The 72,089-nt window shown below is 39.8% G+C and overlaps 4 protein-coding genes and 3 pseudogenes across 5 annotated transcripts; 4 read left to right on the top strand and 3 right to left on the bottom strand.

Moving 5' to 3' along the window:
• Nucleotides 1-682: 682 nt before the first annotated feature.
• On the bottom strand, nt 683-3,121 carry LOC147368515 (olfactory receptor 7E24-like; annotated as a pseudogene). The gene has a single exon (XR_015168466.1). The product of XR_015168466.1 is annotated as an olfactory receptor 7E24-like (transcript).
• Nucleotides 3,122-11,552: 8,431 nt separating this feature from the next.
• Nucleotides 11,553-13,072, top strand: LOC147368514 (serine incorporator 1 pseudogene; annotated as a pseudogene).
• Nucleotides 13,073-15,104: 2,032 nt separating this feature from the next.
• LOC147368513 (olfactory receptor 7E178-like) lies at nt 15,105-16,250 on the top strand. Its single transcript, XM_086413458.1, has one exon. It carries the CDS (start codon nt 15,105-15,107, stop codon nt 16,248-16,250), a length of 1,146 nt encoding a protein of 381 aa, XP_086269584.1.
• Nucleotides 16,251-27,754: 11,504 nt separating this feature from the next.
• LOC147368512 (olfactory receptor 7E24-like) lies at nt 27,755-28,741 on the top strand. Its single transcript, XM_086413456.1, has one exon. The coding sequence runs from the start codon at nt 27,812-27,814 to the stop codon at nt 28,739-28,741; it is 930 nt and encodes a 309-aa protein (XP_086269582.1). The 5' UTR covers nt 27,755-27,811.
• A 6,043-nt stretch (nt 28,742-34,784) lies between these two features.
• On the bottom strand, nt 34,785-35,898 carry LOC147368511 (olfactory receptor 7G2-like; annotated as a pseudogene).
• A 9,515-nt stretch (nt 35,899-45,413) lies between these two features.
• On the bottom strand, nt 45,414-46,406 carry LOC147368510 (olfactory receptor 7G2-like). The gene has a single exon (XM_086413569.1). The coding sequence runs from the start codon at nt 46,365-46,367 to the stop codon at nt 45,414-45,416; it is 954 nt and encodes a 317-aa protein (XP_086269695.1). The 5' UTR covers nt 46,368-46,406.
• A 22,512-nt stretch (nt 46,407-68,918) lies between these two features.
• LOC147368509 (olfactory receptor 7E178-like) lies at nt 68,919-69,883 on the top strand. The gene has a single exon (XM_086413455.1). It carries the CDS (start codon nt 68,954-68,956, stop codon nt 69,881-69,883), a length of 930 nt encoding a protein of 309 aa, XP_086269581.1. The 5' UTR covers nt 68,919-68,953.
• Nucleotides 69,884-72,089: the final 2,206 nt, after the last annotated feature.

Raw genomic sequence — 72,089 nt, 5'->3', positions numbered from 1 at the left:
AGAATTTATTGTTTGTAGAAACAATAAATGATGATGGCCATTCTGATTGGTATGAGGTGATATCTCATTGTGGTTGTAATTTGCATTTCTCTAATGAGCAATGTTGAACATCTTTTCATGTATTTGTTAGCCATCTGTATGTCTTCTTTGGAGAAATGTCTGTTTAGGTCTTTTCCCCACTTTTTGATTGGGTTGTTTGTTTTCCTTGTATTGAGTTATATGAGCTGCTTGTATATTTTGGAAATTAATCCTTTGTCAGTTGTTGTATTTGCTATTATTTTCTTACCCTCTTAGACATCTGAAATGTCCAATTCAGGAACATTTGTAGCTCAGTGGTAAAGAATCTGCTTGTAAGACAGGAGATGCAGGAGACATGGGTTTGATCCCTGGATCAGGAACATCCCCTGAAGGAGGAAAAGGCAACCCACTCCCATAATCTTGCCCGGGAAATCCCAGGGAGAGAAGTGCCAGGTGGACTACAGTCCATGGGGTTGCAAAGAGTCAGACATGACTGAACAACTGAGCACGCACACACACACCACTATCCATCTCCAAAACTTTTTATCTTCCCCAAGTGAAACTCTATTTCCGCTAAACTAATTCCCCATTCTTCTTTCCAAAGCCTCTGGTAACTATCATCCTACCCACTGTCTCTATGATTTTGATTACTTTAGGTGTCAAATCATTCAATTTTTGTCTCTTTGTGTCTTGCTATTTAATATGATTGGGAAGAAGTTAGATGGAATGGGAAGGAGAATTATCAGCAAGACTGGGAACTGACTTTGCTTTGGTAGGTACCCTTTCATCTACTCCTTGGGAAGCATACACCTCACTTTTCCCAGGAAAAACCCAGTTGATAAGTGTTTATTCAAACTTAATATTCATAGTGTCCTATTTCAGTTTAAAAATACTCCAGTTTAGAAATCAAATATCCACTCTATTTACTCAAAAATCACTAAGGAGCAAAAATATACTAGGTGTCTTGGTCATTAAGGTAGGGTTTAGATCCACCTAACACATAGGGAATAATCATAGGAAAGTTATAGAAACAATGCAAAAAAAGAAAAAGAGAGAGGTGTATTTATTTTGTGATGATAGAAACAAGATTGCTTGTGACCAAGAGTCTTGAGTAATACACAAGGAAAGAGAGACGGCTATACTGATGTGATATGCAAAGTCCCATAAGGGATATAATTCACACGGGGCATCCAGCTAATCTCCCAATTCCATTAGAGCTATGCTGCAAAGAGGAAAAACTGTGTAAACATAAAGTAGAGAGCCAGATAGGTACATTTTCAGTAAGTGACTTCAGATTCAGAATCACTTATTGCAATCACTTATTGTTTGATTTTGTTGTATTTTGTACTCCCATGAACCGAAAAACAGGGGTTGGGATTAGGCTATTCTGCTGATAATCCTCCAGGGGACACTCTTGATGTCCTTGTTCCTTAGACTGTAGGTGAAAGTGTTCAGCATAGGGGTGACCACAGTGTACATCACTGAGGCCACTGCACTCTTCCTGGGAGATTGTGAGATGGCTGAGCTGAGTTACACCCCAAGGCCTGTTCCATAAAACAAACAAACAACTGACAGGTGAGAACCACAGGTAGATAAGGCTTTGTACTTCCCACCTGATGAGGAGACTCTCAGAATGGAGGAAACAATTTGAGAATAAGAGTAAAGGATTCCTGAAAGTGGAATCCCACCGACAATGGTACTGTTGAAATAAATTAATATGATATTGATGGAGTTTTCAGAACAGGCAAGATTGAGGAGTTTAGAAGGGTCACAGAAGAAATGAGGCATTTCCACCTCTGCACAGAGGTAAGCTGTGACATCATCAAGTAGTGAAGCTGGGAGTTCAAAAGTCTGATGGAAAATGATACCAGGACCAAGAAGCCACAGAGGCGGGGATTCATGATGAACAGGTAGTATAGGGGGTGACAGATGGCCACCAACTGGTCATAGGCCATCACTGTCAGGAGGAGACTCTCCAAACATGCAAAAAGAGAAAAGACGGTCACCCCAGCTAGGCAGCCTGCATAGGTGATGGATTTGCTGTGTGTCTGGAGGTTCACTAGCATCTTGGGGACAGTGGTGGTGTTGAAACTGATGTCAGCCAAGGACAGGTTGGAGAGGAAGAAGTAAATGGGTGTGTGGAGGTGGGGGTCAAAGGTGACAGCCAGAATGATGAGTACCTTCCCAAGCACAGTGACCAAGTACATGGATAGGAAGAGCCCAAAGAGAAGGGGCTGCAGGTCTGGATAATCTGAGAGGCCCAGGAGGAGGAATTCTGAGACACCTGTTAGATTCTGTGGTTCCATGTAGAGGGGACACCTTTGAAAAATAAGAGAGTATTGAATAAACAGAACAATTGAAGGGGCATACAGATAAGTGTCCATACTTTGGATTTAATAATTCACAAATATTTAAAAACTTTTTATTATGATACAGTTCTGAAAATTCTTGCAATCCTCTGTATATTACACTAGTGAGAATTTCCAAAAGATATATGCATTCAACAGTATTGCTTCCATTTAAAAAATTGAAACATTAAATTTTTCTATAACTATCTCTACAAGTTATGCTAATGGAAAAATCAGACAAAATCAACCACATGGTCTGATTTTCAAGGTGTAAAACTAGAAAGATCCTTAAAGGCTGACTAGGAATAGTCTTTTCATGATAGAGTCACATGAAATTTAGCACCTTATATAGGGAATGATGGGAGAAGGCAATGGCACCCCACTCCAGTACTGTTGCCTGGAAAATCCCATGGATGGAGAAGCCTGGTAGGCTGCGTCCATGGGGTCACACAGAGTAGGACACGCTGAAGTGACTTAGCAGCAGCAGCATAGGGAATGATGGGGCTTCTTGGTGGCTCAGGTGGTAAAGAATCTGCCTGCCAATGCAGGAGATGCAGGAGAATTGGATTTGATTACTGGGTCGGGAAGATCCTCTGGAGGAGGAAATGGCAACCCACTCTAGTATTCTTGCCTGAAAAATTCCATGGACAGAGGAGCCTTGTGGGCTATGGTCCATGGGGTCGTTAAGAGTCCGACATGACTGAGCAACTGAGCACAAGGAATGATATTATTATAACTATTATCACTCAGATTTACAAAATGGGCTGGAAAATTCATTACTATCCATAGACAAGCCCATCATCCGTAATACTTATACAGTAAAGATCCCTTGCAAGCAGTTTGGTCCATTCTGCTAATTTACCTATAAACTCACCACATCTCAAAAGAAAGAATTCATGGTTTTACTTCTATTTGATCATCTGGGACTAACATAGGTTTTAAAAGGAAATAATCCGGTGAGACAGAGCCTTGGGGTGGGAATTAGGAGGCCTTTGTCTGAGTTCCACATGTTTCACCCACTTAATGTGCAGTGTGTGTAAATCTCCCCACTTTTCTGCACTTGTATCCCTCACACTGAAGTAGGGCCAATAACACCCATTTGTAGGATATGTGTGGTGTGGAGGAAGGGGAAATTTCCTCTTCTATCCCTCTAGAGTTCTTGTGGCTGGAATAATAACAAAATTGATGCAAGACAACAGGAGAAAAAGAAACAAATTTGAATTCTTACATACGGAGGTCTTATTAAAATAAGACCTAAGAAGTGGCCAAAGCAGGCAGCTATTATCTCTTTTAGGCAAAGAAACAGTAAGTTAATGAGGAATTGACAGGCGAAAGACATGTAGGCTTTTGGTATTTCATGAATGAAGAATATCAACAGATTTAGGCTTGGGGTGGTAAATAAAAGGAAAAATAAGATTTGTTTACATTGGCTTCGCAAAGAGGCGGACATGACTGAGTGACTGAACTGAACAGAATTGAACTCAGATTTCATTATATCTACTACTGCGGGCAGGAATCCCTCAGAAGAAATGGAGTGGCCATCGTGATCAACAAAAGAGTCCGAAATGCAATACTTGGATGCAATCTCAAAAACAACAGAATGATCTCTGTTCTTTTCCAAGGCAAACCATTCAATATCACAGTAATCCAAGTCTATGCCCCAACCAGTAATGCTGAAGAAGCTGAAGTTGAACGGTTCTATGAAGACCTACAAGACCTTTTAGAACTAACACCCAAAAACGATGTCCTTTTCATTATAGGGGACTGGAATGCAGAAGTAGGAAGTCAAGAAACACCTGGAGTAACAGGCAAATTTGGCCTTGGAATATGGAATGAAGCAGGGGAAAGACTAACAGAGTTTTGCCAAGAAAATGCACTGGTCATAACAAACATCCTCTTCCAACAACACAAGAGAAGACTCTACACATGGACATCACCAGATGGTCAACACCGAAATCAGATTGATTATATTCTTTGCAGCCAAAGATGCAGAAGCTCTATACAGTCAGCAAAAACAAGACCAGGAGCTGACTGTGGCTCAGACCATGAACTCCTTATTGCCAAATTCAGACTTAAATTGAAGAAAGTAGGGAAAACCACTAGACCATTCAGGTATGACCTAAATCAAATCCCTTATGATTATACAGTGGAAGTGAGAAATAGATTTAAGGGCCTAGAGCTGATAGATAGAGTGCCTGATGAACTATGGAATGAGGTTCGTGACATTGTACAGGAGACAGGGATCAAGACCATCCCCATGGAAAAGAAATGCAAAAAAGCAAGATGGCTGTCTGGGGAGGCCTTACAAATAGCTGTGAAAAGAAGAGAAGCAAAAAGCAAAGGAGAAAAGGAAAGCTATAAACATCTGAATGCAGAGTTCCAAAGAATAGCAAGAAGAGATAAGAAAGCCTGCCTCAGTGATCAGTGCAAAGAAATAGAGGAAAACAGCAGAATGGGAAAGACTAGAGATATGTTCAAGAAAATTAGAGATACTAAAGGAATATTTCATGCAAAGATGGGCTCAATAAAGGACAGAAATGGTATGGACCTAATAGAAGCAGAAGATATTAAGAAGAGATGGCAAGAATACACAGAAGAACTGTACAAAAAAGATCTTCACCACCCAGATAATCACGATGGTGTGGTCACTCACCTAGGGCCAGACATCCTGGAATGTGAAGTCAAGTGGGCCTTAGAAAGCATCACTATGAACAAAGCTAGTGGAGGTGATGGAATTCCAGTTGAGCTATTCCAAATCCTGAAAGATGATGCTGTGAAAGTGCTGCACTCAATATGTCAGCAAATTTGGAAAACTCAGCAGTGGCCAGAGGACTGAAAAAGGTCAGTTTTCATTCCAATCCCAAAGAAAGGCAATGCCAAAGAATGCTCAAACTACCGCACAATTGCACTCATCTCACAGGCTAGTAAAGTAATGCTCAAAATTCTCCAAGCCAGGCTTCAGCAATATGTGAACCGTGAACTTCCTGATGTTCGAGCTGGTTTTAGAAAAGGCAGAGGAACCAGAGATCAAATTGCCAACATCCGCTGGATCATGGAAAAAGCAAGAGAGTTCCAGAAAAACATCTATTTCTGCTTTGTTGACTATGCCAAAGCCTTTGACCGTGTGGATCACAATAAACTGTGGAAAATTCTTCAAGAGATGGGAATACCAGACCACCTGATCTGCCTCTTGAGAAACTTGTATGCAGGTCAGGAAGCAACAGTTAGAACTGGACATGGAATAACAGACTGGTTCCAAATAGGAAAAGTACGTCGAGGCTGTATATTGTCACCCTGCTTATTTAACTTATATGCAGAGTACATCATGAGAAATGCTGGACTGGAAGAAACCCAAGCTGGAATCAAGATTGCCAGGAGAAATATCAATAACCTCAGATATGCAGATGACACCACCCTTATGGCAGAAAGTGAAGAGGAACTAAAAAGCCTCTTGATGAAAGTGAAAGAGGAGAGTGAAAAAGTTGGCTTAAAGCTCAACATTCAGAGAACAAACATCATGGCATCCGGTCCCACAATTTCATGGAAAATAGATGGAGAAACAGTGGAAACAGTGTCAGACTTTATTTTTCTGGGCTCCAAAATCACTGCAAATGGTGACTGCAGCTATGAAATTAAAGACGCTTACTCACTGGAAGGAAAGTTATCACCAACCTAGATAGCATATTCAAAAGCAGAGACATTACTTTGCCAACAAAGGTTCGTCTAGTCAAGGCTATGGTTTTTCCTGTGGTCATGTATGGATGTGAGAGTTGGACTGTGAAGAAGGCTGAGCGCCGAAGAATTGATGCTTTTGAACTGTGGTGTTGGAGAAGACTCTCGAGAGTTCCTTGGACTGCAAGGAGATCCAACCAGTCCATTCTGAAGGAGATCAGTCCTGGGATTTCTTTGGAAGGAATGATGCTAAAGCTGAAACTCCAGTATTTTGGCCACCTCATGCAAAGAGTCGACTCATTGCAAAATACTCTGATGCTGGGAGGGATTGGGGGCAGGAGGAAAAGGGGACGACAGAGGATGCTATGGCTGGGTGGCATCACTGACTCGATGGACGTGAGTCTGAGTGAACTCCGGGAGTTGGTGATGGACAGGGAGGCCTGGCGTGCTGCAATTCATGGGGTCGCAAAGAGTTGGACATGACTGAGCGACTGATCTGATCTGATCTGATTGATACCCACTTCTTTTCCCCTAAATATTCTGTACACCAGTTACTTGGTTGTCCCCCTAACTTTTCTCTGACATGTTTGCACAAATATAATTAACATTTTTCTTCCATGTCCAACTTAATTGAGTATATACTCTACTCATCAACTAACAAGTTAATGAGGAATCAGTCTCTTGAGTTTCTCATACATAGACTCTGAACCAGGAAGATAGAAACATAAGGTGTAGCAGGTTACAACAGACCATCATCTCACATAAGTGTGTGTGAAAGTGTTAGTCACTCAGTCATGTCTGATTATTTGCAACCCCATGGACTGTAGTACACTGTAGCCCACCAGGCTCCTCTGTCCATAGAATGTAAGCCAAAAGCACATTAATGACATCCAGAATTCAAATACAAAAGTTATTTTAAAAATTACATTTAGAGAGGGAACTGTGTCCTCTCTAGTTGAGCAGAAATCAAAAGTTTGTTGAACTCAGACACTGAATGGCTCTACATCAATGGAAGGACTCTATGAATGTAGAAACTAGAGGTATTTCTGACTCTATGACCGGAAACAGCATGATGGGATCTGCAGAAAGAGCCACAACAGGGCAAATTCTTCATGTACTAGGTCTTCTACAGGGAAATCTTCTTGAAAAATAACTGACAAAGGATTAATTTCCAAAATATACAAGCAGCTTGTACAACTCAATACCAGAAAAACAAACAACCCAATCAAAATGTGGGGAAAAGACTTAAACAGTCGTTTCTCCAAAGAAGACATACAGATGGCTAACAAACACATGAAAAGATGCTCAACAACGCTCATTATTAGAGAAATGCAAATCAAAACTGCAATGAGATATCACCTCACACCAGTCAGAATGTCCTGCATGAAAAAGTCTACAAACAATAAATACTGGAGAGGATGTGGAGAAAAGGAAACACTCTTGCACTGTTGGTGGGAATGTAAATTGATACAGCCACTATGGAAGATGGTATGGAGATTCCTTATAAAACTAGGAATAAAACTACCATATGACCCAGCAATCCTACTCTTAGGCCTATACCCTGAGGAAACCAAAATTGAAAGATACACATGCATCCCATTGTTCATTGCAGCACTATTTACAATAGCCAGAACTTGGAAGCAACCTAGATGTCCATCGACAGATGAATGGATAAAGTTGTGGTATATATACACAATGGAATATTACTCAGCCATAAAAAGGGATGCATTTGAGTCAGTTCTAATGAGGTGGATGAACCTAGAACCTTTATACAGAGTGAAGTGAATCAGAAAGAGAAAGATAAATATCATATTCTAACACATATATACAGAATCTAAAAAAAAATGGTACTGAAGAATTTTCTTACAGGGCAACAATGGAGAAACAGACATAGAGAATAGATTTATGGACATGCAGAGAGGAGAGGAGAGGGTGGGATGTATGGAAAGAGTAACATGGAAACTTACATTACCATATGTAAAATAGATAGCCAATGGAAATTTGCTGTATGGCTCAGGAAACTCAAACAGGGGCTCTGTATCAACCTAGAGGGGTGAGATGGGGAGAGAAATGGGAGGGAGTTTCAAAGGGGAGGGGAAATATGCATACCTATGGCTGATTCATGTTGAGTTTTGGCAGAAAACAGCAAAATTCTGTAAAGCAATTATCCTTTAATAAAAAATAAATAAAATTTTAAAAAAGAAGTGTTGTTATATAAATGGAATACTCCTCAGCTATGACCAACATAGATAGCATATTGAAAAGCAGAGACATTACTTTGCCAACAAAGGTCCATCTAGTCAAGGCTATGGTTTTTCCAGTGGTCATGTATGGATGCAAGAGTTGGACTGTGAAGAAAGCTGAGCGCCGAAGAATTGATGCTTTTGAACTGTGGTGTTGGAGAAGACTCTTGAGAGTCCCTTGGACTGCAAGGAGATCCAACCAGTCCATTCTGAAGGAGATCAGCCCTGGAATTTCTTTGGAAGGAATGATGCTAAAGCTGAAATTCCAGTACTTTGGCCACCTCATGTGAAGAGTTGACTCATTGGAAAAGACTCTGATGCTGGGAGGGATTGGGGACAGGAGGAGAAGGGGACAACAGAGGATGAGATGGCTGGATGGCATCACCGACTCGATGGACGTGAGTTTGAGTGAACTCTGGGAGATGGTGATGGACAGGGAGGCCTGGCGTGCTGCGATTCATGGGGTCGCAAAGAGTCAGACACGACTGAGCGACTGATCTGATCTCATGAAAAAGAGTGGAATAATGCCATTTGGGGCTACAAGGATGGACCTAGAGAGCATAATAAGTGAAATAAGTCAGAAAGAGAAAGACAAATTATCATGTGATATGTCTTACATATGGAAACTAAAAGAATAACACAAAAGAACTTTTTAAAAAACAGAAATAGAGTCACAGATATAAAAAACAAACTGATAGTTACTAAAAGGGAAGGCACATGGAAGGATACATTGGAAGTTTGAGATTAACTTCCATATATACACTACTATATATAAAATAAACAACAAAAATTTACTGAATAGCATAGGGAACTATATTCTATATATACAGACCTATAATACTCTATAATGGAAAATAATATATATTAAAAAAAAAATATATATATATATATATATCTGTAAAAGAAGTGCCTGAAGTTTACAATAATGTAAACAACTTGAACTTCAGTGGTGAGGAGTAGAGGTCAGCCTCCTCTTGAGAAGAGGAAAGGTCTAGGTCCTTCCTAATGCAATCACTTTTCTTCTTTTCCTCCTCCATGAAATTAGCACATCCTCAGAGACTGAGAGACCATGGACCAATTCATCTAATTATCTTTAAGGTGCACTGAGGTCTCAAGGTTGTATCATTGTAAATAATTAGTCTATGCTTCCCCACCCTTAAGTTAGTCAGCTCCAGTCCACTGGGTGTCATATCTGTACAGGTCTTTCATCTCCCAGAGCTGTTGTCTGATCCTGGAAGCCATACTTGAGTCTGTTTTCTAATGAGTCCTGCGGACACAGCCTCAACCCTCATCCAACAGCGGGTATGGGAGGGGCAGGCAATCTGCATCTTTCAGTCCTGCTTCAGCAGAGACACAGCCCAACCCAGTGAGTGTCAAATGCAGAGGCACACACTGAATGCAGGAAGGATGGGGAAGCCTTGTTTACTCACCTTTAAGGCAGTGGGACAGTTGGGATAGCTAGTGGGAGGGCACCAAAATACACAGATTCAGCTAAGAGGCCTATGAAGTTTATGTTTTTAGTGGTGGGGATCCAAGAACTCTTATTTAAATTTCTATTTTTCTCTAACATTGTTTCTGTCTTGGAGGGGGTGCATTTTTTTTCTACCTGAGCAATAAAGAGGTCCCTCTAAATTGTCCCCCAAGTGCTCCAAAATATCATGAAGGTAAAGATGATGAAAATGATGACAGTAACCTCAGTGTCACAAAACTTTACCTAAGGATTCCAAGTCCAGGAGCTGAGCTAAGTTTTTTGTGTAATTGTTATTTTTATATGCTTTACTATCAACTCCAAAGACAGAAATACCATTATTATTATTTTGTAGTTCTGGATAGGGACACAATACTTTAAGGTAATGTTTATAAACCCTGGAGAGATAGAGGATAAAGTCAGATTTGAATGTAGACAGTGATAGTCCATTCATAAGGCACCTAAACAATATTCTCTCCTGCTAACCCAGCCTGCATTCAGGCAAGTGAATTTAGGAGAAATGCAGACTCTGTATAAGGAAATGGTGACTTGAAAAGCTCTCAGGCTGGTGTAAGAAGGCCAACTTAGGGTTTGAGATCTGGCTTTGGTTTGAAATTTCTCAACTGTTCATAAGAAAGGAGACCCTGAATGCAGGAAGGATTCGGGGACATTTGTTTTCTCATCATCAAAGCAGTGAGACAGTTGGGATAGCCAGTGAAAGGGCACCAAAGATGCATAGGTTCAAAGCAGAGACCTATGAAGTTCATGTTATTGTTAATGGTGGGGATTTGAGAACTCTTATTTCAATTTCTATTTTCCTCCCACACTGGTTCTATCTTCCTTGGGCATCTTTTCCAGCAGAGCAGAAAATAGGTCTCCCTAAACTGTCCCTTAAGTTCTCCAGATGGTCATGAAGGTTATGGTGATGAAAATGATGACAGTAAACACATTATCACAAACTTTTACCTGGGATTCCATTTGCCAGGAGCTGAGCTAAGATTTTTCTGAAGCTTATTTTCTTTTATCTGCATTCCCACTCCCAGAACATGTGTTATCATCTCTTACAGTTGAGGATAGGAACACAATATTTTTATGTAACTTTTGTCAGGCCCTCTGTGGAATAGAAGAGAAGGCAATGGCACCCCACTCCAGTACTCTTGCCTGGAGAATCCCATGGATGGAGGAGCCTGGTAGGCTGCAGTCCATGGGGTCGCTAAGAGTCAGACACGACTGAGCGACTTCACTTTGACTTTTCCCTTTCATGCATTGGAGAAGGAAATGGCAACCCATTCCAGTGTTCTTGCCTGGAGAATCCCAGGGACGGGGGAGCCTGGTGGGCTGCTGTCTATGGGGTCACACAGAGTCGGACACGACTGAAGTGATGCAGCAGCAGCAGCATGTGTAATAAAAAAGGGGTAAAGTCAGAGTTGAATGCAGGTAGGGAAAATTCATTCATAGGGTACCTATACAGTATAGGTGGTGGTGGTGGTTTAGTTACTAAGTTGTGTCTGAATCTTGCAACCACATGGATTGTAGCCTGCCAGGCTCCTCTGTCCATGGGATTTCCTAGGCAAGAATATTGGAGTGGGTTGCCATACCCATTTCCAGGGGATCTTCCTGATCCAGGGATTGAATTGTCATCTCCTGCACTGCAAGTGGATTGTTTACACTTAGCCACCAGGAAGCCCCTCTAGACAGTGTTCTATCCTGCTAACTCAGCCTGAGCATTCAGGGAACTGACCTTAGGAGAAATGCAAAATCTCTATAACGAAATATGGTCTTAAAAATATGGACTTAGAGTAAATAAGCTGGGAAAGGCGAGAGAAGGTGCTGTCTCCATCTTGTTGGCATACGCTACTCCTGCGACATTGTGGAGATGGGGAGCGTCTTGGGGCTGTGCTCCATGGCGAGCTGGATACCATGTTTGTGTGGCAGTGCCCCGTGTTTGCTGTGCTGATGATGTCCTAGTGGAAATAACTCCACTGTAACTAGGTTGATCTATGTACTTTTTTTGCTTGTTGGAGTGTGTGTAGCTTGTGTAATGTTGATACCTGGAATGGAAGAACAGCTGAATAAGATTCCTGGATTTTGTGAGAATGAGAAAGGAATGGTCCCTTGTAATATTCTGGTTGGCTGTAAAGCTGTATACTGATTGTGCTTTGTCTTGGCTATGTTCTATCTTCTTCTCACTCTCTTAATGATCAAAGTGAAGAGCAGCAGTGACCCTAGAGCTGCAATACACAATGGATTCTTGTTCTTTAAATTTGCTGCAGCAATTGCAATTATTATTGGGGCCTTCTTCATTCCAGAAGGAACTTTTACAACTGTGTGGTTTTATGTAGGCATGGCAGGTGCCTTTTTCTTCTTTCTCATACAGCTAGTCTTACTCATTGATTTTGCCCATTCATGGAATGAATCATGGGTTGAAAAAATGGAAGAGGGGAACTCGAGATGTTGGTATGCAGCTTTGTTATCAGCTACAGCCCTGAATTATCTGCTGTCTTTAGTTGCTATCATCCTGTTTTTTGTTTACTATACTCATCCAGCCAGTTGTGCAGAAAATAAAGCATTCATCAGTGTCAACATGCTCCTCTGCCTTGGTGCTTCTATAATGTCCAAGCTGCCAAAAATCCAAGAATCACAACCAAGATCTGGTTTGTTACAGCCTTCAGTGATTACAGTCTACACAATGTATTTGACATGGTCTGCTATGACCAATGAACCAGAAACAGAATGTAACCCAAGTCTACTGAACATAATTGGATATAATACAACAAGCACTATCTCAAAGGAGGGGCAGTCTGTACAGTAGTGGCATACTCAAGGAATTATTGGACTAATCCTCTTTTTACTGTGTGTATTTCATTCAAGCATCCATACTTCAAACAATAGTCAGGTTAATAAACTGATTCTAACAGTCAGTTTAGTTGATGAATCAACACTAATAGAAGATGGTGGAGCCAGAAATGATGGGTCACTTGAGGATGGTGATGATGTTCACCAAGCCGTAGATAATGAAAGAGATGGTGTCACTTACAGTTACTCCTTCTTTCACTTCATGCTTTTCCTGGCTTCGCTTTATATCATGATGACCCTTACCAACTGGTACAGGTATGAGCCTTCTCGTGAGATGAAAAGTCAGTGGACAGCTGTCTGGGTGAAAATCTCTTCTAGTTGGATATGCATTCTGCTGTATGTTTGGACACTGGTGGCACCACTTGTTCTTACAAATCGTGGTTTTGACTGAATGGGACTTGAGGCATGAAAGTCTCACTTTGATCATCATTTATTTGAAATCAGCAGTATTCCCAACTTTTGTGAAGTTGTGTGTGTGTGTGTGCTTCCCGTGTAACTTCTCCAGTCTTCTGGCATGAATTAGATTTACCGTTTGCCATTTTATTCATTATGGTCTTGCCAAGCGCATCAATATGCGTTTTAGAATGAATCAAGAGTTGTATGAGTATATTGGTGGTAAGTTAAGAGAAGTAGACATTGTTAGGTTTATTCTCTGCTCTGTACCTGTGAAAAGAGTGAAAACAAAACTGCTTGGCAGTTTGATTTTTAAATTGTGTTAGAACATAAGCTGTTTCAGAAAAATATGAAAAATGTATGGCTGCCTTTTGAAATATTTGATGCCTTGTCCTACAGGATACTGCAAAGAACATGGCTGTCCTAATATTGTAAAAATTGTATAAACAAGTCACAAATGTCAGTTTTCTAAAAACTTTTCAGATTTTTCCCTTGATATGAAGGTAAGGAACATATACAGGTATGGAGTATTTGATTGAAAACAGTGTAGGTTACAGTTGAGACAGAGACACAGAATTTTCAGAGATTTGCTAGTGGTGGGTACTGAATTGAATACCCAGGTAGGCTGTAATGTCCCCTGAGTACAGGTCGTCTTTCATACTAACATAGTGAACTTTGCTTTGGTCATTATAAACACATGCAGATGTGTTAAAATGTGTTCAGTGGAGAAGTGAGGAACTCTGAATGATTTGGACAAAGATTTTGAAAAGGATAATCATAGGTTAGAAGGAGGTTGAAAATCACTTTGAAAGTTTGTTTTGAAAATCAGAGCTGATAAACTGAAGGCTACTAAAGCCTATTTTGCAGTTTCTTCCTGTTCTGTCAAAGTTTAACAGTGAAGAAAGTGAAGCTCAGATAGCTAATCAGTGGCAAAACTGGGAAATCCCACATCTGTCAAACACAAATGGCATTTTTCTGGAATTTAAAAATAATTTCTATTCAGATACATGCATAATAGATTTTGCACCATTGTGAGTGGTAGATCATTTATGTGATGTGAATTGCTGATGTCTAGTATGCCTTCTACATACAAACAGGCCAGGAGAATGATGGACTGCTGTAAAATAAACTCTTGCTTAACAGTATACTATTCAGCTCCAAAGATGCTTTTCTATTTGCCGCCATCTAATTGAAATATATAGGTTATTAAAAATCTTTCAACTTGAAAATCAAGCAGTATCACTGTTAACTTAGATAGAAACTCTCAGTTGTGTCATTAGTGTCTTAAATCTTAAAATCTACATTTGCTTCTTTTAAGATATTTATTAATGTAAGCAAAATATAACAATTCCTCACCTTTTGTTGTGTTGATATTGTATTCCATGATTTCAAATGGCTGTTTTATCTTTAAATAAATGAATTCAGAGGAAAAAAAATATGGACTTAAGCTGGCATAAGAAGGCCGACTTAGTGTTTGCAAGCTGGTTTTGGTCTTAAATTTCTCAAATATTCATAAAAGTGTTGGATTTGATGAGAAATCAACCCCTTGTAAATGTTTAGGCTTGGAGACATATAAGAAGTATTACCTAGCAACTAAAATTAAAAACAGAAAAAAAAAAACAGACATTTTATTGTGTTCCTGGATTTGTGATCTCAAAATGTCCTTCCTTCTCTAATATTCTTTAGTCCCATGTGTAAAATGTCATGGTCCGGGTGTGGGTTGGAAAAGAATTTCCAGACATGAGACAGAATGAGAGGGAAATAAAGTTTATTAGAGTGGGAGATGCTGTTAGAACAGCAGGCCAGCTCAAGGGAGAACAGATGTTAAACAGGGGTCCTTAGTCCACTTTTATAGCCAGCGTACAAGGAGTGGGATAGAGGTCATTCAGGTCATTTGCTGATTGTATGAGGCATGTATACTGGGTAGGAGGAAGAGTAGGGCAAACACCTTCTCCCTGTGGGGTAGGAGGGGAGACAGGTTATACTGTTCCATTAATAGTTACAGCATGGAGGAGGGAAGGATGATAAGGGCTTGGTTTTTCTGTTCCTGCATTCCAAGACTCTCCTTGGTTTTGTCTGCTCTTTCATCCTTGGGTCACCACATAAATGGGTGCAAAGAAAGAGGTGACTATTTTGGTCATCAATAAAGACATGCTCACAACTGAGAACTTAGAAATATTCCAGAAGTACTGGGGTGTATATTCAAGTATGAAGACTTTATTTATGGGTTGCTTAAATCCAATGTATGAACACTTATCTGGATGCCTCTACATTTGTTTTGCTTATTTAACACTCTTCTTTTTCAAAAGATGCCCCATCAACATGGAACCACAGAATCTTACACGTGTCTCAGAATTCCTCCTGCTGGGACTCTCAGATGATCCAGAACTTCAGCTCCTCCTCTTTGGACTCTTCCTGTCCATGTACCTGGTGACCATGCTTGGGAACCTGCTCAACATCCTGGCTTTCATCTCTGATTCCCACCTCCACACTCCCATGTACTTCTTTCTCTCCAATCTGTCATTGACTGACATCAGTATCAGCACCACCACTGTCCCCAAGATGCTAGTGAACCTCCAGATGCACAGCAAATCCATCACCTATGCAGGATGCCTAGCTCAGGTGTCCTTCTTTTCTCTTTTTGCATGTTTGGAGAGTCTTCTTCTGACAGTGATGGCCTATGACCGGTTGGTGGCCATTTGTCACCCCCTATACTATCTGGTCATCATGAACCCCCGCACCTGTGGCTTATTGGTCCTGGCATCATTTTTCACCAGCTTTTTGACCTCCCAACTGCACTACTTGATGATGTCACAGCTTACCTTCTGTGCAGATACGGAAATCCCTCATTTCTTTTGTGACCTTTCTCAACTCCTCAAGCTTGCCTGTTCAGACACCTCCATCAATAATATATTAATCCTTTTTATTGGTACCATTTTTGGTGGAGTTCCACTCTCAGGAGTTCTTTACTCTTATTATCGAATTATTTCCTCCATTCTCAGAGTCTCATCATCAGGTGGGAATTACAAAGCCTTTTCCACATGTGGCTCTCACCTGGCAATTGTTTGTTTGTTTTATGGAACAGGTCTTGGTGTATACCTTAGCTCAGCTGTTTCATCTTCCCCCAGGAAGGGTGCCGTGGCCTCAGTGATGTACGTTGTGGTCACCCCTATGCTGAACCCCATCATCTACAGTCTAAGGAACAAGGACATCAAGAGTGCCCTGTGGAGGATTACCCATAGGATTGCCTAATCTTAACACCTGTTCCATTCTTTTCTTTTGGGTCATAAGATTGGAAAAGGTGGTAAAATTAAATATGTGCAACGAGAAGTTCTGAATCTCCAGTTACATAGTGTATATGCATCTCTGCTTTCTGTTTGTTACCAAGTCCAAACTTGCTTTGCTTACTGCATTGGAAGCTAATAAATCAGGAGACAAGGTGTTGAGGCAAGAAATAATAATTTATTTAGAAAACCAGCAGATGGAAAAGATGGGAGGCTAGTGTCTCAAAATAGCCATCTTATCAGGGCCTGGCTGCCAGATTCTTTTATAGAAAAGGGAAAGGGAGGTGAGGAAGTAAAGCCAAATATCTCCTGAAATGACCAACCTCAGGGGAAGGGAGGTGTTAATTTCATTTTCCTTGCAGCCATTCACAGATGGACAGGGTCAGAGTGCTTCCCTGAACAAAGGCACTTTGGTTTAACATTCAGGCAGAGGATCAGGTTCTGCAGGCAGGCCATTATGTATAGATAGTATCCTTTTCATGAACAAAAGCAACAGGAAGAAAAGGTTAAAGTAAAAGAAATAGATCCAAGGTGTCGTCAGATTTTTTTTCTTTCTTATATTTTTCCTCTTAGAATAACTCTAATGGTTTGATAAGTTATTTTAGACTCCCCCACTTAAATCATATTCCCACCTGGATTTTGCACAGCACATCAATATATCATTCTCACTTTTTTATGCATGATCCAGGACTCCTGGCCATGGGCAGTCTTGTTTCTATCATTGCAAAATAATCATAGCCCTCTCATTTTTGCTATATTGTTTCTATACTTATGGCAGAAAGTGAAGAGGAACTAAAAAGTCTCTTGATGAAAGTGAAAGAGGAGAGTGAAAAAGTTGGTTTAAAGCTCAACATTCAGAAAACTAAGATCATGGCATCCAGTCCCATCACTTCATGGAAAATAGATGGGGAAACAGTGGAAACAGTGTCAGACTTGTTTTTCTGGGCACCAAAATCACTGCAGATGGTGATTGCAGCCATGAAATTAAAAGATGCTTACTCCTTGGAAGGAAAGTTATGACCAACCTAGATAGCATATTCAAAAGCAGAGACATTGCCAACAAAGGTTCGTCTAGTCAAGGCTATGGTTTTTCCAGTAGTCATGTATGGATGCGAGAGTTGGACTGTGAAGAAGGCTGAGCACCAAAGAATTGATGCTTTTGAACTGTGGTGTTGGAGAAGACTCTTGAGAGTCCCTTGGACTGCAAGGAGATCCAACCAGTCCGTTCTGAAGGAGATCAGCCCTGGGATTTCTTTGGAAGGAATAATGCTAAAGCTGAAACTCCAGTACTTTGGCCACCTCATGCAAAGAGTTGACTCATTGGAAAAGAGTCTGATGCTGGGAGGGATTGGGGGCAGGATGAGAAGGGGACAACAGAGGATGAGATGGCTGGATGGCATCACCGACTCGATGGACTTGAGTTTGAGTGAACTCCGGGAGCTGGTGATGGACAGGGAGGCCTGGCATGCTGAAATTCATGGCGTCGCAGAGTCAGAAACGACTGAGCAGCTGAACTGAACTGAACTAAACTGATTGATACTGTTTTCAATGGCTTTTCCCCCACACTTTGATATGAGGGTCAAGACATTTAGTATATTTTTTGTTCATAATGATCTTGGTCTAATTTTTAAGAAAGTCACCAACTCAATGGACATAAGTTTGAGTAAACTCTGAGAGTTGGTGATGGACAGGGAGGCCTGGTGTGCTGCAGCCCATGGAGTTGCAAAGAGTCGGACATGACTGAGTGACTGAACTGAATTGAGGATGATGAATTTCCTATCTTAATCGGGGTGTTTTGAAAATGAAGTGAGAAACTATTAACTGAGTTTTCAACTGGAACTTTCCTTTGAAAACTGAGCGTATGCTTCCCAAAGAGTAGGTAAGAGAGTACCTACCAGAGCAAAGTCAATTCCCAATTTTTATGATAATTCTCTTTGCCATTCCATTTAACTTCTCCCCAATAATATTATATAGCCAGATGGAAAGGGGTAAAAATTGAATGACTCCACTAAAACGAGGACCTAAAGTAGTTGAACTGCCCCTAAGAGAGTGTAGAATGGCGGCTGCCAGAGGCTTTGGGAGGAAGAAAGGGGAGTTAGTGTTTAATGGCGACAGATTTTCACTTGGGGAAGATAAAATGGTCCTGAAGGTGAATGGTGGTGATGGCTGGAAAACAATGTGAAGGTACTTAAGGCAACTGAACTGTACAGTTAAAAATACTTTAGATGGTAGGTTTTATGTTATGTTGTGAGACGGAGTATTTCCTGCCATATCAGAAAACAAGGATGTCATGGTCACTAGTGATTCTAGCCCTCCAGTGTGAGATGGTGAGCCCTAAGGGCACTCAGGAAGGAGAAGAATACTTGTGATCTAACAGCCATCAGACTGCAGCTACTCTATGGTGAGCCATAGGGAGCTCAGGATGTGAAAAACACAGGATACTGGCCTCAGATAGCTGAGATACATATGAAAGGAATGGTTTCAGTAATGAGCCCAGACTCTTGAATCTTCCCGTACACAGAAAAGCACTAAATTCCTTAACTTGGGGTATCTGGTTTCCTTTAATTCACAAAAGTAGTTTCAACATTCAGACTACTTGCCTTTGTGTAGAGAAACTTCTATATAACCCACCTCCTCCCTCAGCCTCCTCAAACCATTTCTTTCAGGGTTACTTGAGATGTCTCCCTGCTTAAGTCCTAAAATTTCCTGCTGAATAAAGCATAACTCTCAACTCTTAGGTCATGAATATATTTTTAAAATTTAATTTCTATTGAAGGATAGTTGCTTAACATTATTGTACTGTTTTCTGCCATATGTCAACATGAATCAGCCATAGGTACACATATGTAAATATATGTCCTCTCCCTCTTGAACCTCCCTCTCACCCCATCCTACCCCTCTAGGTTGTCACAGAGCACCAATTGAGCTCCCTGAATCATACAGCAAGTTCCCACTGGCTATCTATTTTACATATGATAGTGCATATGTTTCCTTGATATTCTATTTGTCCCACCTTCTCCTTCCCCTGCCTTGTCCACAAGTTTGTTCTCTATGTCTGCATCTCTATTGCTGCCCTGCAAATAGGTTCATCATCACCATCTCTCTAGATTCCATAAATATGCATTAAGATATGATATTTGTTTCTGATTTACTTCATCTGTATAATAGACTCTAGGTTTGTCCACCTCATTAGCAATTGACTCAAATTGATGTCAAAAGTGATATCTCACTGTAGTTTTGATTTTCATTTATCTTATAATGAATGATGTTGAGCATCTTTTCATGTGTTTATTAGCCATCGGTATGTCTTCTTTGGAGAAATGTCTGTTTAGATGTTTTGCCCACTTTTTGATTGGGTTGTTTGTTTTTCTGGTGTTGAGTGCATGAACTGCTTGTGTATTTTGAAAATTAATCCTTTGTCAGTTGTTTCATTTGCTATAATTTTCTCCCATTCTGAGTGTTATCTTTTGACCTTGTTTATAGTTTCCTTTGCTTTGCAAAAGATTTTAAATTTAATTAGGCCCCATTTGTTTCTTTTTGTTTTGTTTTGTTTTTCCATTACTTTAGGAGATGGATCAGAGAGGATCTTACTGTGATTTATGTCATAGACTGTTCTATGTTTTCTTAGGTATGAATATTTTTTAAGTTGACAGTTGTTTTACCACAATAAAAAAATCTCCTGCAGGAATGAAAGATATAGTGCTTAAACACTGGATGTTACTAAGCCATCAGCAATCAACTCCTAGAGGGATCTGCCTCAGCTAGAGGAGCCCCCAAGCAGTCCACTTTTGATGACTGTGTGATGTGGGGGTGTAAGCATTTGGCTCCTTTGCCCCAACTCTAGCCAACTCTAAGGATCACTGTAGCTCCAGAGCTTCCTTGTGGTTTTCAGAGACCTTTGATGGGCTTCAACTTGGCTTGATGTTTTCTACTCCCTTCCTTACTACAAAGAGTTTGTGAATCAGCAGAGTCTAAGGGAACACTCACAAGACTGCCCTCTATCAGACACCAGCACAAGTTCAAGCATCTCCAGGGCCACCCTTGTTATAGGCCAGTTTGCTACAAATTTGGGAACTTCCTCACATTCAATAATTCTCAAACATGATTCAAACTGAGAGGACTCCCTCAAGTTCTGTCATTCACTAGGATGACTCAGATCTCAGAAAAGCACTCTACTCATTATAATAGTTCTATTATAGCAAAAGGATACAAATTAGAACCAGCTAAAGGGAGGTACACATAGAACATAACTCACCTGAAGAGAAAAAAATTGAGCTAGAATGTTAAATTACTTTAAACTTAATATTCCAGTAAAATTAGAACTAGAATTGGGGCTGTCATTCAAAATACCAAAAAACATAAATCTCTAAGGCATAAAATCCTAAACCCAAAACAAGGACTATGGATAAAAAAATAGAAAGTTCTCAGAGACATAAATCTAAACTGAGAAATTGGAAATACAATCAGAATCTTGGTATGGAAGACCTAAATCTCTCTCACTTACATGACCGATTCAATAGATTTGCAGATATAAAAGTCATATATTGTTTTCTCTAATTTAAAAAATGTGTTTGAACTTTATGAGGTAAATAACTTGGAAATCAGAGGTGAGGCATAGAGGTCAGCCCCCTCCTGAGAAGAGGACAGGTTTATATCCTTCCTAACATATTCACTTTACTTGTTTTCCTCCACCATGAAATTAGCAAATCCTCAGAGACACAGAGACCATGGACCAAGTTGGCTAATTATCTGCTATGTGCATGAAGTTCTCAAGGCTGTATCACTATAAATAATCAGCCTGGGCTTCCCAGTTCTTTATATAGCCAGCTCCAGCCAATGGGTTCCATATCTGTGTGTCTCATGCTCCTGAAGTTATTGTCTGTACCAGAAGGCACATACATGAATCTGTCTTACTGGAATTCCTGAGGACAAAGCCTCTGTCCTCAAGTAACACCAGGTATGGGAGGGGCATTCCTGCTCCAGCAGAGACATGGCACAGCCCAGTGAGTGCCAAGTGCAATGGGAGATACTGAATGCAGAAGGAATTGGGGAGACTTATTTACTTATCATCAGAGTAGTGGGACAGTTGGGACAGCCAGTGGGAGGGCACCAAAATGCATAGTTCGGCTCAGAGGCCTATGAAGTGAATGTTGTTGTTAGTGGTGGGGATCGTATAACTCACTTACATTTCCGTTTTCCTCCCACACTGGTTCTATCTTCTTTGGTCATTTTTTCTACCTGATCAGGAAATAGATCCTTCTAAAACATCTAATAAGTGCTCAAAATGATCGTGAAGGTGATGATGAAAATGATGACAGTACGGGCTTCCTTGGTGGCTCAGGGTTAAGGAATTCACTTGGCCAATGCAGGAGACATGCGTTCAATCCTTGGTCTGGGAAGATCCCACACTCTGAGCAGCAACTAATCCTGTGCTCCACAACTATTAAGGGCATGTGCTCTAGAGTCCTGGAGCTGCTAACTATTGAGCCCATGGATGGCAAATACTGGAGTCCATCTCTGCAACGAGAAGCCTCTGGAATGAGAAACCTGTGCACTGCAATGAAGCATGGCCACCACCCGCCCCCATCCGGCTGCAACTAGGGAAAAGCCTACATAGTAATGAAGATCCACCATAACCAAAAATAAATTTAAAAAATTATTTTTAAAAATCCTTTCATTTAAAAATATTTTAAAAAATGATAACAGTAACCACAACATCACAAAACCTTACTCAATGATTCTAAAAGCCAAGTTCTGATCTAAGTTTATTATGCAGCCTGTTTCCTATTATATGCATTTTCACCTCTCAAAGAAAGTTAGATGCATTATCGTTATTTTACAGTTAGGATAGAAACAGTTTTCTTTAATGTAATTTTGATCAATCCCTGGGGTATAAAGTGTAAAGTCAGATTTGAAAGCAGAAAATGAAATTCCACCCATAGGGTGCCTAGACAGTATTCCTGTCCTGCTAACTCAACCTGCATTCAGGGAGCTGAATTTAGGACAAACGCAAACTCTCTGTTGGGCTTTCCTGGTGACTCAGGGGTAAAGAATCCATCTGCCAATGCAGGAGACAGTGGTTCCATCCTTGGGTCGGGAAGATCCCCTGGAGAGGGAATGGCAACCCACTCCAGTATTCTTGCCTAGAGAATCCCATGGACAGAGGAGCCTGGCAGTCTACAATCCATGAGATTGCACAGAGTTGGACATAACTGAAACGACTTAGCACACATGCATACGAACTTGCTATAAGGGAGAAATGACTTGAAAGGCTCTAAACCTGACATTAGAAGGGTAACTTAGGGTGTTTGTGTGTACATGTGTGTGTGTGCTCTCAGTCATGCCCAACTCTTTACGACCCCATGGACTGTAGCTAGCAAGGCTCCTCTGTCCATGAAATTTTCCAGACAAGAATACTGGAGCGGGTTGCCATTTTGTACTCCAAGGGATCTTTCCCACCCAGGTATCAAACCAACACTGGCAGGCAGATTCTTTATTGGAGCTGGTTGTTGCTGTTGTTCAGTTGCCAAGTTGTGCCTGACTCTTTGTGACCCTATGAACTATAGCACTCCAGGCTTCCCTGTCCTTCACCATCTCCTGGAGTTTGTTCAAACTCATGTCCATTGAGTCAATGAAGCCATCCAACCATCTCATACTCTGTCATCTGCTTCTCCTTCTGCCTTCAATCATTCCCAGCATAAGGGTCTTTTGGCTATTTGCATCAGGTGGCCAAAGTATTGCAGCTTCAGCTTCAGCATCAATCCTTTCAATGAATATTTAGGGTTCATTTCCTTTAGGATTGACTGGTTTGATCTCCTTGCAGTCCAAGGGACTCTCAAGAATCTTCTCCAGCACCACATTTCTTTTTAATATTTATTTACTTAGTTGTACCTGGTCTTAGTTGTAGCACACAGGATCTTCTTTCTTCCATTATAGCATGTGGGATCTTCAGGTCCAGCACCACAATTTGAAGGCATCAATTCTTCAGCGCTCATTGGAAGTTGAGGGGTAGTTTCATTTTCAGCACCAAACCTGGGGGAACAGCTCCCTGCCTGGCACTCCTGTTAATTCTAGTACACCGTTACTTCTTTACCAGTGAGTTACCTGGGAAGCCTCCACATGTCCTACAAATGGATATTACTGATCCTACTTCAGTGTAAAGGATACCAGCATAGAAGTGGAGAGATTTACACACACTCCACCTTTAGAAGGCTGAAAGATGTGGGTCTCACACAAAGGCTTCTTAATTCCAGTCCCAAGTCTCTGTAGCTCCTGAGTGAATTATTTTCTTTTGAAACCTTCTTTAGTCCCAGATGAGCAAATGCAATTAGAACCATGGATTGCTTCTTCTGGGATCTGGTGAGTCTATCCGTGAATTAGTAGAATGGAACAAGTGGTTTGCAGGGGGCTTTTTTGTGAATATTAAAGAGATAGGGTTTTCTATGAATAATAATGCATTTTTCAGACAATTTTGTAAATCTGAGCCATGGAAATATCATTCTTTTTGAAAAATGGAAATGTTCATATGACTCTATCATGAAAAGCCTTGCTAGTCAAATTTCAAGAATCTTTCTGATTTTATACCTTGACAATCAGAGTGTACATTTGCTTTTGTCTGATATTTCCATCAGGAAAATAAGTAATTAATAGTAAAGTTGCACAAATTTCCATCTTTAAAACTAAAACAGTACTCTTGTATGCATATATATTTTGGAAATCCTCACTTGTGTAGGATGGTGGATGGCATGATAATTCACTTATCTGTGTCATAATAAGAAATTGAAAAATAAATGAAATTTAACCTTCAGGTAATACTGTGCATCATTTTATGTGTTGATATATATATATATATATGTACTTAAGAGATATAGGTACATAGATACATGTCCTTAAGTATATAGATATATGTACTTAAAATGCAATACTGTGGTAAATGACAACTTTATGTCAGCTGGAATCTAGGCCAATTTGCAAGAAAACTACTTATAAACACAGAAGTCAATAGAAATATTATGGACACACTGAAAGGAAAATACATCTATTGAATTCATGACAATGTTTATCCTGAACAACACTGAAATGCAGGGGAATAGGACCATATAGGGATAGCAAACCCTCTGTGTTTTTTATTTTTTAAGTAATAAATATAAGTTCTAATGCAAGTATTGGCTTCCCTGGTAGCTTGGACGGTAAAGCATCTGCCTACAATGCCAGAGACCCAAGTTCGATCCCTGGGTCAGGAAGATCCCCTGGAGAAGGAAATGGCAACCCACTCCAGTATTCATGCCTGTAAAATCCCATGGACCGAGGAGCACCAGGCTACAGTCCATAGGGTCGCAAAGAATCGGACACGACTGAGTGACATTATTAAATATTTATATTTTAATATGTGAAGTGTATAATAATGATGTTAATAATAGGTAACATGAATGCAATATCAATTGACTGCCTGACAATGGTTCTCTACCCTGGTAATATGTTAATATGCCAAAAGGACCTATGGGTAGAGATTCTGGTTTAATTGCTTCTAGGCTGTACCCAGTCCATAGTTAAATTATAAAAGATCAAAAGGTAATTATAGTATGTGTATGGATGAGTCCCTTTGCTGTTTACCTGAAACTACCAGAACATTTTTTGTTAATCACCATATACACCCATGGCAGATTCATGTCAATGTATCACAAAACCACTACAATAGTATAAAGCAATTAGCCTCCAAATTAAAATAAATAAATTTATATTTTAAAAAATTTTAATAAAAATTTTTTTAAAAAATGAAAAAAAATCACCTATACACCAATACAAAATAAAAAGTTTTTTAAAAAGGTAATTATAAAGATGAACTAACACTGACAACCACTGTGTAACCTGGTTAGGTCTGTGAAACTAATATACCCATTTTATAGATGAATAAACTACCCCAGTGTTTGTGATATTAGTCTCTGGTTTTCTCCCTTTTGATTTTTCCCATATTATATCTTGTTTTGACCTGGCATGAGAAATGAAGACCTGCATTGCCTTCAGGAAGCTCAATGTAGGAGAAACACAATTACTTGGTAAGAAAGAATGACTTGAAAAGGCTTTTAAAAGCTGGCATAAGAAGACCAGCTTAGAGTTTGAGACCTGGCTTTAGTCTGGAATTTCTTGATTGTTTATATGAGAGTTAGACTTGATGAGAAATCAACTCTTCACATATGTTTAGGATTAGAGACTTATTTAAGAAGTATTACCTAGCCACTGCAAACAAAAACAAGAAAAAGCAAACTCAGCCTCAGATCTTTCTCCAAGAGCATGTAACACTGATAGAAAAAAACCTGCAAAAAATAGGTACACAGTGTTTATTAATTATTACTGAATCACTGGTGTACCATATATTAATGTTATCTTTAAGATCAGTGATGCCATATGATTTTGCACTTCTAACAATTAGTTATTATCAAAATGTGAAGCCCATCAAGGCTAAATATTTGTGTTGGATGTGTAAGTTAAGAGACATTGATCAGACAATCTGCACATTGGAATGAGCATTTTACTCCAAGAAAGACAGATGTCAAAATTAAATAAAAAGATTTCCCTCATGGTCCAGGGGCTAAGACTCCATGTTCCCAATGCAGGGGGACCGGGTTCAATCCCTGGTCAGGGAACTTGATCCCATATGCTGCAACAGAGATACCATGTGCTACAATTAAGACCTCCCACAGACAAATAAATAATAAATATTTTTTAAACCCAAATGAAGAAACATTCTAAAAGATAATTGGTATGTAAAAATGGTATCTGACTATGAATATTTGAGTTTAATTTATAGTCCAGTGATTATGGGTTTTAAGTATTTAGGATTACCCTATAAATAAGGGAATTTTTGTACTGTATTTGAATAGGATAAAGTACATTTGAATGCTTTATAAGTGTACTTTAAATCTTTTTTATTAGGATATAGTTGATTCACGGTGTTGTGTTAGTTTCAGGTATACAGCAAAGTGAGTCTTTTATAAATGTCTGTACTTTTACTCTTTTTAAGATTATTTTTCCCATATAGGCCATTACAGAGTATGGAGTAGAGTTCCCTGTACAGTAGGTCCTTATCAGTCATCTGTTTTATATATAGGAGTGTATACCTGTCAATCCCAACCTTCCAATTTATCCTGTCCCCCCCAGTAACCATGAGTCTGTTTTCTACATCTGTAACTTTATTGTTTTGTAAATCAATACATTTGTACCCTTTTTTTAAGATTCCACAAATATAATATCATATGATATTTGTCTTTCTCTGTCTGACTTACTTCACTCAGTATGACAATCTCTAGGTACATGTTGCAAATGAAATTATTTTGTTATTTTTGTGGCTCAGTAATAGTCCACTGTCAGTCAGTTCAGTTCAGTTGCTCACTTGTGTCCAACTCTTTGTGACCCCAAAGACTGCAGCATGCCAGGCTTCCTTGTCCATCACCAGCTCCTGGAGCTTATTAAAACTCATGTCCATCAAGTTGGTGATACCATTCAACCATCTCATCCTCTGTCATCCCCCTTTCCTCCAGCCTTCAATTTTTCCCAGCATCAGGGTCTTTTCCAATGAGTCAGTTCTTCACATCAGGTGGCCAAAGTATTGGAGTTTCAGCTTCAGCATCAGTCCTTCCAAAGAATATTCAGGACTGATTTCCTTTAGGATGGACTGGTTGGATCTCCTTGCAGTCCAAGGGACTTTCAAAAGTCTTCACCAACACCACAGTTCAAAAGCATCAATTTTTCAGCGCTCAGCTTTCTTAATAGTCCAACTCTCATATCCATACATGACTACTGGAAAAGCCATAGCTTTGACTAGATAGACCTTTGTTGGCAAAGTATGTCTCTGCTTTTTAATATGCTGTCTAGTTTGGTCATAGTTTTTCTTCCAATTAGCAAGCATCTTTTAATTTCATGGCTGCAGTCACCATCTGCAGTGATTTGGGGGCCCAGAAAAATAGTCTCTCACTGTTTTTATTGTTTCCCCATCTATTTCCACTGTTCAGTTCAGTTCAGTTTAGTCGCTCAGTTGTGTCCGACTCTTTGCGACCCCATGAACTGCAACACATCAGGCCTCCTTGTCCATCATCAACTCCCAGAATCCACCCAAACCCATGTCCATTGAGTCAGTGATGCCATCAGTCATTTCCACTGTAATGTACTTTAATTAGAACTATATTTTTAAGAAGGAGAATACATTTTATTCTATATTTTCCCTTCAAAAGTAGGGGGCACATAATTTGCTGTGTGTATGGACTTGTTATTTCACAGTCTCCTTACTTCACTCATATTCTTTGGCCCCATGACTCTAAAATGGGTGTATAGACAAGTGAATATTCTTGGCATCAATAAAGAAGAGCTCTTAATTGAGAAATACTGCTGCATGTACTTCCGTGTTTGATACTCAAGTCTGAATACATTATGTGTGAATTGTTTGAATCCAAAGTATGGACATTTATTCAGGTTCCTGTATATTTATTTCCTGTATTAAGCACTCTCTTCTTTTTCAAAAGGTGGTCCATCTACATGGAATCACAGAATCTAACAGGTGTCTCAGAATTCCTCCTCCTGGGCCTCTCAGATGATCCAAACCTGCAGCTCCTTCTTTTTGGGCTCTTCCTGTCCCTGTACCTGATGACCTTGTTTGGGAACCTGCTCATCATCCTAGTCATCAGCTCTGATCCCCACCTCCACACCCCAATGTATTTCTTCCTTTCCAGTTTGTCCTTGGCTGACATCAGTATCAGCACCACCACCATCCCCAAGATGCTGGTGAACCTCCAGACATACAACAAATCCATCACCTATAGAGGGTGTCTGACTCAGTTAACCTTTTTTTCTCTTTTTGCATTTTTGGAGAGTCTCCTCCTGACAGTGATGGCCTATGATCGGTTGGTGGCCATTTGTAACCCTCTACACTACCTGGTCATCATGAATCCCCGTACCTGTGGCGTGTTGGTCCTGGCATCATTTTTCATCAGCTTTTTGACCTCCCTGCTGCACTACTTGATGATGTTACAGCTTACCTTCTGCGCAAATGTAAAAATCCCTCATTTCTTTTGTGATCCTCCCCAACTTGTCAACCTTGCCTGTTCCAACACCTCCATCAGTAACCTATTAATCTATTTCATTGGTACTATCTTCGGTGGAGTTCCACTCTTAGGAATCCTTTACTCTTATGCTCGAATTATATCCTCCATTCTAAGAGTCTCCTCATCAGATGGGAAGTACAAAGCCTTCTCCACCTGTGGCTCTCACCTGTCAGTTGTTTGCTTATTTTTTGGAACAGGCCTTGGGATGTACGTTAGTTCAACTGTCTTATCTTCCCCCAGGAAGAGTGCAGTGGCCTCGGTGATGTACACTGTAGTCACCCCTATGCTGAACCCCTTCATCTACAGTCTAAGGAACAAGGACATCAAGAGTGCCCTGTGGAGAATTATCATCAGAAAAGCCTAATTTCAATCCTCCTGTGGAGGATTTTCTGCAGAATAATCTAATCTCAACACATGTTCCATATTGTTTTGGGTTCATAAGACTGGAAAAGGCAGTAAAATCACATGTATGCAACAAATGATTTGAATCTGCAGTTCCATAGTGTATATATACCTATCTGGCTTTCATCTTTCAGTCCACAAAATTTTTCCTCTTAGAATAGCTGGAAATAGTAGAATTACTTAGAATAGTAATGGAATTGTAACATCATTTGGACACTCCATGTGAGTCATAGCCCATTCAGGATTTTGCATAGCACATCAGTATACCCTTCTCAATTTTCTTATGTATTATGTCAGACCCTTGGTCATGAGCAGTATTGTTTCTATGATTACAAAATAATAATAGCTTTTTTTGTTGTTATTTTCTGTTTTTATAGGTTTCATATTATTTGCCCCCCCCCCACCATTTGTTAGGTGGATTTAAACCCTACCTTAAGTATATTTTTGTTTCTTAATAATGTTGTTCAGATTTTTGAGCAAGTAGGTTGACTAATTTCCTGTTTAACCAGGATATTTTGGGACTGAATTTGGACACTATAACACTGAGTTTTCAACTAGTACTTTTGGGAAATAGGATTATGATTTCCCAAGAATGATGAGAGACTACCTTCTAGAGCAAAGACAATTCTCAATTTTTCTAATAATTCTCCTTGCCATTCCATCTAACTTCTTCCTGGTCATATTACATAGTCAGACATAATACGGAAAAATAGAATGGTTCCATTTCTAGAAGGTACCAAAAGTAGTCAAACTCATACAGACAGAGATTAGAATGGTCGTTGCCAGAATCTTTGGGAGGAAGAATGGGGAGTTAGGGTTTAATGGAGACAAATTTCAGTTGGGGAAGATGGAATAGTGTTGGAGACGAATAGTGGTTTATGGCTGCAAAACCAAAAGAGGAGAGAGGGTCTGAGAGAGGGCTCTTGTCTAATACTTGGAAATGCATTGTCCAAGGAGACACACATGCTGACAAAGCAAGAGTGGAAAAGCTTTATTGGAAAAGGGTGCTTGGGTAGAATGAAGCAGAGTAAGGGAATTCAGAACTACTCTGCCACATAGTTCACAGTTTCAGGTTTTATGGTAATGGGGTTAGTTTCTGGGTTGTCTCTGGCCAATCATTCTGACTCATGGTCCTTCCTGGTGGCATGCATTACTCAACCAAGATAGATTCTAGCGAGAAGGATCCCAGGAGGTCAGTAGGACATATAGACTGCATCCCTACCTACTTTTGACCTTTCCCATATTCTTTCAGTTGGTCGTAGCTTTTTAGTTCTGCATCCCTTAACAGGAACTCCCATTGAAAGATAACCCAAACAAGTGGTTATTCTCATGCTTGGCCAGAGTTGGTGGTTTCAGTCAGTGGTTCCCCTAAAAATCTGCCCCCCAACCCCCTCCTCCTCCAGGACTTCATACTGAAGATAACTTCTTGAGAATTGGAGCAGAGATTTTTCTTCTGTAACTACTTTCTGTTGAGAATGAACATTGTCCTGCCTAATAGAGTAGAAGTTTCTCTCCACCTGTTCTAAATCGAGGTATCTTATGTCTGAAACTGACATCCACCCTTGTAGTAACAAAAATTTAGCCTGAAACTGTCAGAGATATAAGTACTTGTAACAGACAGGGGCCAAACAAGAGGCCTAACAGGATGTCATCACTGTGTCCAGAAAAGGAAGGAAAAATTGGGAGTGAGGGCTACAGAGTGTATGACTTTCTTCTGATCATTTGGTGTTGAGGTAACAGGGCAGTGCTCCAGGAATCTTGCACTCAAGCCTGAAGCTACCATCCTCCTCCTGGATCAGGGATACAGTTCTTCAGAACTCAAAGATAGTGTTATATATACTCTTTGAGGAGGAACCAGCACCTTGCCCCAAGTCTGTACCACCATTTGACTGCTCCTTCCATGTTTCTGTTGGCTTTCCTTGTGGCCTAGATAGTAAAGAATCTTCCTGCAATGCAGAAGACCTGGATTCGATCCCTGGGTTGGGACGATCCCCTGGAGAAGGGAATGGCTACCCACTCCAATATTCCTGCCTGGAGAATTCCAAGGACAGAGGAACCTGGAGGATTACAGTCCAAGGGGTTGCAATGAGTCTGACATGGGACTGAGTGACTCACACTTTCACTTTCCCATGTTTCTGCATCCCCTCCCTTTCCTGATTAGCAACTGTCTGAATCTGCCCTTTGAAACTCAGGGAAGATCAAGGAGGCTGAATGAGCCTACAAATAAGAAACAGGGGATGCAGAAAGGATTTGTACTCTGGAGTCCCACAGAGTCCTCTTCAGTTTCAATTCAGGAAACTGTGCAACAATGGTTCTGGTCACTTCCTGCTAAAATGGGGCAGTTATTGTTGTTGTTGTTTACGTGCTAAGTCGTGTCTGACTCTTTGTGACCCCGTGAACTGCAGCCTGGCAATCTCCTCTGTCCATGGGATTTCCCAATCAAGAGTGGGTAAAATGGGGGCATAGTTCTCCCTCAATTTGGAGAATATACACTTAATTGGAAATATTTCTGAGTTCCAAATCCTGGATCTAAGTCTTGTATGATCTCAATCCCACTTCCTTGGTTCACTATTTTGGTGTAAGATATTCAGTTAGAAGTAGTTGGAGGAGTGAAAACTGGAATTTTAACTGACAAAATAAAGTTCATTCCCTGAGATAAGCCTGAAACCCAATCTGGACCTCTCACCTTGGGGAGAATTGCAGCCAGGTAGCCAGTTGTTTACTTTTATCTAAGGAGGTTTTAACTTCCAGTGTGGTATTAACATACACATATCAGAAACTATTAGCCATTACCTGTCTCCTTTTTCTACTAATATCTGATCTAAAGCAATTTCATTTTCCAAAAAATTCTAGTTGCAAGAGGACACCTTGAACCCATAAGGTTGCAGCTACCAGCTGCCAGCAGACATTGTTTTGAGAATGGCTGGTGACATCCCAAGTCTGCCACAGCTCAGAAAACTGAAGCTCTTAGCTATACAAGGACTTTTCAGAAATCATGTTCATAATGCCAACTAGTATTATTACTTTGGATGTCTGAACTACAGCTATTCCATTTTTACTTTCAATTGCATTTATCTCCTTAATGGCCAAAACAGATGTCACCACTAATGACTTCAGTACTTTTTTCGTTATGAGAAGATACAAGAATTTGAGCTCATAAAATCTTTCCTGAAAGAAACTATCTGAAGGCCTGTTCTGCAGTTCTTCCAGAACATAAAGCACCTCATTCAAGTTCCCCACCTTGGACTCATTTCAAAAGCTGTGGTACATATACACAATGGAGTATTACTCAGCCATTAAAAAGAATACATTTGAATCAGTTCTAATGAGGTGGATGAAACTGGAGCCTATTATACAGAGTGAAGTAAGCCAGAAGGAAAAACACCAATACAGTATACTAACGCATATATATGGAATTTAGAAAGATGATAACAATAACCCTGTGTACGAGATAGCAAAAGTGACGCTGATGTATGGAACAGTCTTATGGACTCTGTGGGAGAGGGAGAGGGTGGGAAGATTTGGGAGAATGGCATTGAAACATGTAAAATATCACGTATGAAACAAGATGCCAGTCCAGGTTCAATGCACGATACTGGATGCTTGGGGCTGGTGCACTGGGACGACCTGGAGGGATGGTATGGGGAGGGAGGAGGGAGGAGGGTTCAGGAGGGGGAGCACATGTATACCTGTGACGGATTCATTTTGATGTTTGGCAAAACTAATACAATTACGTAAAGTTTAAAAATAAAATTAAATTTAAAAAAAAAATGTGTTGAAAGTCAGTGGCTGTAGTAGCCACTGACCTAATCCTAAGAGAGACAGATGGGAAGTGCCCAGTTTTCAGTTATCAGGGCCCCTTCAGGGTAATGAATTCAACCGTGGTTTGGGGGGCATTTCATGACTCTTGTCCCACAACTCTAGGAATGTTCATTCTCAGATCTGGCAGAGATTTCTCTGATAGGCCACTCAATGTGCTATTACTGGACTAGGCCTTATTAACAGTAGCTGGAAGTCTGTGGACCACCTTCTTCCTAGTCTCTTTTGGTCTAGGAAAATATTCCCTCTTGTTACTTCTTCCCCTATCTAGAATTACACTATGACAATCATCAATCTCATATGAAGTTTTATATCATCATTTTATCAGAGGCTCAGTCACACATTTGGTAATGAAAGAAACAATTTTGTAAAAATGGGCAATATAAAAATAAGATAGCTAGCAATATTAATGAGGTCATAAGTAAGAATTTTGGTCAAGAATTGTCTTTAGAAGCAGCCCAGTATATTCGAGATCATCTGAATTTACCTGTTCTATACCAATCCTTACCTTTAAGGGAAGCTATATATTGGCATTGCCCATAAGGCATCTAGCCCAATTTCCTACTGTTATTAGACTGATTACCCCCAGCATGGTTTAACTGTCCCCAGCCTAAGGGAGTATTTAAATTTAAATGACCACAGCCTGGGTGTTAATCTCTTGGTTGTAGACCATGGGGCATCTGATCTTCATCCAAGGATACATTATTGGCTTAAGCTTCAGAAATAAACTTAGAGTATTCTCTTAATAATTTACTTAAAGTTTGCACAATGTAACATAACAGACAGGAATTATCTGAGAATTGAGTCTTAGTGACTACTGACTTCAATAAAGAATTAGAATTTGATATCCATTGAAACATCTCTGCTTCTCTAAAATTACCTTCATTTTTATCAAATATAATTAAATCAAGATTAACTCATCCACAAGTTAAGTCTGATTCATTGATATTGAGATATTTTCCCCTTCCTTTTTTCCTGTGTCTTTTCTACTTCTGTCTCTCTAATAAGGATATCTGTGACTACATTTAAAGGCTATCCAGATAATCTTGGATAAACTCTTTCACTGAAAAGACTCTTTTTCCAAATAAGTAACATTCACCCTGTTGTCATATAAAGTAAGATTCACAAGATAGGAAGAATAGGAAGTGGACATATTGTTTTGGGAGCTACTATTCAAACTCACTACAGAGATGTTCTGGCAGACTCATAGAAAGATCTATTAAAAACTGGCTCAGGGAAGGAAAGTCAGTTTTCTATCTTTGGGCTTCATGTCCAAGTCTAACATTTTAATTTACTGTCACCATCTTTGTGGAGAACAATCTGAGGATAAGGGCATCTCATGCAGGAGTGGATGAGTACTTAGCTCTTGTTCCTGATGATCTCTGAAGTCTTTGTCATGAAAGATAACTTTCTTTATTGTTTAATATATTAGACAAAAGTTTCCTTTTTCTTATTACAACTGAAGTCTCCTCACTGATAAATTTCAGATATCTCACAATCACCTCAACCACCAAGGATGATGACAATTTTATAGATATTGAAACTGATTATAGTGGATGCTACTGGTGCCTCAGAAGGATGCTATTCACCAGTGACTGTGATGTGATGTGTGATGTGAACTCATTTCCCTTGCCTCATGGGAGGGATAATTCTAAGGTATGATTGTCATGGCCCTTTCCATAGTCAGACAGAAGCTAGTCTCAATTCAGGACCACAGCTTCCTTCATTCCTCCCTCAACCCCCACCCCAGCCCCCTGCCTCATCCACCTCCTACAACTTTCCTTTTCTGAGAGTCATCACAAACAAAAGTCACTCAAACTAGAACTCCTGGGTCATACTGCTTCTATAGAACATGAGCAAAGAAATAGAGTATGGAGAATTGAAATGTTGTGACAAACATCCCAGAGCTAGACTAAAAGCAAAGTTGGGCTCTGAGTCCAAGTTGCAATAGTTTAAATATGACTCCATCTAGTCATTTTGGAGGAATTGTACAATGGAAGAATCAAGTATTCTGGTTCTTCTAGGGTGCCTATCATTTTGACTTGAGAAAACCAAGCCCGCACCCCCACCCAAAGACAATGTAATCACAGAACAAAAAAAGGCAACATATCAACGAGTTTCCTCAAGGATTCCTTCTTGTCCCTGTTTCTCAGGCTGTAAATAAATGATGTAAATAAATGGGTTCATCATTTAAGGACCACAATGTATCTCAGTGAGACTACTGCAATTTTTCTGGGCAAGCCAGTAACTGCAGAACTAATGTAAACCCCATGAGCTGTTCAACAGAACAAGGAAACAACCAACAGATGAGACCCACAGGTGGAAAAAGCTTTATACTTTCTATTCATTGATGACATTCTCAAAACAGAGGAGACAATTAGAGTATACAAGAAAATGGTCCCAGAGACAGAAACACCCCAAATAAGCTACCCATGAAATGTATTAGAATGTTGTTGATGAGGGTATCAGAACAGGCCAGCTTGATGACCTGAGGAAACTCACAGAATGAGTGAAGAATTTCCAGGTCTCTGCCGAAGGACAGCCTCAGTGCCATTGGACTGTGGAGCAGGGCATTCATAATGCTAAAGAACAGAAGGAATAGAATCAGCAGAACACAGAAAGGAGGGCTCATGATAACTATGTCCCTTCTGCATGCATGTGTGCTAAGTCACTTCAGTCATGTTTGACTACATGCAACCCCATGGACTATATCCTGCCAGGCTTATCTGTCCATGAAATTCTCCAGGCAAGAATACTGGAGTGGGTTGTCATGCCCTCCTCCAGGGGGTCTTCCTGACTCAAGAGTTGAACTTGAGTCTCTTATGTCCCCTGTATTGGCAGGCAGATGCTTTACTACAGACCCATGTGGGAAGCCCAGACATGTACCTTAGGGGTTGATAAATGATCACATAGCAATCATAGGCCATAATAGCAAGGAGAAAATTCTCCCAACAGGTCAAAAACAGGAAAAAAGCCATTTGGGTGAGGCAGCTTGCAGAAGTGGTGCTCTCATTCTGTGCTTACTTATTGACAAGCATCTTTGGGATGGTGGTTATGCTTAAACAGATGTCAGCAAAGGAAAGATTTGAAAGAAAGTAATACATGGGTGTGCAGAGGTGGGAATCAGAGATGACAGCCAGGATGCCAAGCAGGTTTCCAAGAACAGTGACCATGTATATGGACAGGAACAGTGAAGAGGATAAGCTGGAGTTCAGGATCTTCTGCCATTTCCAGGAGAAGGAAATCTGAAACTTCTGTTTGATTTCCTGATTCCTTGTTATGAAGAAATCGGATGGAAAATATCAGGTGGAGAAACAATAAAATTTATAATCTATGGGCTAGCTGCAGCATTAAAATTACTTTGGAACTTTTTCAAAATAACCATTCTTGGGCCCTGTTCCTGATTCCCTGATGACAAACACTAGAAATAAGGACTAACAATTAACATTTTTAATAAGGTCTCTATATGATTCTGCCAAACAATGAATTTTGAAAGCCACTTCTCTAGAAAAACACTCATCTATATAATGAACCCAAGAAAATAATTGAATCTTCTCTTCTGCCTATTTCTCCCTCCACTTACTTTATTAGCCAAAATATTTTGTTAAGCACTGATAACCTCACACACTGTGGCAAGTGCTGAGAGTAAAATAAAGAAATGTGTTTGTTAGCCATCTGTATGTCTTCTTTGGAGAAATGTCTATTTAGTTCTTTGGCCCAATTTTTGATTGCGTCATTTATTTTTCTGGAATTGAGCTGTAGGAGTTGCTTGTATATTTTTGAGAGTAGTTGTTTGTCAGTTGCTTCATTTGCTATTATTTTCTCCCATTCTGAAGGCTGTCTTTTCACCTTGCTTATAGTTTCCTTTGTTGTGTAGAAACTTTTAAGTTTAATTAGGTCCCATTTGTTTATTTTTGCTTTTATTTCCAATATTCTGGGAGGTGGTTCATAGAGGATCCTGCTGTGATGTATGTCGGAGAGTGTTTTGCCTATGTTCTCCTCTAGGAGTTTTATATTTTCTGGTCTTCCATTTAGATCTTTAATCCATTTTCAGTTTATTTTTGTGTATGGTGTTAGAAAGTGTTCTAGTTTCATTCTTCTACAAGTTGCCCAGCTTTCCCATCACCACTTGTTAAAGAGATTGTCTTTAATCCATTGTATATTCTTGCCTCCTTTGTCAAAGATAAGGTGTCCATAGGTGTGTGGATTTATCTCTGGACTTTCTATTTTGTTCCATTGATCTATATTTCTGTCTTTGTTCCAGTACCATACTGTCTTGATGGCTCTGGCTTTGTAGTAGAGCCTGAAGTCAGGCAGGTTGATTTCTCCAGTTCCATTCTTCTTTCTCAAGATTGCTTTGGCTATTTGAGGTTTTTTGTGTTTCCATACAAATTGTGAAATTATTTGTTCTAGCTCTGTGAAGAATACCGTTGGTAGCTTGATAGGGATTGCTTTGAATCTATAAATTGCTTTGGGTAGTATACTGATTTTCACTATATTGATTCTTCCGATCCATGAACATGGTATATTTCTCCATCTATTATTGTCCTCTTTGATTTCTTTCACCAGTGTTTTATAGTTTTCTATATATAGATCTTTAGTTTCTTTAGGTAGATATATTCCTAAGTATTTTATTCTTTTTGTTGCAATGGTGAATGGAATTGTTTCCTTAATTTCTCTTCCTATTTTCTCATTATTAGTGTATAGGAATGCAAGGGATTTCTGTGTGTTTATTTATATTGTACAACTTTACTATATTCATTGATTAGCTCTAGTAATTTTCTGGTGGAGTCTTTAGGGTTTTCTATGTAGAGGATCATGTCATCTGCAAACAGTGAGAGTTTTACTTCTTCTGGGCCAAAGAACTAAATAGACATTTCTCCAAAGATGACATACAGATGGCTAACAAACACATGAAAAGATGCTCATCATCACTCATTATCAGAGAAATGCAAATCAAAACCACAATGAGGTATCATTTCATGCCAGTCAGAATGGCTGGATCCAAAAGTCTACAGCAATAAATGCTGGAGAGGGTGTGGAAAAAAGGGAACCCTCTTACACTGTTGGTGGGAATGCAAACTAGTACAGCCACTATGGAGAACAGTGTGGAGATTCCTTTAAAAACTGGAAATAGAACTGCCTTATGACCTAGAAATCCCACTGCTGGGCATACACACCAAGGAAACCAGAATTGAAAGAGACACATGTACCCCAATATTCACCACAGCACTGTTTATAATAGCCAGGACATGGAAGCAACCTAGATGTCCATCAGCAGATGAATGGATAAGAAAGCTGTGGTACATATACACAATGGAGTATTACTCAGATATTAAAAAAGAATACATTTGAATCAGTTCTAATGAGGTGGATGAAACTGGAGCCTATTATACAGAGTGAAGTAAGCCAGAAAGAAAAACACCAATACAGTATACTAACACATATATATGGAATTTAGAAAGATGGTAACGATAACCCTGTATATGAGACAGCAAAAGAGACACAGATGTATAGAACAGTCTTTTGGACTCTGTGGGAGAGGGAGAGGGTGGGGTGATTTGGAAGAATAACATTGAAACATGTATAATATCATATATGAAACGAGTTGCCAGTCCAGGTTTGATGCATGATACTGGATGCTTGGGGCTGGTGCACTGAGATGACCCAGAGGGAGGATACAGGGAGGGAGGTGGGAGGGGGGGTTTGGGATGGGGAACATGTGTATACCTGTGGCAGATTCATGTTGATGTATGGCAAAACCAATACAATATTATAAAGTAATTAACCTCCAATTAAAATAAATAAATTTATATTAAAAAAAAAAGAAATGTGTGTGCTCAATCATGTCTGATCCCTCGAGACCTCATGAACTGTAGCCCGCCAGGCTCTTCTCTCCATGGAATTCTCCAGGCAAGACTACTGAGTGGGTAGACATTCCCTTCTCCAGGGGATCTTCCCAACCCAGGGATCAAATCCACATTTCCAGCATCTCCTGTGTTGAAAGGCAGATTCTTTATCACTGCACCACCTGCAAAGCCCCTAAAATGAAGAAGACATTGCTGCATTTCTTCTTAATTATTATACAACTTCAAACAAAAAGAAATATAAGAATAAAATTACAAATTCTGTTTATTTATTCATAATTATGAATAAAATTATGAAGGAATTTCATCCCTTAAGCTGGTAACTGGCATATGATTTTTTTTTTTTAAAGCTGAGTATGAGTGAAAGGAAAAAACTGAATACATAGGCTCCTAAAACATCCAGATGAAAATAGCAATAATTTGCTAGTATTTAGAAGATAACAAGAATACTACAAGATAACACTAAATGTCAAACATCCTAGAAGGAGTGTCCCTGTAAGCAGAGGTTCTCCCTCTCCTAGTTAGTTAGTTATTGTTAGTGGCTTAGTCATGTCTGACTCTTTGTGACCCCATGGACTGTAGTCCTCCAGGCTTCTCAGTCCATGGAATTCTCCAGGCAAGAATACTGAGTGGATAGCCATATACTTTCTTCAGGGATCTTGAGAGCCCAGGTTCTCCTACACTGCAGGCAGAATCTGAGTCACCAGGGAAGGCCTCTCAGTCTCTGGGGGTGGGGGGCCACGGGGGTTGGGGAGGCAGACAAATGTGGTCTTGACAGCCCTTATTGCTTGGAAGAGTACTTAGACTCAGAACTCTGAAATTAGTGGAGTTAATTAATTAATGGAGTTAATTAATGGACTCAGACTCTACTACTTGTTTTATGAAAACAGAAACTTGTCCAACTAAATGAGTAACCTAGTATCCTCATTGAGTAATGGGAATGTTTCCTCTTGAGAAATCTGTATGCAGGTCAAGAAGCAACAGTTAGAACCGGACATGGAACAACGAACTGGTTCCAAATTGGAAAAGGAGTACATCAAGACTGTATATTGTCACCCTGCTTATTTAATTTTCATGCAGAATATATCATGAGAAATGCTGGGCTGGATGAAACACAAGCTGGAATCAGGTTTGCTGGGAGAAGTATCAATAACCTCAGTTATGCAGATGACACCACCCTTATGGCAGGAAGAGAAACGGAACTAAAGAGCCTTTTGATGAAAGTGAAAGAGGAGAGTGAAAAACCTGGCTTAAAACTCAGCATTCAAAAAAGGAAGATCATGGCATCCAGTCCCATAACTTCATGGCAAATAGATGGCGAAATAATGGAAACAGTTCAGTTCACTTCAGTTCAGTCACTCAAATCATGTCCAACTCTTTGCAACCACATGGACTACAGCACACCAGGCTTCCCTATCCATCACCAACTCCTGGAGACTTCTCAAACTCAAGTCCATTGAGTCAGTGATGCCATCCAACCATCCCATCCTCTGTCATCCCGTTGTTGTCCTGCCTTCAGTCGTTCCCAGCATCAGGGTCTTTTCCAATGAGTCAGTTCTTCACATCAAGTGGCCAAAGCATTGGAGATTCAGCTTCAGCATCAGTCTTTCCAATGAATATTCAGGAATGAATTCCTTTAGGATTGAGTAGTTGGATCTCCTTGCAGTCCAAGGGACTCTCAAGAGTCTTCTCCAACACTACAGTTCAAAAGTGTCAATTATTTGTTGCTCAGCTTTCTTTATAATCCAACTCTCACATCCATACATGACTACTGGAAAAACCATAGCTTTGACTAGATGGACCTTTGTTGGCAAAGTAATGTCTCTGTTTTTGTTTTTTTTTTTTAATTTTATTTTATTTTTAAACTTTACATAATTGTATTAGTTTTGCCAAATATAAAAATGAATCCGCCACAGGTATACATGTGTTCCCCATCCTGAACCCTCCTCCCTCCTCCCTCCCCATACCATCCCTCTGGGTCGTCCCAGTGCACTAGCCCCAAGCATCCAGTATCGCGCATCGAACCTGGACTGGCAACTCGCTGCGATCCAAATGTCTCTGTTTTTTAACATGCTATCTATGTTTGTCATAGCTTTTCTTCCAAAGAGCAAGCATCTTTTAATTTCATGGCTGCAGTCACCATCTGCAGTGATTTGGGAGCCCCCCAAAATAACGTCTCTCACTGTTTCCATTGTTTCCCCATCTATTTGCCATGAAGTGATGGGACAGGATGCCATGATCTTCCTTTTTTGAATGTTCAGTTTTAAGCCAGCTTTTTCACTCTCCTCTTTCACTTTCATCAAGAGACTCTTTAGTTCTTCTTCACTTTCTGCCATCTGCGTGTCTGAGGTTATTGTTATTTCTCCAGGCAATCTTGATTCCAGCTTGTGCTTCAACCAGCCTGGCATTTTGCATGATGTACTCTGCATATAAGTTAAATAAGCAGGGTGACAGTATACAGCCTTGACATACTTCTTGCCCTATTTGCAGCCAGTCTGTTGTTCCATGTCCAGTTTTAACTGTTGCTTCTTGACCTGCATACAGATTTCTCAGAAGGCAGGTAAGGAGGTCTGGTATTCCCATCTCTTTCAGAATTTTCCACAGTTTGTGGTGATTCACACAGTCAAAGGCTTTGGCATAGTCAATAAAGCAGAAGTATATGTTTTTTTCTGGAGCTTTCTTGATTTTTTGATGATACAACAGATGTTGACAATTTGATCTCTGGTTCCACTGCCTTTTCTAAATACAGCTTAAACATCTGGAAGTTCATGGTTCACATACTGTTGAAGACTCACTTGGAGAATTTTGAGCATTACTTTGCTAGTGTGTGAGATGAGTGCAATTGTGAGGTAGTTTGAACATTCTTGGCATTGCCTTTCTTTGGGATTGGAATGAAAACCGGCTTTTTCCAGTCCTGTGACCACTGCTGAGTTTTCCAGATTTGCTGGCATATTGAGTGCAGCACTTTAACAGCATCATCTTTCAAGATTTGACATAGCTCAACTGGAATTCCATCACCTCCAGTAGCTTTGTTTGTAGTGATGCTTCCTATGACTTTGCATTCCAGGATGTCTGGCTCTAGATGAGTGATCACACCATTGTGGTTTCTGGGTCATGAAGATCTTTTTTGTATAGTTCTTCTGTGTATTCTTGCCACCTCTTCTTAATAGCTTCTGTTTCTGTTAGTCCCACACTGTTTCTTCCTTTATTGTGCCCATCTTTGCATGAAATGTTCCCTTTGTATCTTTAATTTTCTTGAAGAGATCTCCCATTCTATTGTTTTCCTCTATTTCTTTGCACTGATCATTGAGGAAGGCTTTCTTATCTCTCCTTGCTATTCTTTGGAAATCTGCATTTAAATGGGTATACCTTTCCTTTTCTCCTTTGCCTTTAGCTTCTCTTCTTTTCTCAGCTATTTGTAAGACCTCCTCAGAAACAGTGACAGACTTTATTTTCTTGGGCTCCAAAATCACTGCAAATGGTGACTTCAGCCATGAAATTTAAAGATGTTTACTCCTTGGAAGAAAAGCTATGACCAACCTAGACAGCATATTAAAAAGCAGAGACAGTACTCTGCTGACAGAGGTCTGTATAATCTAAACTATGCTTTTTCCACTAGTCATGTATAGATGTGAGAGTTGTACCATAAAGAAAGCTGAGCACTGAAGAATTGACGCTTTTGAACTGTGGTGTTGGAGAAGACTCTTGAGAGTCCCTTGGACTGCAGGGAGATCAAGCCAGTCAGTTCTAAAGGAAATCAACCCTTAATATTCATTGGAAGGACTGATGCTGAAAATTGAAGCTCCAGTACTTTGGCCACCTGATGCAAAGAATCAATGACTCATTAGAAAAGACCCTGATGCTGGGAAAGGTTGAAGGCAGGACAAGAAGGAGATGACAGAGGATGAGATGGTTGGATGACATCACCGACTCAATGGACATGCGTTTGAGCAAGCTCCAGGAGTTGGTGATGGACAGGGAAGCCTGATGTGCTGCAGTACACAGGGTCGCAAAGAGTCTGACATGAATGACTGAACTGAGCTTTTCTAGCATCAGGGTCTTTTCCAATGAGTTGACTGTTTGTATCAGGTGGCCAAAGTGTTGGAGCTTCAGCATCCATCCTTCCAAGGAGTACTCAGGGTTGATTTCCTTTAGGATACACTGGTTTGATCTCCTTGCAGTCCAAAGGTCTCTCAAGAGTCTTCTCCAGCACCACAAATCAAAAGCTTCAATCTTTCCATACTCAGCCTTCTTTATAATCCAAGTTTCACATCTGTACAAGACTACTGGAAAGACCATAGGTTTGACTATGTGGAATTTTGTCAGCAAAGTGATGTCTTTGCTTTTTATTATGCTGTCTAGGTTTGTCATAGCTTTCCCTCCAAGAAGCAAGTGTATTTTAATTTAATTTCATTCATATACTGATATCCTAATATTTAGAATATGACTGTATTTGAGATAAGATCTTTGAAGAGGTAATTTGGTTAAAATGGAATCATTAAGGTGAACCTTAATCCAATGAGAGATTTGCATACATGCATACAGAGGAAAGACCACATGAAGAGAATATGGCCAGCTACAAGCCAAGAAAAATGGCCTCAAAAGAAACCAGTCTTGCTGACACCTTCATCTAGGCTTCCAATCTCCAGAACTGTGACAATAACTTTGTTATTAAGCCACCCAGTCTGTGCTACTCTGCTATGGCAGCACTAGCTTCCTGGGGGCTCAGATGGTAAAGAATGCCTGGGAGACCTGGGTTCAGTCCCTGGATTGGGAAGACCCCCTGGAGAAGGGCATGGCAACCCACTCCAGTATTTTTGCCTGGAGAATTCCCATAGACAGAGGAGCCTGGTGGGCTGCAGTCCATGGGGTCACAAAGAGTCAGACATGACTAAGTGACTAAGCACACAGCACAGCAAACTAATACATTGTACAGACCCCTTCACCACCAGCACAAGATTTAAAGTAAACATCTGAACATTTTATAGCACCCATGTTTGTGAGGGGGAGGATTTCTACTCAGGAGAAAAATGGGTCCTGCCATTATAGAGAGAGTGTATGATCCCAGTGGAAAAAGTCCTTGGTGAGAATTCATACAAACATATATGTGAACATGTCAAAAACAGAGTCAGAGTTTGTTGGGGGTCACGAGGGTCTTGGTTTTAATCTTATGTCTCTCCTCACTGCTTCTACTGTAAGAAATTATAGTGTAACAATATTAAAGAGACTTTGTGTTACCTGGCTGACATCACTGAAGTATGGTGCTTGATATATCTCCCATGGATCTTGAAGGCAGATCTGTCCTTAGAAGGACCAGACAAACTGATTGAGGCAACGGGCTCCAGGTCAAGAAAGATCATCTCTGGAAGGAGGTTCACGTGTCCTTCTTCCTTACTGAGCAAGGACTGTTGAGTGAGGTGGTCACAGGGAGACTCTTGCAATCTCTGCATCCCTGGGGATCAATAACTAAAGCTCCTCATTAGACAAGCTATTTTAGTGTCATGCTGATCCCTGGACCTTCCAGATCAAGACTCTAGAATGGATGAGTTCACGATGGCCAATGTCTGACCCTCTGAGGCAAGGTAGCTGCACACCATCTACTTCTTTCCACTTCTGTTTGGACAGCTTTGTTTCAATCAACATAGGTAGTTAATTCCTTTTCAGAGTTCATATCCACCTTTTCCAATTTTGCCACAATAATTTCATTGTATATTTCCTTTTTCTTAGTTTATTGAGAAATAATTAACACACATCATTGCATAAGTTTGAGGTATACAGCAGATAATTTGATTTACATATATTATGAAGTGATTATCACAACAAGTTCAGCTAACAGTCATAATCAAGAGATACAATAAAAAGACAGAAAAAAGAAGGAAAATACATTTTCTTACTTTCAAGATTAACTACTTTCCTATATATCGTACGTCAGTGTTAACTGTGTCATCATGTTGTACATTGCACCCCTAGTGTTTATTTATCTTTTCTGAGGTGTAAATGATTTACATTATTAGATTAGTTTCAGATGTACAATGTAGTCATTCAAAATTTTTATAAATTAATCTGCATTTAAAGTTATTATATATTTTATGGGGGTATGTGTTGTGTTGGTTTCTGCTGTACAATGAAGTGAATTATCAAATATTGGCTACATTTACAATACAATACATCCCTGTAGCTAATTTATTTTATACATAGTAGTTTGTACCTTTTAAGCCCTTGCCAATTTCTTGCCTCTCCTACCTTCTTCTTCCCACTAGTAACAACTGGGTGGTTCTCAATATCTGTGAGTCTGTTTAATTTTGTTACATCCACTCATGCATTTTATTTTTTAGATTTCACATGTAAGTGATAGCATACTTTATTTGTCTTTCTCTCTGTGACTAATTTCACTATTATAGTAACCCCCAAGTCCATTCATGCTGTAGCAAATGGCAATATTTCATTCCTGTCTATGGCTGAGTAATATTGCATATATATATATGCAATATATATACATACAATATATATTGCATGTATATATACATGCAATATATATACATGAAAGTGTGAAATTGTTAGTCTCTCAGTTGTGTCTGACTCTTTGTGACCCCATGCACTGTAGCTCACCATGTGCCTCTGTTCATGGGATTTCCCAGGCAAGAATACTGGAGTGGGTTGCCATTTCCTTCTCCAGGGGATCTTCCTGACCCAGGGATTGAACCTGGGTCTCCTTTATTGCAGGAGTTTTCTTATATGTATTATTTATATATAACTCATTTATATACATATATTCAATTACCCATTACATATTCTTGCCTCTTTTGTTGGATATCAATGATCCACATATGATCTATGCTACAGAATGTCCATGCACACTTGAAAAAAATGTATATTCTGCCACTTACAAATGGAATATTCTACATATATCTATTAACTATTATTTTGCCTCGTTCTATAAACACAAGGCTAAGGTAGATGGCACAACCACAGAAAAGAAGATGTCCCATTGATGAGTTTTCTCAAGGCTCCCTTCATGTCCCTGTTTCTCAGGCTGTAGATAAAAGGGTTCATCATCTGAGAAACCACAATGTACATAACTGAAGCCACTGCAGTCTTCCTGGATGAGCCAGTCAGGATAGAACTTATATAAACTCCAAAACCTGTCCCATAGAATAAGGAAACAACTGACAAGTGAGACCCACAGGTGGAAAAAGCTTTCAGCTTTGCACCCGCTGATGGCATTCTCAAAACAGAGGAGACAATTTGAGTATAAGAGAAAATGATGCCAGAGAGGGGAACGACACCAAATATGCTACCCACCAAATATAACAAAAGGTCATTGATGTGGGTATCAGAACATGTTAGCTTGACAACCTGAGCAAGTTCACAGAAAAAGTGAGGGATTTCCAGGTTCTTACAAAAGGACAGCCGCAATGCTGTCAGACTGAGGAGCAGAGCATTCAGAATGCTTAGCAACAGTGAGAATATAATCAGCAGGCCACAGGTTTGTGGGTTCATGATAATTGAGTATCTTAAAGGGTGACAAATGGCCACATAACGGTCATAAGCCATGACAGTAAGGAGAAAATTTTCCAGAAAGGCAAAAACCATGACGAAGCACATCTGGGTGAGGCAGCCTGAATATGTGATGCTCTGATTTTGTGCTTGGATGTTGACCAGCATTTTGGGGATCGTGGCTGTGCTCATGCAGATGTCAGTAAAGGACAGGTTGGAGAGGAAGAAGTACATGGGGGTGTGGATGTGGGGGTCACAGCTGACAGCCAGGATGATGAGCAGGTTTCCCAGGAGAGTGATCAGGTACATGGACAGAAACAGGAAGATGTGGAGCTGTAGTTCTGGATCATCTGTCAATCCCAGGAGATAAAAATTGGAAACATCTGTTTGATTTCTGGTTTCCATATTGTTGATGAATCTGAAGGAAAAATGGAGTGAAAATAAAATAAAATGAAGGGTCCCCAGGTGAGCAGCAGCAGCCCTTGGGAACTGATTAGAACTGCAAATTCTTGGTATCACTGTAGGTTTACTGCTGATAAACTCTAGGGGCAAGGGCCAGAAATTCAAGTTTCAACAAACCCACCAGATGAATTTGATATATGATAAAGTTTGAAAAAACAGTGCTTAAATTTGAACATAAAGAAATAAAATTTTATGTATATTGTAAATCCAAGAGATCATTTAAATATTTCCCTTTGCTAATTTTCCCCTCCATCATCACATTTCACACTTTGTTGACTTTTATTTTTATTGATCACCAACAGCCCTGGGATTTCTTTGGAAGGAATGATGCTAAGGCTGAAACTCCAGTACTTTGGCCACTTCATGCGAAGAGTTGACTCATTGGAAAAGACTCTGATGCTGGGAGGGATTGGGGGAAGGAGGAGAAGGGGACGACAGAGGATGAGATGGCTGGATTGCATCACCGACTCGATGGACGTAAGTCTGAGTGAACTCCAGGAGTTGGTGATGGACAGGGAGGCCTGGTGTGCTGCGATTCATGGGTTCACAAAGAGTCGGACACTACTGAGTGACTGAACTGAACTGAACTGAACACTTTTTCACACCTTGTGCCAAATGCTGAGACTGAAATAAAGAATAAAATGTGACATTTCCTTCAGAATCATTTCTTGCCTCAAACACGCAGAAAGATGAGAATGCATATATCTAATCTGTCTTGTGGAGTGTGGTGCCCCGAACTTAACATACCTCAAAATGACTTGAGGGGCTTATCAGATTATAGATGGGTTATCAGATCTAAGTTACATTTATCATATCTGAGTTATAATATATCTCTATTCATCCATGCGAACACTTAGGTAAGATGAGGTTATATCAAGGTTACGAAATACACAGTGGATAGAAAATATTAAGTCTGAGCTCAGATCTTCTCACCACTGAGTTGACTCTGGATAGTATAGAATTAGCATTCCCAAACCAACACTCAGATTTTATAATTTCCCTTTAACAGTTTAATATTTTCATCTTGAAAACATGCCAGATCTTTTCTCCTGCCTATAATATATGTTCGTCTCTACCCATGAAGTATTGTGTAACAGGTCACGGCATCTATACAGGTATATGCTCTGCACCTGAGCAAAGACTAGAAATGACATATATCCTCACCCATAACAATTTTTTACTTGACCTTTTCATAAAACCAGATCTTTATTTCTGGTAGTTTATAAATGTCAAAAGTAAGATTCATTTACAATAGTAACAAAATAGAATACTTTTAGAAAAGATGTTGATTATGTTTGAGTTTGATGTTTTATTGTGTCAATTTTCACTTTAAAAAAGAAAATGTCATGTAGATTCCTTCATGATATGCAACTCATCTGCATTAGCAATTAATTCTAACAGAAGCTGGACAAATATCACATTCTGTGTTTCATCCTAGGGGGATTTCTTCCCCTAAGATGATAGGTGAGATATCATTAAAAAAAAAAAAAAAAGCTAGATGAGAGAGAATTAAATGCATAAGCTTCAAAAAATAGATTAAAATAGCAAAGATTTGGGCTTCCCAGTTGGCTCAGTGGTTAAGAATCTGCCTGCCAAAGCAGGAGCTGTAGGAGACGCGGGTTTGATCTCTGGATTGGGAAGATCCCTTGGAAGAGGAAATGGCAAGCCACTCCAATATTCTTGCCTGGGAAATCCCATGGACAGAGGAGCCTGGTGGGCTACAGTGCATAGGGTCACAAAGAGTCAGACACAACTGAAGAGACAGCATGCCTGCAGAGCAACAATTTTTGGTCCTTAGAAGACAGGAAACTACAAGATAAGACAGATATATGACACTTCAAAAATATTCAGGCATTGAAACTTCCCTAGTGATCTACCTCCTAATGTAGGCAAGGTGGGTTCCATCCCTGGTCTTGGAACTAAGATACATCATGCCATGCGGCAACTAAGCCTGTGCACCATAACTCCTGAGCCCAAAGCCTCTAGAGGCTCCTGTTGCAACAAGCAAAGTTTGTGCACCACAGGGAAAAGCCCACATGCCACAACTAGCAACAAAGAGTCCAGCACTGCAGCAAAGACCCAGTGAAGGCAAAATAAAAATTGTATAGCTGAGCACCAAAGAATTGATGCCTTCAAACTGTGGTGCTGGAGAAGACTCTTAAGAGTCCCCTGGACAGCAGGGAGATCAAACCAGTGAGTCCTAACGAAAATCAACACTAAATATTCATTGGAAGCTCTGATGCTGAAGCTGAAGCTCCAATACTTTGGTCATCTGATGGAGTCAACTGGTTGGAAAAGATCCTGATGCTGGGAAAGATTGAGGGCAAAAGGAGAAGAGGATGGCAGAGGATGAGATGGTCAGATAGCATCACTGACTCAATGGACATGAGCAAATTCCAGGAGATGGTGAAGGACAGGGAAGCTTGGAGTGCTGCAGTCCATGGGATCACAAAGAGTTGGATACGACTGAGTGACTGAACAACAACATATATATTCAGGCACCCTACAGGATTATAAAACAATAGTCTTCCGCAGTTGGGGGAGACAGATGTGGCTATGTCAGTCCTTATTAGCTGGTATATTATTTAGGCTCAAATACTATGAACTTAATCCAGGACCAGTACTTTCTTTGAGAATTCAAAAATTGTTCAACTGTGTAAGAAACTTCAATGTACTCATTTGTTTAGTGGGAGCTATTATAAAATATTATGGAATATTGAAATGATGAGAAATGAATAAAGAGCCATCAGCATAATACTCAGCATATGAGACCTTTGTACTCACCTATCCTATTTTAAAATTTTCTTCATGAACAAAGGCACCTGTCTCATTACACTCCTAGGAAGGAAGCCGTGATCAGATTAAAAGAATACAATAGAAAGGGGGAATGAATATTGTTCCATGGCAACTGAAAATTTCAGAGATGTGTTATGAGCTTAAAATCTAGTTAGAAATCATTATCACATAGAAAAGATATGAAGGAAATATTGATGATATCCATGTTCATTGGCCATGGACACATGATGAAATAGATAGAAATTGAAATAAATGATAAAATAAATCAGATACTCAAATCAGTACCAATTATGAAAATGGTAAGATAAATTTTTTAATGACAAAGCCTACAATTTTAGAAAATTTAAAATATATATTGAACACTTACAAGTAATAATCCACAACAAATATAAACCTGGAGGATTATTCAAGCAAATAAATACAGAAATAAGTACAAGCAGCATTCCCATCTTGTGAAAAGTACCAAATTCCCACACATCACAGTCCTCATTCTAGGTGTTTTATTGCAATAAATAACACAGACGTATATGGAGTCCCCATATCATGTGTTAGAAAATCTTGATGCTTTTCCTTTCTCAAGAGAACCACTAAATGAATTACATTATACATTATTCTTCAACAATTTTTACTGTAAGCAGGTTTATTGTTTTGTGAACAATTGCATTGTACTGCATTTTGAAGTTTTATATAGTTAGGACCACATGCTGCTGCTGCTAAGTCATTTCAGTCGTGTCCGACTCTGTGCGACCCCATAGACGGCAGCCCACCAGGCTCCCGCATCCCTGGGATTCTCCAGGCAAGAACACTAGAGTGGGTTGCCATTTCCTTCTCCAATGCATGAAAGTGAAAAGTGAAAGTGAAGTCGCTCAGTCATGTCCGACTCTTAGCGACCCCATGGACTGCAGCCTACCAGGCTCCTCCATCCATGGGGTTTTCCAGGCAAGAGTACTGGAGTGGGCTGCCATTGCCTTCTCCTAGTATATGTCATTTACAATTGGTGTTCTTGTGTAATTTACCTTCTCTTTGTTGTTGATATTTTTAATCGCTTTTCATTAATTTTAATTACCAGAGAGTATTTCACTATGTTGTTGTGTGTGTGCTCAGTCATGCAGTCGTGGCCAACTCTTTGAAACCCCATGGACTGTAGTCCCTCAGGCTCCTGTGTCCATGGGGATTCTCAAAGCAAGAATATTGGAGTGGGTTGCCATTTCCTCCTCCAGGGGATCTTCCCAACCAGTGATCAAAACCAAGTCTCCCACATTGCAGGCAGATTTTAAGACTATATTATTACATCATACTTTATTTCTCTGTTTCCTAACTCATAGGTGTTATGGTTAATACATTTGTCTTACATATGTTTGTGAACACATGCACAATATAAAACAATGCAAGGGGGAACACTATCACATTCAAGATGATTTTGACTCTCAGGAGGAGGGAATAAGATCTGAAGGGGATACAAAATGGATGCCTTTTGTATGTGTATTATTTTCTTACATTATATTTAAGACCTGAAGTTGGGAACAGAATGTCACCATTTTAAAGTTTCAAAGGAGTTTAAGGATTGTTATATTTTTTAAAAGGTGTTATACTATCTTTGCTGTCCATGTATCACATTCTTGCAAATTTTATAGATACAGGTTTTCTAGGAGGACAGCCAGCTAAGGCTCCATGTGTCTCTACTTATCCCTTGTGTCTTTGCAGTCCAAGTACAGCAATAAAGCAAACGAACTTCTGTGCAGTGGTATTTGAAGAACCAGAAAGGGAAATAAAGGAAAAACTGACCAAATCTCTTCCCCACAACCACCACGGCATTCAAGCAAATGTCAGAAAGTTTTGTGAGGCATCAGGTTTGAGAAAGACATATTTCTGCTTAGGAGAATAAAGAGTATATAAAGACTTCTTCCATTTTTAGAGGAAATAGAAGACCAGCAGATTGAGAACTGGGTGAGCATTGGTACAAACTTGTCAACAAAAAGACAGGTTGTCTGGAATCTCATAGGACACTTCATTCTGACCATTACATGCTTGGACTCTGCTCATTGTGTCCCTTAGAAAAATTTTTAGTAAAACACCTTTTCCTGTTACCAAAAAAAAAAATCCCCAAATCATTAACTAAGGGACTTTACCTGACTGGCATCAGTGTGTAACAGTGCTTGACATGACATGATGCTCGGATATTGGAGACAGACGAACTGTCCTCAGGAAGGGCAGACAGAGCATGTGAGACCTTGAACTCCTAGTCAAGAAGGATCACCTCTGAAAGCTGGTTCAGGTGTGCCTTTCCTAGGAAGGCAAGGGCTGTTTCATATCACAGGCTGACGGCTAACTATAGCTATACCCCTGGGGATCAATAACCAAATTCCTCATTAGACAAATATTTTTGGTGCCATTCTGATCCCTGGGCTGTACAAATCCTTAAAGACCACAGCAGTACAAGAGAGAATTTCATGATGGATAATCCTTGACCTTCTTAGGCCAAGTGTACGCCATGTATTCTATCCACCCATTCATATACACCTGCATTTCACATATAAACATTCATTTCCTAATTAATTCCAGGCTTCCTTCCTATTGTTTGCTGGGGGAGGGGGGGTGGACACGGAATTTTGTTTTATTTATTTATTTTTTCGTGGGAAGGCATTATATTTTAAATATAGCAATGTGAACCTGTTAATCCCAAACTCCCAATCTATTCCTTATTAATGTTACATACAAAGGCATCTCTATTTAATTTATAAAATCAGAAAGCCTGATTCCAATTTTAAGTGTAGAAACCTATTTTACATATTGGCCAAATAATATATTTATAAACAATTAAGATATCAGAGATCAAATTGCCAACATTTGGAGGATCATAGAGAAAGCAAGGGAATTTCAGAAAAACATCTATTCTGTTTCACTATAGCCTTTGACTGTGTGTATCATAACAAACTGTGAAAAGCTCTTAAAGAGATGGGAATACCAGACCATCTTATCTGTCTCCTAAGAAACCTGTATGCAGGTCAAGAAGCAACAGTTATAACCCTGTATGGAACAACTGATTGGTTCAAGATTGAGAAAGGAGTAAGACAGGGCTGTCTGTTGTCACCCTGTTTGTTTAACCTATACACTGAGCACATCATGAGAAATGCCAGGTTGGATGAGTTACAAGCTGGAATCAAGATATGCAGATGATACCACTCTAATGGCAGAAAGTGAAGAGGAACTAAACAGCCTCTTGATGAAGGTGAAGAAGGAGGGTGAAAAAGCTGGTTTAAAGCTAAATATTAAAAATCTAAGATCATGGCATCCAGCTGCATTACTTCATGGCAAATAGAAGAGGAAAAGGTAGAAGTAGTGACAGATTTCCCCTTCCTGGGCTCTAAAATCACTGCGGATGATGGCTGCAGCCATGAAACCAGAAGACAATTGTTTTTTGGCGGGAAAGCTATGACAAATCTAGACAGGGTGTTGAAAAGCAAAGACATTACTCTGTTGACAAAGGTCCGTATAATCAAGGCTATGATCTTCCCAGTGGCCACATATGGTTGTGAGAGCTGGATGGTAAAGAAGGCAGAGCGCCAAAGAATTGATGCCTTCAAACTGCGGTGCTGGAGAAGATTCCTGAAAGTCTCTTGGACAGCAAGAAGATCAAACTAGTCAGTCTTAAGAAAAATCAATTCTGAATACTCATTAGAAGAACTGATGCTGGAGATGAAGCTCCCATATTTTGGTCATCTGATGTGAACAGCCGACTCATTGGAAAAGTCCCTGATGCTGGGAAAGATTGAGGGCAGAAGGAGAAGAGGGCATCAGAAGATGAGATGGATGGGTGGCATCACCAATGAAATGGACATGAACTTGGGCAAACTTTGGGAGACGGTGAGGGACAGGGAGGCCTGGTGTGCTGCAGTCCATGGGGTCAAAAAGAGTCAGACATGACTGGGTGACTTAACAACAACAACAACAACAACAAGATGTTGTAACATTCAAACAATTAGAGATATTTCATCTTTAGATACATTGATGTTTTCTTAATTTTTGTTGTCTGTATTTTACCCAGCAAAATCTAATCTATTCTCAGTGATGTATTGTGACTGTGATCAGTATATACAGATTTCATAATCTCTTTTTAGACTTTAATAACCAATCTTTCCAATTTTTACACAATAGAGTCAATGTATTTTCCTTTAATTGAATTGTAGTTCTTCATTTTCAGTTGTATTGTGATAAAAAACAAATCACTGAAAGGCACTAGTGTGCAGTTTTGTCTATTAGTTCACATGAGATTTCATCCATTACTTGAGTTGTGAATGGTGCTCCATTCAATATTCACTTAAAAACATTTTTCTTTAGAAACTTCAGTATTTTCCTTTGTTCGTTAATTTATCTTCATTCTAACTCTTTCTATATGAATTTACTTTTTTAATTTTAATTTTATATTTTAAAAGTTTTATTGGAATATAGTCGATTTACAAAGTTGTGTCAGTTTCAGGCGTACAGCTGCTGCCGCTAAGTTGCTTCAGTTGTGTCCGACTCTGTGTGACCCCATAGATGGCAGCCCACCAGGCTGCTCTGTACAGCAAAGTGATTCAATTATATCAGAGCATTGAATTCAGAAGGTTGGGTATGGCACTCAAAAATGTGCCCTTCTAGGGCTTCCCTTGGAGAAGGCAATGGCACCCCACTCCAGTACTCTTGCCTGGAAAATCCCATGGGCGGAGGAGCCTGGTAGGCTGCAGTCCATGGGGTCACTAAGAGTCAGACATGACTGAGCGACTTCACTTTCACTTTTCACTTTCATGCATCGAAGGAAATGGCAACCCACTCCAGTGTTCTTGCCTGGAGAATCCCAGGGACCGGGGAGCCTGGTAGGCTGCCGTCTATGGGGTCACACAGAGTCAGACACGACTGAAGTGACTTAGCAGCAGCAGCAGGGCTTCCCTGGTGGTCCAGTGGTAAAGAATACGCCTGCCAGTGCAGGAGACACAGGTTTGATCCCTGATCCAGGAAGATTCCACATGCTGTGGAACAACTAAGCCCATGCACTACAACTACCGAGCCTGTGGTATACAGCTTGGAAGCCACAACAATTGAACCCAAGTGCTGCAGCTACTGAAGCCTGTGTGCCATAGAGCCTGTGCTCTGCAGCAACAGAAGCCACTGCAATGAGAAGCCTGAGCACCACAACTAGAGAGTAGCCCCTGTTCACTGCAATCAGAGAAAAGCCGACACTCATCAGCAAAGACCCAGCGCAGCCAAAGACAAACAAACAATTTTTAAAAAATGCGCCTGTCGGGGGGAGGAGCCAAGATGGCGGAGGAGTAGGACGGGGAGAACACTTTCTCCCCCACAAATTCATCAAAAGAGCATTTAAACGTCGAGTAAATTCCACAAAACAACTTCTGAATGCCGGCAGAGGACATCAGGCACCCAGAAAAGCAACCCAACTCTTCGAAAGGAGGTAGGAAAAAATATAAAAGACAAAAAAAAAAAGAGACAAGAGAGGGAGGGACGGAGTTCCGTCCCGGGAAGGGAGTCTTAAAAAGAGAGAAGTTTCCAAACACCAGGAAACCTTCTCACTGCCGAATCTGTGCCGAGCTTTGGAAGCACAGAGGGCAACATAACAGGGAGAAAAAATAAACAATAAACTTGCAGATTGCGAGCCCTACGGTAACTCCCCCAGCGGAGAAGCAGCGCAGACGCCTGCACACGCCATTAGCAAGCGGGGACTGGGCAGGGAGGCGCGGCGCGGGCTGCATCGCTGAGAGTAAGAATCTGGCCTGAATACCCTGAGCGCTATCTGAGCGAAATAATTTGGGCTAGCAAACCAGACTGTGGGATATCTACCACGCGAAAAGCCAGCCCCAACCTAAGACACCGCCAGGCCCGCGCACGGAACAAAGGACTGAACAGAGATAGCCGGCTGCAGACCTTCCCCCTCCGGTAACAGGCAGCCAGAGCCGGAAGGGGACAATCGCAGCCCCAGAGAGACATTATCTATAAAACTGTAAGCAGGCTTCTTTGCTAACTAAAACTTCTTGGGGGTCTGGACGGTCAACATCTGCCTGAGACGGTGCGCCGGTTTTACACCCAGATAACTGAGTGGCGGGGAGGCAATAAGTCGCAGCATTGGCGTTCGCCAAGTACCTCATCACCTGAGCTGCACGGACCTGGGAAGAGCACAAAATGCAGGCCCAACAGAGTCTGCACCTCTGAGGACTACCCGAGTGCCTGAACCTGAGCGACTTGGACCTGGGAGGTACATGCAGCCCAGGGCCGGCCTCGGATTGTTCTTGGCGGAACAACCTAGAGCCCGAGCAGTGTGGGCAGGGAGGCTACACGCGCTGTGAGTGGGGGCAGACCCAGTGTGGCTGAGGCACTGCGAGCACACGCCAGTGTTATTTGTTTGCAGCATCCCTCCCTCCCTCCCCACAGCGCGACTGAACAAGTGAGCCTAAAAAAAAAAAAAAAAAGTTTCCCCCACCGTCCCCTTTGTGTCAGGGCGGAAGCCAGACACTGAAGAGACCAGCAAACAGAAGAAGTTATAACAGAGGGAAACGCCTTGGAAGCTACAGGCAATAGATTAAAACCCCGTGGTTACTACGGACTACATAGGAAGGGGCCTATAGATCTTCAGAAATATAAGTCGGACCAAGGAACTAGCCAAAAATGAACTGAACCCACCATACAACAAAATCAGAGAAAGTCCTAGATATATTTTTACTATTTTTACGATCATTCTTTCTTTTTCTTTTAATTAAAAAAATTTTTTTAAGTCCTCTATTGTTCCTTTAATTTTCACTTTTATAACCTATTACTTTGCAAAAAAAAAAAAAAAGACCCTGTTTTTTTCTTCTTCAGCGAACTTCATATATATATATTTTATAATTTTTTGATCTTGTTTTTTTTTTCTTCTTCTTCTTCTTTTCTTTAACATTGTATTTTTGAAATTCCAAACTCTACTCTAGTTTTTTAATTTTAGCTTTTTGGTATATGTTATCAATTTTGTACCTACAGTTTTTTTTATAATTTCTGTGACTTTTTTTTTTCTGTTTCATTCTCTTCTTCTTTTATATAACATTGTATATCTGAAATTCCAAACTCTACTCTAGATTTTTAATTTATGCTTTTTGGTATTTGATACCAAATTTGTACCTGTATCTTCTTTATAATTTTTGCGACATTGTTTTTGTTTGTTTGTTTTCTCTCTTTATGTTTCTTCTTCCTTTTTTTTAACATTGTATTTTTGAAATTCCAAACTCCACTCTAGAGTTTTAATTTTTGCTTTTTGGTATTAGTTATCAATTTTGTACCTGTATTTTCTTTATAATTTTCGTGACCTTGTTTGTTTTTCTTTGTTTGTTTTTTATCTCTTTCTTTTCCTTCTTCTTTTCTTTAACATCGTATTTTTGAAATTCCAAACTCTACCCTAGATTTTTAATTTTTGCGTTTATGTATTTGTTACCAATTTTGTACCTTTAAGAACCCAATGTTCAGGACCCATTTTTCACTAGGGAGTGAGATTACTGGCTTGACGGCTCTCTCTCCCTTTGGACTCTCCTTTTTCTCCACCAGGTCACCTGTGTCTCCTCCCTAACCCCTCTCTACTCTACCCAACTCTGTGAGTTTATGAGTGTTCCAGATGGTGGAGAACACTTAGGGAACTGATTACTGGCTGGATCTGTCTCCTTCCTTCTCATTCCCCTCTTTTATCCCTCTGGCCACCTCTGTCTCCTTCCTCCTTCTTCTCTTCTCTGTATAACTCCGTGAACATCTCTGAGTGGTCCAGTTGTGGAGTGCACATAAGGAAGTGACTACTGGCTACCCCACTCTCTCCACTATTGATTCCACCTCATCTCAATTGGGTCACCTCTAACTCCCTCCTACCTCTTCTCTTCTCCATGTAACGCTGTGAACCTCTCTGAGTGACCCTCACAGTAGAGAAACTTTTCATCTTTAACGTAGATGTTTTATCAATGGTGCTGTATAGAAGGAGAAGTTTTGAAACTACTGTATAAATAAGACCGATAACTGGAAGCAGGAGGCTTAAGTCCAAACCCTGACTCCAGGGAACTCCTGACTCCAAGGAACATTAATTGACAGGAGCTCATCAAACGCCTCCAAACCGACACTGAAACCAAGCACCACACAAGGGCTAACAAGTTCCAGGGCAAGACATACCAAGCAGATTCTCCAGCAACAAAGGAGCACAGCCCTGAGCTTCAAGATACAAGCTGCCCAAAGTCACCCCAAAACCATAGACATCTCATAACTCATTACTGGACACCCACCAGAACACCAACACAAGCTTCCCTAACCAGGAAACCTTGACAAGCCACCTGTACAAACCCACACACAGCGAGGAAAAGCCACAATAAAGAGAACTCCACAAATTGCCAGAATATAGAAAGGACACCCCAAACTCAGCAATTTAAACAAGATGAAGAGACAGAGGAATACCCAGCAGATAAAGGAACAGGATAAAAGCCCACCAAACCAAACAAAAGAGGAAGAGATAGGGAATCTACCTGATAAAGAATTCCGAATAATGATAGTGAAATTGATCCAAAATCTTGAAATCAAAATGGAATCACAGATAAATAGCTTGGAGGCTAAGATTGAGAAGATGCAAGAAAGGTTTAACAAGGACCTAGAAGAAATAAAAGAGAGTCAATATAAAATGAATAATGCAATAAATGAAATTAAAAACACTCTGGAGGCAACAAATAGTAGAATAACAGAGGCAGAAGATAGGATTAGTGAATTAGAAGATAGAATGGTAGAAATAAATGAATCAGAGAGGATAAAAGAAAAACGAATTAAAAGAAATGAGGACAATCTCAGAGACCTCCAGGACAATATTAAACGCTACAACATTCGAATCATAGGGGTCCCAGAAGAAGAAGACAAAAAGAAAGACCATGAGAAAATACTTGAGGAGATAATGGTTGAAAACTTCCCTAAAATGGGGAAGGAAATAATCACCCAAGTCCAAGAAACCCAGAGAGTCCCAAACAGGATAAACCCAAGGCGAAACACCCCAAGACACATATTAATCAAATTAACAAAGATCAAACACAAAGAACAAATATTAAAAGCAGCAAGGGCAAAACAACAAATAACACACAAGGGAATTCCCATAAGGATAACAGCTGATCTTTCAATAGAAACTCTTCAAGCCAGGAGGGAATGGCAAGACATACTTAAAGTGATGAAAGAAAATAACCTACAGCCCAGATTATTGTACCCAGCAAGGATTTCATTCAAATATGAAGGAGAAATCAAAAGCTTTTCAGACAAGCAAAAGCTGAGAGAATTCTGCACCACCAAACCAGCTCTCCAACAAATACTAAAGGATATTCTCTAGACAGGAAACACAAAAACGGTGTATAAGTTCGAACCCAAAACAATAAAGTAAATGGTAATGGGATCATACTTATCAGTAATTACCTTAAACGTAAATGGGTTGAATGCCCCAACCAAAAGACAAAGACTGGCTGAATGGATACAAAAACAAGACCCCTACATATGTTGTCTACAAGAGACCCACCTCAAAACAGGGGACACATACAGACTGAAAGTGAAGGGCTAGAAAAAGATTTTCCATGCAAATAGGGACCAAAAGAAAGCAGGAGTAGCAATACTCATATCAGATAAAATAGACTTTAAAACAAAGGCTGTGAAGAGAGACAAAGAAGGTCACTACATAATGATCAAAGGATCAATACAAGAAGAAGATATAACAATTATAAATATATAGGCACCCAACATGGGAGCACCTCAGTATGTAAGACAAATGCTAACAAGTATGAAAGGAGAAATTAACAATAATACAATAATAGTGGGAGACTTTAATACCCCACTCACACTTATGGATAGATCAACTAAACAGAAAATTAACAAGGAAACACAAACTTTAAATGATACAATAGACCAGTTAGACCTAATTGATATCTATAGGACATTTCATCCCAAAACAATGAATTTCACCTTTTTCTCAAGCGCACATGGAACCTTCTCCAGGATAGATCACATCCTGGGCCATAAAGCTAGCCTTGGTAAATTCAAAAAAATAGAAATCATTCCAAGCATCTTTTCTGACCACAATGCAGTAAGATGAGACCTCAATTACAGGAGAAAAAGTATTAAAAATTCCAACATATGGAGGCTGAACAACACGCTGCTGAATAACCAACAAATCACAGAAGAAATCAAAAAAGAAATCAAAATTTGCATAGAAACGAATGAAAATGAAAACACAACAACCCAAAACCTGTGGGACACGGTAAAAGCAGTCCTAAGGGGAAAGTTCATAGCAATACAGGCACACCTCAAGAAACAAGAAAAAAGTCAAATAAATAACCTAACTCTACACCTAAAGCAACTAGAAAAGGAAGAAATGAAGAGCCCCAGGGTTAGTAGAAGGAAAGAAATCTTAAAAATTAGAGCAGAAATAAATGCAAAAGAAACAAAAGAGACCATAGCAAAAATCAACAAAACCGAAAGCTGGTTCTTTGAAAGGATAAATAAAATTGACAAACCATTAGCCAGACTCATCAAGAAACAAAGGGAGAAAAATCAAATCAATAAAATTAGAAATTAAAATGGAGAGATCACAACAGACAACACAGAAATACAAAGGATCATAAGAGACTACTATCAACAATTATATGCCAATAAAATGGACAACGTGGAAGAAATGGACAAATTCTTAGAAAAATATAACTTTCCAAAACTCGACCAGGAAGAAATAGGAAATCTTAACAGACCCATCACAAGCACAGAAATTGAAACTGTAATCAAAAATCTTCCAGCAAACAAAAGCCCAGGTCCAGACGGCTTCACAGCTGAATTCTACCAAAAATTTAGAGAAGAGCTAACACCTATCCTGCTCAAACTCTTCCAGAAAAATACAGAGGAAGGTAAACTTCCAAACTCATTCTATGAGGCCACCATCACCCTAATACCAAAACCTGACAAAGATCCCACAAAAAAAGAAAACTACAGGCCAATATCACTGATGAACATAGATGCAAAAATCCTTAACAAAATTCTAGCAACCAGAATCCAACAACACATTAAAAAGATCATACACCATGACCAAGTGGGCTTTATCCCAGGGATGCAAGGATTCTTCAATATCCACAAATCAATCAATGTAATACACCACATTAACAAATTGAAAAATAAAAACCATATGATATCTCAATAGATGCAGAGAAAGCCTTTGACAAAATTCAATACCCATTTATGATAAAAACTCTCCAGAAAGCAGGAATAGAAGGAACATACCTCAACATAATAAAAGCTATATATGACAAACCCACAGCAAACATTATCCTCAATGGTGAAAAATTGAAAGCATTTCCTCTAAAGTCAGGAACAAGACAAGGGTGCCCACTTTCACCATTACTATTCAACATAGTTTTGGAAGTTTTGGCCACAGCAATCAGAGCAGAAAAAGAAATAAAAGGAATCCAAATTGGAAAAGAAGAAGTAAAACTCTCACTATTTGCAGATGACATGATCCTCTACATAGAAAACCCTAAAGACTCCACCAGAAAATTACTAGAACTAATCAATGACTATAGTAAAGTTGCAGGATATAAAATCAACACACAGAAATCCCTTGCATTCCTATACACTAATAATGAGAAAACAGAAAGAGAAATTAAGGAAACAATTCCATTCACCATTGCAATGGAAAGAATATAATACTTAGGAATATATCTACCTAAAGAAACTAAAGACCTATATATAGAAAACTATAAAACACTGGTGAAAGAAATCAAAGAGGACACTAATAGATGGAGAAATATACCATGTTCATGGATTGAAAGAATCAATATAGTGAAAATGAGTATACTACCCAAAGCAATCTATAGATTCAATGCAATCCCTATCAAGCTACCAACAGTATTCTTCACAGAGCTAGAACAAATAATTTCACAATTTGTATGGAAATACAAAAAAACCTCGAATAGCCAAAGTGATCTTGAGAAAAAAGAATGGAACTGGAGGAATCAACCTACCTGACTTCAGGCTCTACTACAAAGCCACAGTTATCAAGACAGTATGGTACTGGCACAAAGACAGAAATATAGATCAATGGAACAAAATAGAAAGCCCAGAGATAAATCCACGCACATATGGACACCTTATCTTTGACAAAGGAGGCAAGAATATACAATGGATTAAAGACAATCTCTTTAACAAGTGGTGCTGGGAAATCTGGTCAACCACTTGTAAAAGAATGAAACTAGAACACTTTCTAACACCATACACAAAAGTAAACTCAAAATGGATTAAAGATCTAAACGTAAGACCAGAAACTATAAAACTCTTAGAGGAGAACATAGGCAAAACACTCTCTGACATACATCACAGCAGGATCTTCTATGACCCACCTCCCAGAATACTGGAAATAAAAGCAAAAATAAACAAATGGGACCTAATTAACCTTAAAAGCTTCTGCACATCAAAGGAAACTATCAGCAAGGTGAAAAGACAGCCTTCAGAATGGGAGAAAATAATAGCAAATGAAGCAACTGACAAACAACTAATCTCAAAAATATACAAGCAACTCCTACAGCTCAACTCCAGAAAAATAAATGACCCAATCAAAAAATGGGCCAAAGAACTAAATAGACATTTCTCCAAAGAAGACATACAAATGGCTAACAAACACATGAAAAGATGCTCAACATCACTCATTATCAGAGAAATGCAAATCAAGACCACTATGAGGTACCATTTCACACCAGTCAGAATGGCTGCGATCCAAAAGTCTACAAATAATAAATGTTGGAGAGGGTGTGGAGGAAAGGGAACCCTCTTACACTGTTGGTGGGAATGCAAACTAGTACAGCCACTGTGGAGAACAGTGTGGAGATTCCTTAAAAAACTGGAAATAGAACTGCCTTATGATCCAGCAATCCCACTGCTGGGCATACACACTGAGGAAACCAGAAGGGAAAGAGACACGTGTACCCCAATGTTCATCGCAGCACTGTTTATAATAGCCAGGACATGGAAGCAACCTAGATGTCCATCAGCAGATGAATGGATAAGAAAGCCTGGTACATATACACAATGGAGTATTACTCAGCCATTAAAAAGAATACATTTGAATCAGTTCTAATGAGGTGGATGAAACTGGAGCCTATTATACAGAGTGAAGTAAGCCAGAAGGAAAAACACCAATACAGTATACTAACACATATATATGGAATTTAGAAAGATGATAACAATAACCCTGTGTACGAGACAGCAAAAATGATGCTGATGTATGGAACAGTCTTATGGACTCTGTGGGAGAGGGAGATGGTGGGAAGATTTGGGAGAATGGCATTGAAACATGTAAAATATCATGTATGAAACGAGATGCCAGTCCAGGTTCAATGCACAATACTGGATGCTTGGGGCTGGTGCACTGGGACGACCTGGAGGGATGGTATGGGGAGGGAGGAGGGAGGAGGGTTCAGGAGGGGGAGCACATGTATACCTGTGATGGATTCATTTTGATGTTTGGCAAAACTAATACAATTATGTAAAGTTTAAATATAAAATAAATTTAAAAAAAAAGAAAAACAAATTTTAAAAAAAATGGAAAAAAAAATAAATAAATAAAAATGCGCCTGTCTAAAAATGTTCCTACAGTCTTTTGGACTCTGTGGGAGAGGGAGAGGGTGGGATGATTTGGGAGAATGGCATTGAAATATGTATAATATCATATATGAAACTAGTCACCAGTCCAGGTTTGATGCAGGATACTGGATGCTTGGGGCTGGTGCACTGGGACGACCCAGAGGGATGGTATGGGGAGGGAGGAGGGAGGAGGGTTCAGGATGGGGAACACATGTATACCTGTGGCAGATTCATTTTGATATATGGCAAAACCAATACAATATTGTACAGTTAAATAAAATTAAAAAAAATAATAATAATAAAATAAAAATGTTCCTAAATGTTGATGTTGCTACTTTGATGGTCACACACAAGGACCACTCTTCGAAAGCATTGACCACTATGGAGCGTGGATAATTAACTCATCCATTGGTTTGTACATAACCCAGTATACTTCCTGGGCAGATGGTGACCCAGATCATCATAGCTCTGCTGGCAGTTCAAATCCATGAGTGAATTAAGCCTCTTCATTGTCAATGGATCCTTAAAAACCTGTTCTTCTAACTTTATTTTCATTTCTATGCCCTACCATTTGAGTTCTTATCACAAAATCTGTGTTCTAAATTTTCTGATTAACAGTAAAATTACTAAAAATCATAATACTGAAATGGGCTTCCCTGGTAGCTCAGCTGGTAAAGAATCCATCTGCAATGCAGGAGACTCTGGTTCAATTCCTGGGTCGGGAAGATACACTGGTGAAGGGATAGGCTACCCACTCAGCATTCTTGGGTTTCCCTTGTGGCTCAGCTGGTAAAGAATTCGCCTGCAGTGCAGGAGACCCGGGTTCGATCCCTGGGTTGGGAAGATCCCCTGGAGACAGAAAGGCTACCCACTCCAGTATTCTGGCCTGGAGAATTCCATGGACTATCCATGGGGCCACAAAGAATCAGACATGACTGAGTGACTTTCAATTCACTTTCACTTTCAAAATACTGAAATAATCATTATTATAGTCTACCACCACCACTAATAACAGAGTTATGGCTATTGTTAGGCAGCTATCTCAGCATCTACTTATGTTAGCTAATTTCATTCTTTCCATACACCTATAAGTTGGGTGCTTTTCTCATGCCCCACTTTACCATAATTTCACTTAAGTATAAGGTAAGTTTATGTTATACATACATGGACTCATGGTGCTTTTGAGGTGGTGAAGGGATTTGAACTCAGGCTTCCAGATTTTAGAGTTGACCTCATGCCACCATGTAATATGACCTCAGAGTAGAAAAGGATTATGTGACTTGAAGGGTCGATCAGATTCCATCACTTACCTTTTGAAAACTTCCAATTGAATAAAGTCCCAAATAGTTTTTCTGATTTTCAAGATCTCATTTCTGGCCACAAAGATGTTGAGTTATTGGGCTGAAAGCATCTAAGAGGATTCACACTCAGGACCTGAGGTCAAGATTAGAATATGTTACCTGCAACTCCAAGCTCTTATGACTATGGTCATAATATATGTGAGATAAACCACATGACTTTGTTAATGAGACTATCTTTCCCCCCAATTACTTGAAGTTAAGAATATTTTTCTCATGATGTGAAAAAGTAGCACTTTTTTTTTTTTTCTTTTCAAAACACAGCAATTGGAGAAGGAGCAACATGCATAGGGTTTCGGGGGGGAAACTGAAGGAAAAAAAGCAATAATTTGTTAGTTTCTAATTTCTTAAAATGAGAAAAACTCAATCTGCCAACACAAACATCCAGAAAGGCTGAGCTTTGTTTTTTTTCTTTTCCATTATTGTTTTTTAAGGGATATTGAATATAGTTCCCTGTGCTACACAGTAAGGCCTTGTTTATTCATTCTATTTAATATATACACTAGTTTGCATCTGCTGATTCAAACTCCCAGTCCATCCCTCCTCACCCTCCATCACCAGGATTCAGATTTCATCTTTTCAGCCCTCTCTTGACATCTCACCGCCTTGCACTGATAGAAGTCAGTTGTCCTGTTGTCAGAAGCCCATTTGATAAGAAACTAAGGGAGTCCTCTGGCCCACAAAGGATTCAATCTTACCAATAGCCATGTAAGTGAGCTGGCATTCAGATACGCTTCCAGTCAAGATCTGACAAGACTATATAGCCCAGGCCCACATTTTGAATGTAGACTCTCTGAGACGCCTAGAAGTATTTAAGCAAAATAACAGAATGCATCACAATAAACACTGTGCAATATACCAACATACACCAACTGAGCAGAAAAAGTAGAGCTAAATTTTAAACTAATTGAATTGAAATATTTTAAATTTCAACAGAATTAGAACTAGAATTGGAACTGTCACTCAAAATAGCAAGAACCATAAATTTCCAAAGCATAAATTCCAAAACCCCATAACAGGACTGTTAAAAAAAAAAAAAAAAAAAACAGTAGTAAGCTCTCAGAGATATAAATTTTAACTAGGGAAACAGAAATACTATCAGAATTTTGGTATGGAAGACATGCATATGTGTGGGTGAAGTTGCTTGAATAGTGTCTGACTGTTTGCGACCCCATGGACTGTAGCCCGCCAGGCTCCTCTGTCCATGGCATTCTCCAGGCAAGAATACTGGAGTGTGTTGCTCTGCCCTCCTCCAGGGGATCTTCCCGACCCAGGATTGAACCCGCATCTCTTGCGTCTCTTGCATTGGCAGGCTGGTTCTTTACCACTAGCACTGCTTGGGAAGCCCATGGAAGGCATAAATCTCTCTAAATTATATGACTAATCAAAGATTTACAGATATAAAATCACATATTGCTTTCTCTCATTGAAGAAATAAGTGTGTGAATTTTATAGTGAAACAAACAACTTGGAACTCAAAGGTAAAAATTAGAGGTCAACCTCTTCTTGGGAGTCGGAAGGGTCTAGGTCCTTCCTTATACATTCACTTTTCTCCTTTTTTTCTTCCATGAAGTTAGCAAATCCTCAGAGACTGAGAGGCCATGGGCCAATTTGGCTAATTATCTTCTAGCTGCATGGAGGTCTCCAGGCTGCATCACTGTAAATAATCAACCTGTGCTTCCTAGCCCTTCAGTTAGCCAGCTCCAGTCCAGTGGGTTCTATATCTGTGTGTCTCATTCTCCTGGAGATGTTGTCTGCACCAGGAAGCACATACCTGAGACTGTCTTCCTGCATGTTCTGAGGACAAACTCTCAGCCCTTATCCAACACCAGGTAGGGGAGATGTAAGACATCTGCATCCCTTAGTCCTGCCCCAGCAGAGACACAGCACAGCCTAATGAGTGCCAAGTGCAGTGGGAGACACTGAATGCAGGAGGGATTGGGGGAGCCTTGTTTTCTCATCATCAAAGCAGAGGACAGATAGGATAGCCAGTAGAAGGACACTAAAATGGATAGATAAGCTCAGAAGACTAGGAAGTTGATGTTGTTTCTGGTGGGGATGCTAGAACTTTTATTTAAATGTCTGTTTTCCTCCCATAATTATTCTGTCTTCCGTAGGCATCTTTTTTAACTCGAGCAGGTAATTGTTTTCTCTGAAGTACCCTCTGGGCTTCCCCTGTGGCTCAGTGGTAAAGAATCTGCCTGCAAATCAGGAGCCTCAGGAGACGCAAGTTTGATCCCTGGGTCAGGAAGATCCCCGGAGGAGGGCATGACAATCCACTCCAGTATTCTTACAAGCAGAATTCCATGGACAGAGGAGCCTGGCGGGCTGCAGTTTGCGAGGTCACAAAGAGCTGGACACGACTGAAGCAACTTAGCACAGCCCAGCAAAGTGTCCTTCAAGTGCTTCAAATGATCGTGAAGGTGATAGTGATGAAAATCGTGACAATAACCACAAAATATCACAAAGCCTTATGTAGGAATTCATGTGCCAGGCTCTGAACTAATGTTTTTCTGTGACTTGTTTTGTTTTACCTGCATTGCTGCTGCTGCTGCTGCTGCTGCTGCTGCTAAGTCGCTTCCGTCGTGTCCAACTCTGTGCCACCCCATAGATGGAAACCCACCAGGCTCCCCCGTCCCTGGGATTCTCCAAGCAAGAACACCGGAGTGGGTTGTCATTTCCTTCTCCAATGCATGAAAGTGAAAAGTGAAAGGGAAGTCGCTCAGTTCTGTTCGACTCTTAGCGATTATTACCCCCCAAAAGAGAGCAACACGCTTTATTATCATCTTACACTTGAGGATAGGAGCACATCTTAGGATAGATATTTTAATGTAATTTCAATCTTGCCCTGTGGTAGAGAGGAGGTAAAGTCCGATTTGAATACATACAGCGAAATACCATTTTGTTTGTTATTATTCAGTCACTAAGTCATGTTGAACTCTTTGAGACCCCAAGGACTGTAGCCCATCAGGCTCCTCTGTCCATGGGGTTTTTCCTGCTAAGAATACTGAAGTGGGTTGCCATTTTCTCCTCCAGGGGATCTTCCCAACCCAGGGATTGAATCCCATTGCAGGCAGATTCCTTAACTGCTGAGCCACCAATGAAGCCCAAAACTCCCATTTACAAGACACCTAAACAGATTTCTCTCCTGCCAACCCAAACTGCATTCAGGGAGCTGAATTTAAAAGAAACACAAACTCTCTGTAAGAAAGAATTTATACCTATGGCTGATCATGTTGAGGTTTGACCGAAAACAGCAAAATTCTGTAAAGCAATTATCCTTCAATAAAAAAATAAATTAATTAAATGAGAAAAAAAAAAGAATTGGCTTGAAAATCTCTTAAACTGGCATGAGAAGCCCACTTAATGTTGAGAATTTGTTTGGTCTTAAATTTTTTGATGGTTCATAAGAGGTTGGATCTGCTGAGAAATCAACCCTTCACAAACCTTTAGGATTAAAGATATATCATAGTTAAGAAGTGTTACCTAGCCACTACAAACAAACAAACAAAAAAACAGCAAACAGTAATCTCAATTTCAGAACTTTCTCTGAGACTATTATAGTACCGATAGAAAAATATTCTGTAATAAGAAAAGCAAATTCAGGGTCTTAATTAGAGTTTATTAATTAATCATTGGTCCATAATATATGAATGCTATCCTCAAGATCAGTGATAGTGTATGATTTTATGCTTTAAAATTTTATAAAGCAATTATCATTCAATTAAAAATAAATACATTTTTAAATTTTAAAAAATAAATAAATTTTTAAAAAAGAAAAAAAATGTATAGCCAGTAAGAATTTGCTGTGTGAGGAATTTTCTGTATGACTCAGGGAACTCAAACTGGGGCTCTGTGACAACCTAGAGGGGTGGGAGGTGGAAGGGAGGCTCAAGAGGGAAGGGACATATGTATACCTATGGCTCATCCATGTTGATGTATGGCAGAAACCAACACAATATTATAATTATCCTTCAATTAAAAATAAATAAATTAAGGAAAAAAGGATATTAAAAATGCATTTATAGAAATATGAAGTCCACTAAGAGCAAATATTTATATTTGAGTTATATGTGTGACCACAACACACATTTGAGTGAACACATATTTCCACGGAAGATAGATGTCATAAAACCAAATAAATATGAAAAATCTCTAGAAGTTAATTTAAAAAACAGAAATGCTATCTGATTAAGAATTTTTTAAAATTTATACCCCAGAGAGTGGTTTTAGCTGTTTAGGACTACATTACAAATTAAGAGAGTTTCAAAAAAAAGAAAAATTAAGAGAGTTTCTTGTACAGCATTCATATAAGATACAGTATATTTGAGTGTTTTTTAGTGTCCTTTAATTAGAATGACTTTTCTAAGAGACAAAAACTTTTACTATAGATTTTTCCTTCAAAATTAAGGGGACACATATTACATCACGTTCATGGATTTATTATGTCAAAAAGTCCTTACTTCTCTTGCATTCTTTGGCCGCATGCCTCTAAAATAGGTAAGTAAAGAAGCAAATGAGTAATTAACCTCTGATTAAAAAAGAAGCAAATGATATTTGGGGCCTCATTAAAGATGGGCTCACAACTGAGAAATATTGCTAAAGTTGCTAGGCCATGTGGTCATCAAGTGTGAATATTTTATTTGTTAATTGCTTAAATCCAAAGTATGGACACTTCTCTGGGTGCCTCTACATTTGTTTTGTTTATTCAACACTCTTCTTTTCATAAGGTGCCCCATCTACATGGAAAAAAATAATTTAACAGGTGTCTCTGAATTCCTTCTCTTGGGCCTCTCAGATGATCCAGATATGCAGCCCCTCCTCTTCGGACTCTTCCTGTCCATGTACCTGGTCACTGTGCTTGGGAACCTGCTCATCATCCTGGCTGTCAGCTCCAATTCCCACCTCCACACCCCCATGTACTTCTTCCTCTCCAATTTGTCCTTGACTGATGTCAGTTTCAGCACCACCACCATCCCCAAGATGCTAGTGAACCTCCAGACACACAGCAAATCCATCACCTATGCAGGCTGCCTAACTCAACTGACCTTTTTTTCTCTTTTTGCTTTTTTGGAGAGTCTCCTTCTGACAGTGATGGCCTATGACCGGTTGGTGGCCATTTGTCACCCTCTCCACTACCTGGTCATCATGAACCCCCGCTTCTGTGGCTTGTTGGTTCTGGTGTCATTTTCCATCAGCCTTTTGACCTCCCTGCTGCACTACTGGATGGTATCACAGCTTACTTTCTGTGAAGAAGTGAAAGTTCTTCATTTCTTCTGTGATCCTCCTCAACTCTTCAACCTTTCCTGTTCTGACACCTTCATCAATAACATATTAATCTATTTCATTGGTGCCATCTTGGGTGGAGTTCCACTCTCAGGGATCCTTTACTCCTATACTCGAATTATTTCCTCCATTCTAAGAGTCTCATCTTCAGGTGGGAAGTACAAAGCCTTCTCCACCTGTGGTTCTCACCTGGCAGTTGTTTGTTTGTTTTATGGAACTGGCCTTGGGGTGTACCTCAGCTCAGCTGTCTCATCTTCCCATAGGAAGGGTGTAGTGGCCTCAGTAATGTACACTGTGGTCACCCCTATGCTGAACCCCTTCATCTACAGCCTAAGGAACAAGGACATAAAGAGTGCCCTCTGGAAGATTATTATCAGAAGAACCTAATTTCAATACCTGTGTTATATGTACCTATATGTGTGTGTGTGTATATATATGTTCCTAAGACTGGTAAAGGCAGTAACAACAAATCTGTGCACCAAGTGATTCTGAATATTTAGTCTCACACCATATATGTACCTCTCTGTTTATATATTTTTCCTATTAAAATAGCTCTAATGAAATTGGAACATTATTTAGTCACCCAGTGTGAGTCATAACCATTCCAAGATTTTGCATACCACATCACTACACCTTTTCAATTTCCTTATGTATTACACAGAGCCCTTGGTCCCTGGCAGTCTTGTTTCTGTAGTTACAAAATAAATGCAGCTCTTTGTTGTTGTTGTTCAGTATCTCCGACGTGTCTGACTCTTGCGACTCCATGGACTATAGCATATCAGGCTCCTCTGTACTCCACTATCTCCTGGAGTTTGCTCAAATTCATGTGCATTGATTTGGTCATGCTATGTAACCATATCATCCTCTGCCACCCACTTTTCCTGCCCTCAGTCTTTCCCATCATCAGGGTATTTTCCAGTGAGTCAGCCCTTTGGATCAGGTAGCCAAAGTATTGAAGCTGCAGCTTCAACATCAGTTTTTCCAATGAATATTCAGGGTTGATTTCCTTTAGAATTGACTGGTTTAATCTCCTTACAGTCCAAGGGATTCTCAAGAGTCTTCTCCAGCGCCACAATTCAAAAGCATCAATTCTCTGGTGCTCAGCCTTCATGGTCCAACTCTCAAATCTGTACATGACTACTAGAAAAACCATAGTTTTAAGGCAGTTCTATTTCCAGTTTTTTAAGGAATCTCCACACTGTTCTCCATAGTGGCTGTACTAGTTTGCATTCCCACCAAGAGTGTAAGAGAGTTCCCTTTTCTCCACACCCTCTCCAGCATTTATTGCTTGTAGACTTTTTGCTAGCAGCCATTCTGACTGGCGTGAAATGGTACCTCATAGTGGTTTTGATTTGCATTTCTCTGATAATGAGTGATGTTGAACATCTTTTCATGTGTTTGTTAGCCATCTGTATGTCTTCTTTGGAGAAATGTCTATTTAGTTCTTTGGCCCAGGGAAAGAGACACGTGTACCCCAATGTTCATCGCAGCACTGTTTATAATAGCCAGGACATGGAAGCAACCTAGATGCCCATCAGCAGATGAATGGATAAGAAAGCTATGGTACATATACACAATGGAGTATTACTCAGCCATTAAAAAGAATACATTTGAATCAGTTCTAATGAGGTGGATGAAACTGGAACCTATTATACAGAGTGAAGTAAGCCAGAAAGAAAAACACCAATACAGTATACTAACATATATATATGGAATTTAGAAAGATGGTAACAATAACCCTGTGTACGAGACAGCAAAAGAGACACTGATGTATAGATCAGTCTTGTGGACTCTGTGGGAGAGGGAGAGGGTGGGGAGATTTGGGAGAATAGCATTGAAACATGTATAATATCATGTATGAAACGAGTCGCCAGTCCAGGTTCGATGCACGGTACTGGATGCTTGGGGCTGGTGCACTGGGACGACCCAGAGGGAGGGTAGGGGAGGGAGGAGGGTGGAGGGTTCAGGATGGGGAATGCGGGTATACCTGTGGTGGATTCATTTTGATATTTGGCAAAACTAATACAATATTGTAAAGTTTAAAAATAAAATAAAATTAAAAAAAAAGAAAAACCATAGTTTTGATGATATTGACCTTTGTCAGCAAAGTGATGTCTCTTCTTTTTAATAGGCTATCTGTGTTTGTCATGGCTTTCCTTCCAAGGAAGGAAACACTGCTCTATTTCTTGTTATATATTGATTCTATACTTTTCCTTTTATTATTCCCTATTTGTCATATGTATCTATATTCTACCATAACGATCAATGCATCCAATATATTATTGCTCGTTAATAATCTTTTTGTGAAAATAAAATTAGAAAAAAAAATAATCTTTTTGTGAAAATAGAATGGGTATTTAATTTCCAAATCAGAGAAATTTGAAATTAAAATAGGGCACTATGAATACTGAGTTTACATAAGCAGTTATCAATTGGGACTTTCCTAGGAAAACTGGGGTATATGCTTCCCAAGGAGTAGAGAAGAGACTACCTACCAGAGAAAAATTGATTCCAAAATTTTCTGATAAATCTCCTTCCCATTCCATCTAACTTCTCCCCAATCATATTACTTAATGAGACATAAAGGGACAAA

The sequence above is a fragment of the Bos grunniens genome, chromosome 7 (genome assembly GCF_055505025.1).
Source record: "Bos grunniens cultivar Pamir isolate PY7600 chromosome 7, Bosgru_T2T1.0, whole genome shotgun sequence".
NCBI classification, from domain to species: domain Eukaryota; kingdom Metazoa; phylum Chordata; class Mammalia; order Artiodactyla; family Bovidae; genus Bos; species Bos grunniens.
Note: the sequence above shows the minus strand (reverse complement) of the source record. Positions and strands in the feature narration are given on the sequence as shown.

Excerpts from the sequence above, each read along its gene's own strand:
- LOC147368510 (XM_086413569.1), bottom strand. The coding sequence starts at position 46,367 with ATGGAAACCAGAAATCAAACAGATGTTTCCAATTTTTATCTCCTGGGA.
- LOC147368513 (XM_086413458.1), top strand. The coding sequence starts at position 15,105 with ATGGGTGCAAAGAAAGAGGTGACTATTTTGGTCATCAATAAAGACATG.
- LOC147368512 (XM_086413456.1), top strand. The coding sequence starts at position 27,812 with ATGGAATCACAGAATCTAACAGGTGTCTCAGAATTCCTCCTCCTGGGC.
- LOC147368509 (XM_086413455.1), top strand. The coding sequence starts at position 68,954 with ATGGAAAAAAATAATTTAACAGGTGTCTCTGAATTCCTTCTCTTGGGC.